The following is a 60,948-nucleotide window of genomic DNA, read 5'->3' on the forward strand; positions in this document are numbered from 1 at the left end:
GGACACTGTTTACAAATTGATGTGTAATGTGCGGCCAAAAGCAATTAAAGCCAGATCATTGGGGAGTGGCTTCAGATACCTTCTGAACCACTGGCAGACTCTTCATGCTGAATCTGTGCTTCCTTGCCTGCCTACAGTTCTGGCAAGCCACATTATCATTTAGACCCTTCCCAGATTTGTTTACAGAAATCTGAGAAACATTTAGATGTTTAAAAGATATCTCTAAATCATGTTAAAATATTTAAAATAAATTGGTAGATATAGTTAAATAAATCTGCAATGCATTTTACAATCAGTTCACCAAGACTACTCTTACAGTTGGGAGTTTTAACGTACAGCCTTGGTTGATCAATGCAATTTCATTCTTGTCGTAGTCTTCGTGAGACAGAAGTATGTCAGAGATGTTTGTTGTGTTTGAAGTGATTTAAATAATTTATCATTTTATTCAAATGTACTTTTAATTGCAGGAGGAGGGATGTACACAATTTAATGCAACAGATACAATTAAATGCACATCAATCCCTAAAATGTGCATATTCTGCGAGGCAAATGAGCCTATACTGCATGTTGTTAATGTCGATTAGATAGGTTGAATCAGGTTTGCTGAAATTCTAGATCTCCAGTGGTTTAGTATTGAATACACAGTGGCTCTCAAAAGTATTCACCCCCCCTTGGACTTTTCCACATTTTATTGTGTTACAACATGGAATCAAAATGGATTTAATTAGCAGTTTTTGCCACTGATCAACACAAAAGAAGTCCATAATGGCAAAGTGAAAAATAAAATCTACAAATTGTTCTAAACTAATTACAAATATAAAACAGAAAATAATTGATTGCATAAGTATTCACCCCCTTTGCTATGACACACCTAAATAAGCTTTGGTGCAACCAATTGTCTTTAGAAGTCACATAATTAGTTGAATGGAGTCCACCTGTGTGCAATTAAGGTGTTTCACATGATTTCAGGTTTCAGCTGGTTAGTACATTTCCTGACAAAAACTACATCATGAAGACAAAGGAACATTCAAAGCAAATCCAGAATAAGGTTCTTCAAAAGCACCAATCAGGGGTAGGATATAAGAACATTTCCAAGGCATTGAATATCCCCCGGAGCACAGTAAAGTCCATTATTAAGAAATGGAGAGAATATGGCACAACTGTGAATCTGTCTAGAACAGGCCATCCTCAAAAACTGAGTATCTGGACAAGAAGGGCACTAGGCAGGGAGGCCACCAAGAGGCCTATGGCAATTGTAAAAGAGTTAGTCTTCCACGGCTGAGCTGGGAGACACTGCATACGGGAACAATAGCCCGGGTGCTTCACAAAACTGGCCCTTATGGGAGAGTGGCAAAAAGAAAACCATTGTAGAAAAAAAACTTGCATCAAATCTTGGCTATTTTGCCAGAAGGCATGTCAGAGACTCTGAGACCAAGGAGAAGATGATTCTATGGTCTGATGAGACCAAAATAGCTTTTTGGCCTCAACGCTAAGTGCTATGTTTGGCACAGCACATCATCCTAACACCATCCCTACCGTGAAGCATGGTGGTGGCAGCATCATGCTATGGGGATGCTTCTCTGCGTCAGGGCCTGGAAAGCTCGTGAAGATAGAGGGCAAAATGGATGCAGCAAAGTACAGAGAAATCCTGGAGGAAAACCTGCTGAAGCCTGCAAGAGAGCTGGGACTTGGGAGAATATTCCTCTTCCAGCAGGACAATGACCCCAAACATCCAGCCAAAGCAACACTGACCTTTTTGTTTTTAAACCACTCCAGTGTCCTGGAGTGTCCCAGTCAAAGCCCGGACCTCAATCCAATTGAGAATACGTGGAACAAGTTGAAAATTGCTGTTCACCAAAGGTCCCCATCCAACTTGATGAAGCTTGAGCAATTTTGCAGAGAAAAATGGGCAAAAATTGCAGTGTCCAGATGTGCAAAGCTGGTAGAGACTTATCCAAATACTCATGGCTGTAATTGCTGCCAAAGGTGCCTCTACCAAATATTGACTCAAGGGGGTGAATACTTGTGCAATTTTCTGTTTTTTTTATTTGTAATTAATATAGAACAATTTGTAGATTTTATTTTTCACTTTGACACTATGGAATTTTTTTGTGTTGATCAGTGGCAAAAACTCCCAATTAAAAATTAATTTTGATTCCATGTTATAACACAATAAAATGTGGAAAAGTCCATGGGGGGTGAATACTTTTGAGAGCCACGGTAAGCCCTTCCCCTATATCAGCTATCCACATGTGGTTCTAAGGAAGAATTGCGGGTCTATTAATAAATCTCATTCAAAGAGCTGCTGTTATTTCAGTGCCTCCTTTCTAATGGTAGAACAGCGCTACGTTTTGTTTTCAGAAAACAGTTTGACGTTTCCATTTTATTTTGCTCCAATTTCCATATTATATTGCAATCCACTGCTAAAACTAGGACAGTCAGGAACATGATGGGTATTGGCTGTGCTTTAATCTGTTGTCATTTAAATCAGGGTAAAATATGATGGAAAACAAGTGCCTGTTGTGCATCAGTGGTTATGCATAACAAAAACATATACAGAAAATATAGTATACAGTATGCCAATAACAGGAAATAAAGTTTAGAATAGCATATGTGGTCTGTGAAATTCTGTATGGTAAACCAGTAAAGAAAATGTCACATCTGTGCTGGTCTAGTGGATTTTGGTCAAAACTGAGCTATGACAAGGGTGAGTGTCCATAACATTGTAAGAAACACACAGGCATCAGAAAGGACTGTGACAAATGGCAGGCGAGTAGCACTGTTACAAGAGGGTGACCCACGGTTACAATTATCTGTTCATTAAAATCAAGTTCAAATCGGTTACTCACATACTTTTGGTAAAACAGAAGGACAACCATGCTTGCTTTTTCATTTATTACCCATGATTAAAAAATATCAAGTAAACCGATCACAAAGCACGATACAGCACTTTTATTGTTCAGAAATGAAAAATACAAAAGGGAAATAAAGACCACAAATTAAACATACATACAGTGAGTCATATATTAGATGATATAATGTTCACAACACCAAAAGGTGTTATTTTCTAAAAGTAAAACTATTAAAAAAGGAAACCCCATGGGGCTGCTCCATTCAACACGGTATACTACAAAGCACAGCTCTATGGAATATTAAACTTAGTAAAACTGTGATTTGAGCTAGATAGATTTGAGAAAACAGTCCTAACTTTACAGTCAATAGTAATGGCTGATTCAGGACAGGAAACCAGGTCCTGTATTGTGAAATGGCCAAGGAGCATACATGTTCCTTAAATTAAGTGCCTGCAAAATACTATGCTTTTCAAAATACAGCACTTTCTAGCCATATGGCAAGTGAACTAAATGCTGAATTTTATTACACAGCATGTGCACAAGAAAATATATAACGAGTACACAGTAGCAATATGATAAGCTTCCTCAGTATAGTTCTAAAAGACTGTACAAATATACACTGTTACTATTTTTTGAACGAATATATGAAAAACAAAAAGTTGAAGGATTTTTTTTATACATACTGTTTTTTTGTGCAAAATTCAATATTTACTCATTTAACCAACCAGCTACTTAAACCACTGCCCCAACTACTGAATGCAAATAACATTTCGATAAAGTAAATAGTGGAAAACACAAGATTTACAAGGTAAAGTAAAACAAAAAGGCTAAATTATTTATTAAACTTTGTAAAAAAAAAATTTTTATGGTCGCTGCAGGCCACCAGCTCTGTCTTTCTCCAAGTTACTTCATCTCTCAACCATTTATTTATATATATACTGCCACTGTGGATACAAAATTCGCTAGAATATGATGGCGCTAAATTGGCCTTTTAATTAGCTTGTGGTGAAAAGTGTTACCCCGCTTAGCAAGCTAGGGTGGACCTGTGGGCTTCACAACTAATTAGATGCAGCTGTATTTTACAATTATATACATTATGCTTGCTGACTGCTCAGTCCAACACCAGATAATAAGCTGTGTACTGGCTCTGAGGAGTTCTCGGACATGCTGTCGTTAGACTGTTCCAGCATTCTGTCTAGTCTCTCATCTCCGTCGCTATCTGCTGTGCTGTTTTGCCACTCTGGAGCAGGATTGTATAAGCTGTCTTCGTTTTTCGGTGAGGCGATTTTCCATTCCGGTACCGATGAAGGCTCTTTGGACCAGTATTTCTCATCTGTCTCAGAATCATTCTTGCTTTCCCCCTCTCGGAAGTCACTCTTTAGGGAAGCAACCGTTTCCTCTGCTGACAGTTTACTGTCCTCGCTTTGGGATGTGTCTTCATTCCACGGCTCAACCTTTCTCTCCTCCATGGCACCGTCCTCCAAGTCTGAAGTGTTCCGAGATCCAGGTCCACTGTCTGAATTGGAAGCTCCATCCTCCTCCAACCCACAAGCACCTTCCATGACTGGCAGCTCCTCCTCGGATACATAGCTGTCGTTCATCTCCGATTCTTCTATTGCACAAACACCTTTAACGTCCGATTCCTCTCCGTCCATTTCACAACAGTCTTCCTCCTCTTCCAATTCACCTCCATAGTTCATATCGGATTGTTCTTGCTCCTTGACTGGCTCAACTTTCATTCCTGTTTCTCCACCCTCCTCCATGTCACAGCCTCCTCCTTTCAGCTTGGTCTTTTGCACTTCTAAAATGTCTTGCATTTCTGTCTTCTCCAATTTGCAATCATCTTTCATTTCCGATTGTTCTTTCACCAGAGATGGTTCCTCCTCTGTTCCGCTATCCGATCCCTCGTCCATAGAGTCAGAGCTAGCATCTTTTTTGTTCGAGTTGCTTTCCTCTTCCTTGGAAATGCTGTTTGAGTTGGTTTCCTCCTTAATCTTCACAATACCTTCTCCCAAACTGGTTTGCGTGGAAATTTGTCTTTCAGAGTCTATTGAGGGTTTAGAGGTCTGCTTCAACGCAGTGCTCTCCTCCAGACGTCGGTTGATTGAATCGACAGACCTTGCAGTATTGGTTTTAGACGTCCTGCTTTCGTCGTCATCCTTGCTTTCGAAAAACCATTCCGGCTCAAAATCCAGGTCATGTTTAAGTTTATTAACTTCCCTCATATTGAACCCTAGGAGCGCAACAGGTTTGTACCGCTCACAATCTCGGATGCACTTCTTTCTCTTTGTACTGAAATGTGTTGAAATATCAGACTTCCATAACCACAAGCTAGCTGCCAGCTTTTCAATTTCCCTCCTGGAGGGGTAAGGTTTCTTGTTGAAGTACGACGTAAGAAATGTCTTTCTAGCCTCGTACGAATCATCTTCGTGACCCTGGGGATCCAATGCTAGGACTACCGGCTCTTCAGGTTTCTCTATAAAAGTAGAGGGAAAACGATCACCATCCATTCTTCTTCTTTTCGACAGGCCTGGGTCTAAATACTCCAGTTCTCTTTTCAGAGAGCCTGTTCCCTGTGACTGGTTTGCTCTTGGTGGTGCACTGCTTTTTTCTTGACCATTCTGCGTCTTCCCTACACCTCTGCAGTGAACAAGGTGCAACGTTATAGTGGATGCGGTCATGTTGCTTGTATACACACCCAGGCAGTGGATGCATTTGTAAGTTAGCTTTTTTTCCACCGGATGGACTGTCTGAATGACCTGGTGCCTCTCCCTCAAGTGATGAGCTAGAGCATCAGATATTGGCCCTTTCAAAATGGAGAAGCACAAAGGGCAAAGGGTTTTACCCACATCTTTTTTGTACGGTACTGCTGTCTGAGGTGCACTTTTCACTGTCTGAGCTTCAGTGCTCTCTGTCACTTTCGGTGTAGCTTTTGGCGGAATGGATACATTACTACTCTGTGCATGGAAAGCAACAGATTCCTCTGGGGCGTCACGCATGTTGTAAGTGGTCACAATTAGCTGGATATTTTTGGGATTACCCTGTTGCAGCGTCAGATCAAAGGTCAGAGGTGAATCTGTTCTGGGTCCCATGACTTCGTTGGGATGAACCATTCGCATATGCGCAACCATCTTCTCCACGTCGTTGAAAGAGGCGCGACAATGCGGGCACGACAGCCCATGAATCAGCATGTGATTGAGTAGCGTGTCGCTGGGCAAGTACCGATTACAGTAAAGACACTTGCTTGTGAAATTATGGATCTTCATTATGTAGTTTGCCACTGCTGGCACCTTCTCAGCTTTGTGTTCCTTTTCAAAATGCGCACTGTAAACATTCTCTGGAAACAGCTCGTTGCAAATAGTACAGATCTTCCACTTTTGAGTATACGACGTACCAGCGTTTGTAGAGTTTACAGTCTTTGTGGCGGACGCCACTGTGTTTGCGGATTGAGCTCTTGACTGTAACTGTGTTGACTTCATTGATGAAGATCCTACGTTAGCACTGGATGCATTTCCAGACTGGAAACTGAATCTTGATGGAGTCTGACTCCGGGACTCTGACATTCCTGCACTGGAATTCCGAACGTTTCCCCCTGGAAGCTGCTGCTTTACAGTATGAGACTGCTGTGGAATAGACACCTGTGCATTGCCCGGCATAGGGATTCTCATTTGCTGCCCAATAGAATAACCTTGTGTCATGTTTTTTATTCCATAGGCATTCTGCTTTATGTGAACAGTGGACATCATTCCTGCAGAATTTAGTCCAGGTTTTGGTATAGCTAGCCGACTCATCATTTGCTGTGAAAGGGATCTAACATTACCTGGAATTACAGTTTTTTGAGGCATACCTAAAAGATTCTTATCTTGGGGTTTTGGAGCCAGCAACATCAAAGGCTTTGACCTTGGGACTACTACATTGGTGTGCCCTATCATGGCAGTTACCTGGTAGCCTATGCGTTCATGGTCTTCAATAACATGCTGTACTAAAGCCTCATAAGACTTTGGCATGAATAAGCATCTTTTACAATGTAGGTTTCCATCATCACGTGCACTGGCACCATGAGAAACAGCACCGTTCAAGGATTTTTCACCTGTCTTGACAACGTAAGGTGAGGCCACATGCAGAAAGTGCTCCCTATAAATGTGCTTTCGGACGACATTGTACAGAGGGTCTCGGTATGTGCACTTCTTACAATAGTACACAGCCTGTTCTACACTATCAGCCTGCTTAGATTTAAGGGTACCGTCAAGTTTTGCTCCCTCTTTCAACGCGTTAGGACCCCTATGCAGGTTGTTTGTTTGCGGAACGTGAAACAGTTTAATGTGCGTTTCCAATGTCTTTTTATTTCCATTATAGGTGCAGTAAGGGCAGTTCAGCAAGATCCGGCTTTCAAAGCTTTCACTGTGGACGTTGCGGAAATGGCTCTTGTAGGCAGAGAAGAACTTCGAAGAAAAGGGGCAGCCAGTGCAGCAGAATGGTTTTGATCGGTACTCCTGAAACAAACAAAAACACGACTTAGTACAGTGGAATGTCTTCTAAGAAGTGCCCAAGACTGAGGATCACACTTCCTATGCCATTGCCAACCCGCTGAGCCACCTGGACAGAAAAAGGCACAAAAAACCAACCTGGGATTTTGTTAAAGAAGGATCCCAATATCCGACATCCTCCCATGAGGTATTCTTCACATAAAAATCATTCGGTTCAAATTCTTTGAAGTCCTGTAAAGAAAGATTTGAAAGTCATTTTGGGGTTATTGCATTAGTTAGAATTGCTATACATCCCATGTGTTTTCTCTTTCATGCCTGGTGCCTAAAATAAATGATTGCTCCAATTAATTGCACCAAAAACACAAACTACCATGTATTATTTCTAATAAATCCCAACAGTTAAATAAAATCGCTCTTCTTTATTACCTTTCTATAGCACACATTTGGATTCACGTATAACTAAAAGAGAAATATCTTTAATGGCGTGTATGTACATTCTTGTGATGGGATACAATCTGGTTTTGCAATGCACAACGGTGAAGAAAACTGCTTACACTACTGTTCTGGATTCTTCTCTGCTTTTCACAAACCGCTTTTCCCTCATGCCCTAAATGCTTATTGTGAATTTAAAATCAATAAAATGGCTGAACAGCCATTAATTAAATTAAAAGCAAAAAAACCCACAACATTCATTTAGTATATGTCAGCTATGCATGGATCAAATTCTCAGTTATAAAAGAAAGCCCTGCATGCGGTTCTCCTGTGTGATTACCAGGGCCAAATACATATCTTGATCTCGTTGGGATGAGGTACGGGCTCATGGTCCAGATTCCACTCTCTCAGCAGACTGACAAGCAGCTTTGATGCAGCTTACCTCTAGATGATCTTTACAGTATTCCAAGCCGATATCACTCAGAACTTTTTTCACGGTTTTCCGGGCCTTCCTTAAACTGCCAACATTGTTGACAGGGAGCTGAAACATCTTCTCTGCCTGAAAAACAAAGTGAAATACAATGATTACCCGATGAGGAAAATTACCACAAAACTTCATGATGAATTTATTATTTATTCCCTGTTGTACTGTGCTTGCTGTACAGAGACAGAGGTGGAGATAACATCATGTATATTACAATAATTTATTTTTTGCATGTACATGAAAATTACTAGGATACATATTTTCCAATATAACATTTTTTCTATATGTCAACTCTCATTAACGAATTTCAAGGGACAAAACACATTTCAAATACAGCTTAACATACAGTGCCCTGTATGTTAAGTGCCCAATATGCCAAAAAGCACAAGTTTGGTAAAGTCCCACATAATCATTCACTATGAATATTTATAGAGTGCTCCCTTGCTATAAAGCAGGTCTTGGGGGACACAACACACATCTGACAAAATAACTCCCTCTCTATAATGCACATATGGTGATGCAAAAACATAACCTTCTGTGAATTAACCATGCATAAAAGCACCATGTTATAAACGTTTTTTTTTTGTGTAAAGAAATAAAGGCATTCCCACTCATGGATCATTTTAATTAGCAGTTTTTAAACTATAAACGAAGCGACAGGCAAGCAAAATAAGTGCGAGAAGGAGAGCCGATCGGGAGAGGGGAAGAGGGAATGGGCTCGCCCCAGGTTTGGCTGCCAGAGAGGGGCTGAAGCGAAGCATCTCCCGGAGAAATTAAATGCATTGTAATCCGAAACTACAGGACAGGTGGAACCTGCAATTAACTTTCATTTCAAACTGTTATTGTGCAATAACGCAACCTGGTCAAATTTGGACTGATGAAAATCACCAAGGGTCCTACTGCTGAAAGGCTGATTCCATTAAAGTCAGATAGTGCAAATGTAGCATATAGACTTACTGAAAACAAATGAATTCAGGAGCTTAATTACTAAAACATTTCACACATAACTAGAGGGGTTTATTTCGAGACAACTTGATAGTTTTAAAAAAAAAAAAACAAATAGAAAAAAATAACCACAAACACTGATTGTACCGATTAAGATTTCATATTTATGTAGCTATAACAAAAATGTCAATCATAATAATAATAATAATAATAATAATAAATAATAATGGCAGTCTTTGTATACAAGAAAAACTTTAATATGAATTAGTAGAAGCATAACTGTACATCTCTTCCTGCACGCTAAGTGTGAAAAAACACAGTGATTAATACGTTCCATGTTCTCAAGCACTGGAAAAGACTTCCAACCTTTACGAACCAAGTATCTTATTAGGGTAGGCAGGTGGTTAGCAGGATTGCCAAAACCTTCGAGGCACGGGCTGCAAACCTTCCGGGGGAGGGCGGTGAGAAAGCCTGTGTGAGCATCACTGTGGGTTGTGAAGAGCATATCTTAGACACAGCACTGTTTTAAAAGAAATATTTCTTTCTTTCTTTGTTTATTGGAATAATGTAAAAGACACACACGGTCTAACTGAGTACTATAGCACACGCGAGTTAGGGATGTGGTTTTTTTATTGAATGTTTAAAAGTTATGCAGGTGTCCGCGTTTAAACCATAGCTACACACTCTTTATACTGTGTTACATTCTGATGTATACCGACAGCCCTGGTTAGAAACCTTAAATAAAGCAAAGCACAGTTTAATATCGCAAAGACTTAACTACAACTTGATTCAGTGGTTAACTTATGGGAATTAGTTAATTAACCGGTAGAGTCATCCGTGCATGTAATAAAGGTAACAATCTTATTGTGGCTGTCCTGTATGTAATACTTAAAAAAATAAATAAATAAAATATATAAAATATATATATATATATATATATATATATATATATATATATATATATATATATATATATATATATATATATATATATACATATACACACACACACACACACACACACACACACACACACACACACATTGTACAAAACATTAGGAACACCTGCTCTTTCCATGAAATAGACTGACGAGGTGAATCCAGGTGAAAGCTATGATCCCTTATTGATGTAACCTGTTAAATCCACTTCAATCAGTGTAGATGAAGGGGAGACAGGTTAAAGAAGGATTTTTAAGCCTCGACACAATTGAGACATGGATTGTGTATGTGTGCCATTCAGAGGGTAACTGGGCAAGACAAAAGATTTAAGTGCCTTTGAACGGGGTACGGTAGTAGGTGCCAGGCACGCCGGTTTGAGTGTGTCAAGAACTGCAATGCTGCTGGGATTTTCACGCTCAGCAGTTTCCCATTGGGCCCCTTGATAAAACTGGAGCAAGGTTTGAATGCCACAGGATATCTGAACATCACTGCCAATCAGGTGCGTCCCTTCATGACAGCAGTGTATCCGTCTGCTAATGGATTTTTTCAGCAGGATAATGCCCCATGCCACAAGGCTAGGATTGTCCAGGAAAGGTTCCACGAACATGACAGTGAATTCAGCTTACTGCAGTGGCCTACCCAGTCACCAGATCTCAATCCAATTGAGCATCTGTGGGAGATGGAACGAGCTATTCAGAGTAGAGATCCACTACCAGCCAACTTGACAACTGTGGGAAGCACTGGAGTCAACATGGGCCAGCATCCCTGTGAAACGCTTTCGATACCTTGCAGAGTCCATGCCCTGATGAACTGAGGCTGTTCTGTGGGCAAAAGAGGGTGCAACTCAATATTAGGAAGGTGTTCCTAATGTTTTGTACACTCAGTGTGTGTGTATATATAAAAATGTGTGGAATCAATATGTGTGTCTCTTTGTATTTGTACTGCTCTACTGAGATGTACCTGTGCTGGCCTTGTGAGCACAAAGTGAATGAACTAACCCTCCCCCCTTTAAAAAAAAAAAAAAAAAAAAAAAAAAAAACTACCAATAATAATTTAAACCAAAAAAAATATCTATACAATCTATCTGCTCAGGGATCAGTACCACAAACGGGAAATAAATATATATTTTTTTAAATAATGATTTGCAAAAAGTGTACTGGTAAATTAAAGCCTATACATAAATTTAATTATATGTATGCGTTCTCTGAATTAATATTGAAAACAAACAAACAAAAAAAAACCTTCCTTTTAAAATCGCGCTATACGTATTCACAGGGCTGAATAAATGTTGGTCACTATCTACAGTGTTCTGTTTATGGATGTTTGCTTTTTACTGCCGTCAGTAAGTCCATCAACAGTAATGTTTTCATTTCAAATGATGAAGCACTGAACTTCTGTTTTTGTGGTACGGCAATTTTTGTTTGGCATAATGTAGATATCACGGTTTTCTCATCCGGTTCCTCAAAATACTTCCTTACCCCAGCGGACTGGACCCTAGTGTTGTAAATCAAACCCGGATAGATTACCGTGCAAATTCTATTCACCGATTAACGATCTTAAAAAAACAAACAAACACTGGATAGGATTTATTGATTGACACTTAACAGCATCCAATCACCACTCTGGGCTCTCCTCACTGATCGGTAGATATGGGTATCCGGGGCAGGTTTACTATCCTAGGAGACCTCAACTGATATTAAAATGAGTGAACATTTTTGCAATTGTCCAAAATGAATAAAAATAAAATATTACAATTACTGCAGCGGATCGTGTACAATAATTTTGCATTCTACTGGTGGCAAATTATTTTGTACAACCTGGAGTTTTTCACTGGATCATAAGTCGAGCTACGATCCAGCAGCATTTAGACTGCAATCAAAAATGAAAAAGGTTGCAGAGTGCATTGCTTCAAAACGAATAGGTTAAATTTTTAAAAAAATAACACGTTCTGAAACAGCAGTACATGACATAGTAATGTTAAATATTAGTTTCGCTCAAGACAGACGGCTACAGTTGAGACTGATTTAAAACAAAATATGTATAAAATACATTAACAAAGCAGGTTGCTCTTAATCTCTGCATCATCATCCTGTATTTGTACAGGATGTACATTCTCAGTAACTTTTAAAAGCAACAACACAGATTACGTTCTTGACAGTAAGTTAATATTGAAGCGTGCACAGGTGAAGGCAGAAGCAGGGCTGGTAGGTGATGTAATCACATACAAAGACAGCCTTATATCCGCTCCTTGCAAAGGAGGCGGCTCTTTTGTACAGCGGTATCGGCGCTATGCTAGTGCGAGAGGTCCCGGGTTGACACCTGCCCTCCACCTGTGTAATACGCCTGCCTGCGTTAACCTAGAACGCTACAATATATACAAGACACATTTTTAATTTCATGGAATATTCGATTTCATTAAAATATTATCGATTTGTTATTATGGGGTCCCAATCGCTAAATAATTTGATTATTATTGTTACAAGCCTACTGGATACCATACCAGGCCTACTATAGCTTGAACACCAATGAAGCGCCAGTTCGACAGAGAATAAAACCCGCCCCAGTGTCAATCTTTCTGTTGCACCAATTAGAAAAGCTACTTGGAGGAAATTGGTGTAGCACCAGAGCAAGCTGATACGTGACGGACTGATTTTATATGATGACAAAATTACTAAAATGAATACATTAACAAATATGCATTTAGTGAAATTTGTAACATGACAGGCTATACATCTAGCATATTATTTAAGAGGTAGAGCCCATCCGTCGATGTGGGCTCTACCGTGTGGTAGATGAGCGCGACTGGAGTTATGCGTCCCAAGCCGTAAGCGAGGGCGCTAACAAAAGTCAAGGTCATCTACCACACGGTAGAGCCCGCATCGAGAGGGCTCTATTGCTATTAGAAAACGATTTATTTCTTTACTTTCCCTTTAAAAAAAACCTTTAAAACCTATATTTACCTTGAACTTCTGATATTTCGCCAGGTAACCTTCCGCTGAGAAAAATAGTCCCTAACAATATAAAAACAATAGATACGTATAGAAAAAATATTATTATTATTATTATTATTATTATGCTAACATTTATTTACTCACTCTTTCTTAATATAATTTATCTGGACATGTTCAATTGTTGAATAGTCCGTGTAGTATTGAGTCAGACTCTAAACTACTTGTTGGAGGCGGGGCATCATTCAAGCAGGCAGGGAGTGGATTGGCTGGTGCGGAAAGAACTGAAACAGGGTTGGCAGTTTGACTGGCTGGTTTTGAGGGAAGGTATTGTTTGGATCCAGCTGATGACAGAACTGTAGGCCAATCATGTCTTTCCTGTTGATTTGCTGTCCAGTAGCTGCGAATTGAGCCTTCATTACGGTAGACCAGCGTCAGAAAGTATGTTTAAGTAGCTTTTTATGTTATCAGATTAGTTGTAGATTAGAATGTTAATGGGCGGATTGATTTAAAATTTAATTCACAGTTAAGCACTTCAACGTTCCAGTGGGCATCTATGCAAAACAGAAGCCTGCTAGATCTGGAATCTGATTGGCTGGTCGCACTCAATCGTTCTTTAATAAACTTTTAAGCACTTTAGAATTTACAAGTTTAAAACTCCCATCCCTACCACGAGTTTGTGCTGGGAGGGTGTTACTGTAACTCAAATGTGAGAATAGATTGAATTAGAATTGCCATTACACAGCAAATAAATAAAACAAGCTGATCGTGGGAATTCTACATTTAAAAATACTTATACTTTTAAAAATTATAATTGATAACATTTGATGGAACGAATATATAGAAAGGTATAACGCATTAGACCAAAGTAACGATCCTGATAACATGGCCCCAAGTCTCTTAATGCTGTGTTTTGTAAAGAAGGTTAAGCATTTGCTCAACATTTGTGTGATGAGCAAGCTCAGCTCATCTCATTTCTGTTTTACAATAATCACATTTCACTCTCCGACGACTGGTAGGTGGCATTTTAATAATAAAAATGGAAATTCAACAAAATATGAATGCAAAGAAATGCAACAATATAGCAAAAAGCTTGTACTCCCACCGATGCCACATTACTGCGGTCAAGCGTTGTTTGCAAGCACACGGCATGCAGGGTAGAAAAATGGCATGATGTTTTATCTTGTGTAACTAAATACACCCCAAACAGAGCAGAGAATGATTATTAAAGTGAAGTGTCCAGACTGTGTGTGGGACAATGTGTTCCAGGGGGGATAGTGCCTCCTTCAGATTAGCGGTGGCAATTTTGAATAAGATATGAGTGTACCAAGAATACACAAATACTCATAACAGTAACAGGTCCTTAGAAGGTACAAGGGAAATGTGCGCACAAAACAGTATTTCAAGTTTACAGACAAGTTGGAACTGGTCATCCAAATTGTCAGTTTCCTTGTGATACTTGAGTCAGTCCAAATGTAAAATTTAAGAAGAAACTGTCTTAACAAGCAGTCTCAATTCCGTGTGTGCCTTAAGGGGTTAAAGCAGATGAACTCATCTAAAACACAGCAATTGAACTAAATACTTCCATATAATAGTTAAAGGTCAAACATACATTGTCCCCATACACTGTATGTTAAGATTTTTACTAGCCTTGCAGGGATGGCAAAACGTGTACATTGCATAGCAGTCTGGTCCATTCCAGGTTTTACTATGAGCTTAACTATCCAGTATAGGCAACATGTTCAGGAGTAGCTCAATAAGCTCACAGTACAACCTAGAACAACTAAAATTGCCATGCAGTCCTATTTCCATCAACATTTATAAATAAACAAACTGCATTTTTCAATGGTTCATTAAATTCTGCCTTGCGGTTCCCAAGATACCAAGGAAATGTCTGTACCAAGTTTCACCACCTCTATTCATAAAGCTTTAACTCGTGTTTATAGAATATTTAAAACTCTGTCCTTTTTTTAAAATTAAATACAGTAATCTGTATCCACCCATCACATATCAACCCAAACTGCTTATCCACCACGATCAAGCTCTTCAGCAACGTTCGTTTATTATTGAACAGAGAAGATTAGTTTAGAGATTGTGGATCCTACCAAAGTTTTTAATGGTATTTAAAACAGGATTCATTTATCTGCCTTCTTACATATCCACCCTTACTCTGGTCCCACCGCAGTTGGATATGCAGCGGATTACCTTACATGGACATTCACAAAACTGCCCAACCTATAAAAGCACCAATAGTGTATGGCAGTATAAGGAATGTCAAAGTTATGATTTTATTCCCGAACACAGGTTTTCAAAAAAAACATTTTCTTCAACTCACAAGTTCAAGCTTACTGAACAGATCCCTACGTCACAAACTTGGATTCATACAGCAAATACTGTAGGGCCACAAACACAGTGCTGACAGCAAGTGTGTGTTTATCATTTTCGAACATTCACACAAATTTAATTGGGAATCATTAGAAAACACACACAACACTGTATAAAATATTATATACATTTATATTATATAAAAACCTAATAATTACACAAGTAGTAACTGGTGTTTTTACAGAGGGTGTATACTAGTACACTTTTTTTTTTTTAATCTTTTGAATGTATGGTTCATTAGTGTGGAATCATTATAGGTCAGGGTTAAAATGCCCTTCAGAGATGTGCATCAATTAAGCAACCAGCTAGTGCTGTCCCAACCAGCACTGCTTTACTTTCTTTGATTCTAGCTAATATTACAAATCCATAAAAAACAGCCATGAACAGCAAACTGTGGATGCAGGTCAGATGCAATGTTTTTGTGGTTTCAAAATGCCTGTGATCACAATGGCACATGCACAGGGCTAGAGACGAAGAGTTTGCTTTGGGAGCCAAGGGCTTCTAGGCCAAATCCAATTATTGGGTGCCACTTCTGGAGTAGCGATTACTACCACATTCAACTGCTTAAAACACAACAACTGGGACTTTATACACCACTGATCTCCACTTTTTTATGTACTGACTGATTTCTCTTTTCATCGTTTTAATTACTATTTTACTTATTTACTGTTTCATAATTGCCTTGGCCCCAAATTTTTTAGTTGATTTGTGATATTAAGTACACCATCTGGAAGGCATGCATTGGACTGCAGTTCTTGTGAAACGTACCGTATTCCTTCGAATTTAAGATGCAGCCCAAATTTCCCACCTTCAATTTGAGGGGAAAAAAAAAATCAAATAAATATGCATTTACAAAGACACAACCTCAATTACGCATGTGGAGGCAGTTTGCTGGCTGTCTGCTAAACAGATCATTACAGTTATGTGGTGCTTCTCATTTCCAGTCAGGGTTTACTCCCAATTTGTGAACTGTGGTACTGCTTGGCATGTTGAAAAATATGGAGGTCTGATCAGCATTTCCGATCTGTCCAAGCTGGTACTGTTTGTTAGAAATGCTGAAATTGTAAAAACTTCTTTGAATTCCTCTGGAAGTTAATGATGCTTCTTTGAAAAGCTGCCTGCATGTCTGGATGATTTGAGATCGGGCAGTAACGTTGCTGTTTGTGTACTTGGGTAGTCACGTCTTTTGTTGGCGTTTTTGATACACACATCACTACTGTACTTGAACTGAAGACGCAGATTATTTGAGATGCAGTTCAAAAAAGTGCAACTTCAATTCAAAGGAATACAGTATATAGTTGTTAATACTTAATTTAAGGAAGATTTTATTTGCCAAAAAAATCTCTTTTATACAAACTTTAATGGAGAAGGTTGCTGAACTTGAAATACAAAAAGAACTACAAAATAAAAATGAGCACTTTATTAAATTGTTTTCAGCAAATTAATACATTTTGGATTCAGAAGGAGAGGATGCAAACATTTAGAATTTAAGCTATGAATGTGCCAATAATATTCGTTATTTAGCAGACATTTTTATCCAAAGAGACTTGGAGACTAGGGAGCGAACTATGCATCAGCAACTCCTGCTGCAGAGTCACTTACAACAGATCATTGGTTTTATGTCTCATCCAAAGGACGGAGAGAGTCAGTGGCTGAGCTGGGATTTTGAACTGGGCACCTCCTGGCATCAAGCCATTTTCTTTAACCATTGGACCACTTCTACAATACATACACAGAGAAATTATTAGAGATTTCAAGCACTGGGCAACAATGAGTGCGTGATAGATAAAAACAAGGGTGAGGTGCAGACAGTATTTTTGTATTGTAATAATTTTGCCTAGGAATACTTCAAGTACCATATAAATGAACATCATGAACAGTAACATCTGCAAACACATTTAAAACTGTGACAAGTGTCAAGTTCCTTGACTGTCTCCTGGTGTGGTTACTTCTCAGCATGCATTCCGTACTCCTGAATAAAGCAGGAGCCCAGCTAAAGATTATTTTACAGTCTTTTGTGTCTGTGGAGCTCTCATCTTCGACTAACCCAGTAAACCGAGCAGGTCTAACAAGGAAGGCACCTAGGCATCTCTGCAACCAATAGGTTATCCTGTGACAGGGCATTGAGGGAACTCACGGCACTGGAGTCCTGCCTGGATACACTAGGGATAGAAAAGCTGGCTCTGAAATCACCTCCACAGGTATACTCTACCAATACCTGCCCTCATTTTACCTGGCTTGATTCTGTTTAAGAATTTAATACAGTACAGTTACTGAATAGAAATGGCCTCACACTTGTTGCCAGTAATACAACCTAATTCAGTTTATAAATCTCTGCATAACTTGAACCTGATTATAATATCTATGTGAACTGCCCACCAAATATGGCCCTGACTTCTGGTGCCAGAGCCTTTAGTTGCCATGCCCCTCAAACCCCGTACCTGGTATTAGTTCAATGATTTCAACAGTGTGGCATGGATTCTGTACCAGCAATATTTCACTCAATTGTTTGTGAAAGTCTCACAGTAAAACAGTGACAGGGGGAACACTGTATTAAAATGTTTTCTGCACTAAACATTAAAAGCCTTGTTTGGTGAGATAGTGTTTTTCCACCTTTAAAATGTACCAGCCATTTGATGCAATATAAAGGTCAGTACAGTCGTATACCCGCCTCCTTACTTTAATTGTGTAGGGTTTCCAAGTCAGCATACCCAAGACAATATCAAATCAGTTTAGAATGGGATTATCAGCAGATATGGCCAAAGTCACAAAAGGCTAAGTACTGATTAAAAACCTCCACTGAAGCAAACTGACACCCGACCTGTAGACCTCCTTCCAGTCGATATCACAGACTAGTACTTTTAAATAGCTGTACATCATTTTTAAATAATAATAAAACACTTGTACCTTATCATATCCAGATACATAACTAGCATTTCGATTTGATATTCATCTATGCTTGTTTGTGTCTTTCTTTTTTTAAATACTGGTAGAGTAATCGTCAGATTGCTAGATCGTGTTGAAATACACGGTTTACATTTTGCCTTCACTGGTCCCTTTTTTTTTCAGCATTTTACTTTCTGCTTAAGTCACAGATTCTACTGTTGAGTGGCACTACTGTAATGCTGACACGAATCACACCGTGGCAACAAAATTGACTTTCTAAAAGGTATGATGAAAAACACTTCTTGCACAACTGGTATGAACTTGGGGACTGGTTGTGTGTAGCACACGACCTCTCCTCGCTAATATTACCATACCTTGACACTGTCTCAGACATTTATTCACCTGGGACTCAGTTTAAAATCATTCACACTATATTGTGATGCTCCTGACAGGCTACTTGTATGATGCATAATCAGGTAAGTTGATCATTACATACCTCTTATGATACATCATGGGAAGGAAGTTTAACGATTCATCGACATGCAACGAATCATGAATCAATTCAACCCTACAGGCACGACCCAACCATCCCGGCCCACTGTGCTCTGTACAGCTGAGTAATAATGCCCCCCAGGCACTCACAGCACTGAACGCTTTACTGCAGTTGGGTGTGGATAGTGCTGCTGGCGAGTGCTTTGGGCAAGTGATAAAACAAAAATAAAATTCCCAAAAAGCATCCAAATGTGCAAAAACAAACAGCATGCCATCTGCTGAGATTTATAATTGATCCAAAGAAGGAACTATGAACAGCACAGGCTTTAACGTTTTAACTTAAATGACTGTATAGTCGGAACCCTTGATGACCAGTTGAATTATACAGCATCGTCATGTCTTGTGATTCCACATCATCCAGCACCGAAACACTGTCACATGTCTATTGCTATTGCAGTGCTGGAGAGGAAAATGCTCAGCTTTGTTTCAAATGATCTGTCCTATTTAATTCCACAACTTCTGTGGATGAGAATTTTCGCTCGTCAGTCTAGTTCCCAGTTTTCTAAATACCGAACTTTAATTTAAAACTATTACTGAAGAAAATAAATAAAATATGCAATTAACACACTGTGTCATTAACGGTTGCCTTGCTTAATCCTGATCCTCCAGACGCAGTACCGCTTAAAACCACTAGTGCAATTAATTTTTGATGAGTATTGTAAAGTGCAAGCTCATCTTTTATGCAGTGTGCCTGAGGTCTTGTCAGTTTTGCTTAGGCACTGTAGTTAAGTTTACTATTTGGTAGAAGCTGGTATTGCATTTACAGCAAAACAGGCAGTTTTTATTTAACATTCAAGCATGCTGTGAATGCGACTAAAAAAATATTCCACACCTTATTATGTTATATGAATCTATTTTTTGAAGATGCTTTAGTGAACACGTTTAAAGTTAAGTGGCTGTTTTTTTTCCCCATAAATGTAGTCGTCTCCAATTTTTTACCCTAGTTTTCTCCCCAATTTAGTGTGCCCAATTATTATCTGTGTCCTCGGCTCACCGCTCGCAACCCCCCGCCGACTCGGGGAACGGAGGCTGGAGCGCGCGTCCTCCGAAACGTGCTCCTGCCAATCCAGCATTTTTTGCACTGTGGATCCACAGCGAGGCCACCAGACCTATAGCGCTGGAGGACAACACAGATCTGGCGGCTCCACTGCAGAACCACACGCGCCCTATTGGCCACAGGGGTCACGAATGGATGGCGAGCCGTGGATTCCCCTGCCGACCTAAGCCCTCCCTCCCTACCAATTGTAAATTGTGCACCATCCCCTAGGAACTCCCGGTCACAGTCAGCTGTGACATAGCCTGGACTCGTACCTGCGATCCCAAGACTATAGGGCACATACTGCACTCCATGTGGAGAGCTTTTACTGGATGCGCCACTCGGGAGCCCCTCGTTATGAGGCTAGTTTAAAACACAACAACTTGCTCAGGCACTACAGTGATACTTAAACTGCAACGGAATGTTCGTACACACTTATCCGTTGCCTCATTCTGATGAATGGTTAATCTATGCAGCTGATGACTGCAACTAACTCAGCATGTTTATATTTGAGATATTTTGTAAGTTTTGTGTATAGAATTGGTGACCGCACCTGTAATTGTATACAGTTGCAATATGTGAAATAGCATGCTGTAACTCCCATGCTCAGCGTTATTAAGTGAAGTCCTGACCATCTCTGGACTTCCAGGCATTTGTTTTTAGTCAGAGTTCTACCGTCTGTCTCACGCTTCAGTTTAAAAACATGTGATGTGGGCTCCCCCCATTTACAGACCAACATCATTGCACAGTCATAAATATTGACACATCTTTTAGAAGGGAGTGGCAGCATTTGTTGTGTTACTGGCAACAATGGTGCCTAACCCCAAAAAAACACTTTGCAAAAAAGGTTTGTCTGTTTTAGGTTGCAGTGTTGTGCTCTGCCATTGGACTGCACTTGCCACAGACAGTATTATACCAATGCATACTAAATAAGGTATTTAAGCAACACTGTACTTATCTGCCAACCAGACTGCAGGTGGCGGGGTCCATTAAAAACGTTGGTCGCCAATGACCTATCCTACCTCCACAGTGTATGGAACATCTTGCAGCCCAATATTAAATGCCCATCCATGCACATCAAAATCAAAATCCCATACCAAAAACTTGTAGGCTGTGGGTTGAGAATGTCTGATTAAGCCTCTGGACACCAAATGAGGAACAAATGGTTTAATAACAGATATATAATATCTATTTTTATATAGTGCCTTTCATAGTGGACACCCATCACAAACAGCTTTACTGAGGTAGACTGAACTGTGCATTAGAGAGTCACTTATAATAGGATATTGATTTAACATCTCATCCGCAGGATGGAGCACAAGGAGGTTAAGTGACCTGCTCAGGGTCACACCGTGGGTCAGTCAGTGGCAGAGGTGAGATTTGAACCAGAGACATTCTGGTTACAAGCCTGGGACTTTAACCACTGGACCAGACTGCCTTTTTTTTGCTAAACTCCACAATTACTACAAAGGGCTGGAGCACTACCAGTATGATAAGAACAAAGTATGCCGGCAACAGTGTCAGCTCCATGTGGAATAGCCTCATGCCTTTAACAGCATACTTAAAAAACTTTCTAATAAGACCATGTAAATTCAGACAATTGGTTCCCAGAATCCAAGCCCTCCGTGCCCAAAGGCCAGAACTCATGAAAAAACCATGTGGAATCAAATCACCCTCAGGAATGTCCATACCAAGTTTAATTTCACAATTGGAAGAGCTTTCTCAAATCACTGCAGCTGAAACTTTGAGTGGCTTGCATATGGTCGAGATTAACCACTAACAATATTTAATGAATGCCAAAAATACACAGGCATGAGGCATTTTAATCCTATACTATAAAAGCAAACTGGGCTTAACAGCACTGTACCAGTGCAAGAATGATCTGCTCTACTTTTTTTGTCACACTCCCCTGCATTTCAGAAAGTGCTCTGTGATAGTCACCTGTCTGTCATGTCATAGGGTTTCTACATGACCTGGATGTCATGATAGTTGCTGAACCTGGGCATGCATGTTTTCCAGCTGTAGCTTACACTGCAAGTGTGCCAGTAGGTCTGGGCTCCTCCAGTATTTATTCTAGAGGGCGCTGGTGAGCTGCAACACAGCGTTGCCATTATATAAGCCTCCACTGATTGCCTTCGCAGCCTCTCCCTCCCTTCGCTATTGAAATGGCGCCTCCTATTGAGGAGAACAAAGCCTGGTTCTATGGTATAAAACCGCAGTCAATTCTGGGTGGGGGCTGGGGTTCGTGCAGGCATCAAGCTATAGCACAGCGTATACAGAAAGTACTAGAACCGCACTAGTTCTAGATTCATTGACGAGCCCACTGTAGTTTGACTCGCCGATGACAAACGTGAAAACTTTATAAACAGGAATTACGCGCACTGGAGCAATTGAGGAGTTGGCTTTCATATTGACGGGCGGCAATGCAGTGAAAAGGCTGTGATCATTGCGGACGCTAAACTGTGGAAGAGCATATGGGTCTCCTAAATGAAAAAGGGTATGTAAGGGATTGGATCTACATATTAAACTTCAACCCCGCCTTTTTCTTAACGTCATCATCCTTAAAAAAAAAAAAAAGCCTAATTAACAATTCTTACCTCAATCGTGGGACTCGCATCATCGAATGTAGGTGATAAAAATGTAACTACTAACTACTATGTAACAGCTCTAACAGTAATGACACAAATATCACAGACACCGTCACTAGCAGTACATGACTACATTATGACAAATGAATGGGTTTGTGCTACTCACACAGGACAAAGCGTATGTCGATTGAAAAACATGCAATATGTCAAAAATGGTACCGAGTTCAGTAAAACAAACAAACAAACAACAAAAACACACAACTTCATCAGTAGACCCTGTAGCTAGCTAACACACCGATCGGCTTGTCTGGGATGTACGCTGCACTGTCCAGGGCATACAACAAAAGAACTTTGCTTTTCCAGAAAAGAAGACAAAACACAACTCACCCAGCTGTCTGCACACGCTGCTTGCCAGCACCCCGGCCAGGCTACCGATCCTATTCTGTTTTACGTTTAATGTTCGACTCGCCACTCCAGAGCGTGATAAATAAAAATGAAAAAGCATGTAAGCCTGCAACCGATATCCTTTAACCCTGGAATCGTAGTATGCGTTACGGCGGGGAATTTACCTGCTCAGGGCGACGTGGAGACAAAGAGCAGCCTCTCACACACTCTCTCCTTCCTTTCTTTCCCCCTCTCTCTTTTTCTTCTTATTCCTCCTCTCCTCCTCCTCCTCCTCCTCCTCCTCCTCACCGAAAGCCCGAGTAACCGCTTTTCCGTGCCAGGGAAACACACCGATCCGAAAGAGGGAGCTCGCCGGAGTTCATAAGACAGCGCAGAAAAGCCTCTGCTCAGACACCAGACGAGAGCTCTCGCTGGCTCTGCTTTTCGCTCTCACTTTCGCTGCTGTGCTACAGTAACTCACCCAGATAACCCCTGGATTGGGAAGGAAAGTAAAGCAGTGTTACTAGTTTTTTTTTTTTTTTTTTTTTTTTTTTTACTCAGACAATACACCCCAGCGTAAACCCACACTGGCCAAAATGGCGTCCGAGAAAGAGCGGAAGTGACATATGTATTTGATTAGCATATGGGCGCTTCATTGTCCAACGGAGTACAATTTGGATGCCCTAACCCAGTCCCGTTAGTTACCTGTATTCAGCACTAACACATACTCATCCAAACACCACGAAATACAGCTCTCACTCAAGACATGCAAGATCACAGGTTATTATATAAACCCAGAATATACACTCGCGATACTTGAAGGAGGGGGGGTGGGGTAGTAAAGAGATGACACGCTACCGCATTTCCAACAGGGGGCGTCGTGCGGGAGAGTGTGATTAAACCAGAACGCATGCGTTGAGATTGCAGCTGGCGCCTTCCTCTGGCCGATCATCGGCTGTGCACTGTGCCTAACAACTCCAGCACTAGGGGGTAAGGTGGCGTTGTGCCATCAGTAAGCTGGGTGTACCAGAACCACTTTCCACAGCCACCTGATGTGCACTATTGAAAGCTCCCCAACACCATGCCATGTGCTTGCCATTGGGATTCGTGAAGGCAAGGTTACATTTCACTGTTATTCATTAATTTAGTGGCTGAAAAGTTATCATGGAGCAATATTAGGCCATAAAGTGCGTTGCAGCCTATTACAAAAATGATGTTTTAGCATTAAATTGTGAATGTGTATTTAATCTGTTCTGTACTTCAAATGACAAGCCACGTACATATCTATACACAGTGTACAGATTAGATTTAAAGTTTAGAGTCTTGTTTTTTTGGTTGTAAAATGCATCCCTTGTATTTTCCATTACTGTGATAAAATGCTTAATTCTGATATATAGATATGCATAGATATATATGGACAGTCAGGCTTCCAGTTGCTATGGCAATGGTGTCCTGTAGATTCTTGGTACTGGTACCTATCACATTTTGATACTTTGCGTGTTTTTAAACTAACTGATTTCATAAATACCTGCACACTGAATCCCCTAAGTGACCTATACCTGTGCTGTATTTTCAATAACAAAGACCAATACAAATATAATTAAAAAAAGAATGAAAAGAAGAATGCTTTTTTTGTTTTGTTTTTTTAAATCTCACCTCACGCCAATCCCCTTTTCAAGTTGCTGTAGTGTTTAGTTTTTATTTTCGACTTGGATTAACCCAATTTGTCCTGCCACTTCCTGCACTGCATGCATTGTAGTGTGATGACAGTGGACTGTGGAAATGTAGGAAAATTGTGTTTACATTCAAGGTTATTATCCCTTTAAACTTACTAAACAACATAATAGTAAAATTATCATTAAGGATACAATTTTGTAACAGAAAAAGTATGTAAAAACCACTTCACAGTAACGGCTAAAAATAGACAATTTCACTGAATGATCACGCTGCAAGAGTTGAACATTTAAAATGTTATTTTTTAAAAATTATTATTTAAATAAACATCTATTTAATATATTTAAAGTGTATTTCATGTAATTTATTTTAACACACACTCCTAGTCCAAAGTAAATAATGTCAAAACAATAAAGTAGCGGGGTTATACATAAAGTCAGTTTTACAGCTCTTTTCAAAATGGCCGCTCTAGTGCACTGGAGTTTGAGGTCTGTCCTATAAATCACTGCAGGAATAGCGATTAAAAATAATAATAATAAAAAAAACACAGCAAGTGATCTGGCTTTTCTGTTCCGTACCACATCATGGGTCATTATTGCTGCGTTACCTGTTTGACAATGTGGGAAGTAATCCTTACACTATCAGTGCCCTAGAGCGGACATTTTGAAAATAACTTTAAAACAGATTTTAAAGTTATAAGTGTAAGTTAACAGGATGTTAACAATGAAAAGAGAGGACATACAACACTGTATTTGTCGGAACCCAATTATTTACTGTTTAAGAGGTTTGTACCGATAGTGTAACAGAAAAGCCAGAACATTTATTGTTATATTTTTTAATCGCTCCCTCTGCTTTCATGAAATGTTGTTTTGGGATATGTCTCTGCTTGTTTTGTTTGTTTGTTGTTGTCCTGTGTAAGTATTCACTTTGTTGACAGGAACAGTGGCTTGAAACCTGCTTCCAGGACACTTAGTTTAAGGCAACTTTTTGTTGTGTCAAACCCCTGGTGTGCAATACAGTAGCCTGAAACCAAGTTCCATACGACAAAGGGTCTTCGTGTTCACTGAGCTTTAGCATACCTGCAGCACAGCGAGAGCCAGCTGAACTGTGATCTGCATGGTTTTTAGATTCGTAAAATTATATGAATTTATTCATTTTCATATTTAATGTTGAGCTGCTTTCTGCATTAAGCAGCCAAATCAGAAACACGTTAATGCTATTTATTTTCATGTATTTCACCTGATTTCTCTTCAGGGTATATGTGTTGGAAATCAAACCTGATTAACCCTGTTTTTAATATCTTAATCCAATTTAAACCCCCAAAACTAATAAATGCAACCTGAAAAAATTGATAGATCAGCCAGAGCTGGATTTCACAGCACCAGGGAACCACCGTGGATATAATCAATGGACATCCATGGCTATTCAGGGATCACCTCTAGGAATAACTGCTTGATGCAAGTCGGGTGGATTCCCTGGTACTGTGGAAGGCACTAAAAAACCCAGGTGTGGCTTATCCTGGCTGGGTATTGGCTGATAAACTGAACCCTTATATAGGAAAAGGTTGGATATCAAATTATATATTTCCACATGTGTGACCAGATGACTGTTTGTGTGAAAAAAAAATAAAAAATAAAAAATAACCCACACATTTTCTGCACAATTATAAGGTTTGTGCTTTGTAGGGGAGTTATCGCTGAAGATTACAAGCCATGTGGGTAAACTGTGTCTGCTCTACACATTACAAACATGACAGCTTTGAGCAGAGTCCAGCAAAAAACAAGCAGACTAATCCCCCTCTAAAAAGCATGTAGATAGATTTGTTTTCCCTTAATTAGCATTAGCTTCCTCGTAGTGACCCCTGGGCAACGACTCTGACGGCAAAAAGCTCTTCAAATCGAACTTACCATGCAATGCTTAAGCAAAGCAATGTTGGGCTTAGTTAGTGCTTGGATGGGAGACCACCTGGGAATACTGAGTGCTGTAGGCTGCATGTTAAACTCATATGAATATATATATATATATATATATATATATATATATATATATATATATATATATATATATATATATAATATATATATATATATATTAGCATAGAATAAAGACTTGATTTAGCAAGATTTGACTTAAGTTTGCCTTTTAAAGGTGGTGACAAAGTTAACCCTAGCCAACATTTTAAGCAACTCACAGAAACCAGGACCAGAGGGCGCTTGGTGGACAGATTAAAGAAACAGTGTAGGAGACACCTTTTTTACACAGAGTGGTGAGGGTATGGAATGAAGTGCAGTGGTAGCCAGGGGTATCAAATCCCTTTGTATTATATTTCCTCCTGACTGTCAAGAAGCAGAGTGCTCCAATCCCTACACCAGGTGTGAAAGCCCCTGAAGAGCTGCACTACGGAGAGGCTAATCAGCATCATCAACCACAGCTGGTTGGAAAGCATAATCTATACAGATCTCTAGTACAGCTGCCTAGTACAATCTATACAGCTGTCACAGTTCAGTTCAACCCCCCGACAAGTACAAATATTCCAATAAAATGAGTGTTAGCAAATAGAGGACTACTCTGAAAGGGAGAACGCTGCTTACATGCTCCAGTGATTCTTATCATACTATCTGTGTTTTAACACCTCATAGAGCCAGACTACCAGTCCACACACTAAGATATAGTCAAACCTACTTAATGTCACTCCTATTGATGCCAACCCTAACCCGAACCCTATGCTTACTGTCACCACATTGATATATACCGGACAGAACAGAATCGGAGGCAATGGGGACAAGCTGCTGATAATATCACTGTGGTTATTATCACACTCCGGTCTAAAACACATTGATCAGTGATAAAACTATTTCCACCCCACCTAATACAGTCACCTCCACTTAGAACAGGCGTTTGTGTTAACATGATTCACCAGCAGTAAGCGATGGACGGTATAAACTCCCACACAACAACCTGACATTCATAATGCCCCCCAGTCACCAGTACAGTAATCAAAACAAACAAGCTAGTATGTGGTTAAAAATCTTTATTAAAACACTCATTACACTAAGAAAAAGGATTTATTAAATGTAATAAAAATACAGAAATCTGTCGCGTATCCAACTGCGATGGGGCCAGAGTAAGGGCAGATATGTGAAAAGGTGGATAAATGAATCCTGTTTTAAATTACTGTTCTGAGATTCAGCTTTTATTAGGGAGCTCCCCAAAATTCCCTGTTTAGAAAGACACAGGGTATTAATGCTTGTGACAGAGTAACTTTACGTCTACTAAGTCACACAAGCACCAAAACACACAGAAAATGCTAACAGATCTGAACAAGAATAACATTTCTACAAAAACACGTTATTTACAAAGTACTCCCATCCCCTTCCCCAGTCCATAATCAGGTCCATTCCCACACTGTCCCCAGTTTTTTGAAGCAACGTTGCATTGTACAGAGTTCCAAACATGCTTTAGCAAGTGCACAGCCTCTAACAGAAACATTTTATTTACACTGAATTTTCGTGCTGATGCTCACTCCATGCTCTTTCCAGCCATTCTTGCTTGCTGTTGCAATCAGTGCTGTTTTTTCTAACTGTAAATAAGAACATAAGAAAGGTTACAAACGAGAGGCCATTCGGCCCATCTTGCTCGTTTGGTTGTTAGTAGCCTGTTGATCCCAAAATCTCATCAAGCAGCTTCTTGAAGAATCCCAGGGTGTCAGCTTCAACAACATTACCGGGGAGCTGGTTCCAGACTCCCACAATTCCCTGTGTAAAAAAGTGCCTCCTATTTTCTGTTTTGAATGCCCCTTTATCTAATCTCCATTTGTGACCCCTGGTCCTTTTATTTTTTCATGTCGAAAAAGCCCCCTGGGTCGACATTGTCAATACCTTTTAGAATTTCGAATGCTTGGATCAGATTGCAGCGTAGTCTTCTTTGTTCAAGTCTGAATATATATCTTTTCACCTGTCTGCATATGACATGCCTTTAAAACCAGGAATAATTCTGGTTGTTCTTCTTTGCACTCTTTCTAGAGCAGCAATATCCTTTTTGTAGCGAGGTGACCAGAACTGAACACAGTATTTTAGATGAGGTCTTACTAATGCATTGTAAAGTTTTAACATTACTTCCCTTGATTTAAATTCCTGGAGCCTCTGTGGCTGCCGGTTTTCCTTTCAACCAATCTCTCTGTTACTTAATTGAACCAATTATTGGCTTAATTAGTCAAGATTAACAGGTGTTCTAGAACTTTAGCCACTGATGATGTAAAGACACATACAAAACCTGCTGGTCTAGATGAAGACATTGCTGAGTCAACATGAACTCCTAGATCTTTTTCATAAATTCTTTCTTCAATTTCAGTTTCTCCCACATGGTATTTATAACATAAATTTGTATTGCCTGCATGCAGTACCTTACACTTTTCTATATTAAATGTCATTTGCCCCATGTCTGCCCAGTTCTGTTTGCTGTCTTCAGGGTTTCTCAAACTTGGTCCTGGGCATTCCCTGTGGCTGCTGGTTTTCATTTCAACTGAGCTCTCAATTACTTAATTAGACCCTTAATTGAACGGATAATTTGCTAAATTAGATCTTTTTACTCGTTTTCAGCTCTTGAACAGTTGCATATTTCAAGTTAGCTATAACATTTTATTTAAGGGTCTAATTAAGTAATTGAGAGATTGGTTGGAATGAAAACCAGCAGCCACAGGGGGTCCCCAGGACTGAGTTTGAGAAGCCCTGGTCTAGATCATTTTGAATGACCTTTACTGCTGCAACAGTGTTTGCCACTATTTTTGTGTCATCAGCAAAGTTAACAAATTTGCTTACTATACCAGAATCCAAGTCATTCATGTAGATAAAAGAGAGCAGAGGACCTAATACTGATCCCCATGGTGCTCCACTAGTTACCACACTCCATTCTGAGGTTTCTCCTCTAATCAGTACTTTCCGTTTTCTACATTTTAACCACTCCTTAATCCACGTGCATGCATTTGCTTGAATCCTTACATGGTTCGGTTTGAGAATTAATCTTTTATGCAGGACTTTGTCAAAAGCTTTCTGTAAATCTAAATAAACCATGTCATATGCTTTGCAATTAACCATTGTCGATGTTGCATCCTCAAAAACATCAAACAGGTTAGTTAGACACGATCTCCCTTTCCTAAAACCATGCTGGCTGTTTCCCAGGATACTGTTACCATATAGGTAATTTTCCATTTTGGATCTTATTATAGTTTCCATAAGTTTACATATAATAGAAGTCAGGCTTATTGGTCTGTAGTTACCTGGTTTGGTTTCATCTCCCTTTTTGCGGACCGGTATTATGTTTGCAAGTCTCCAGTTTGTCGGTACAACCCCCGTCTCAAGAGACTGTTGCATGATCTTGGTTAGCGGTTTGTAAAAAACTTTGTTCATTTCTTTGAGTACTATTGGGAAAATCTCATCCAGTCCAGGGGATTTGTTTATTTTAAGAGCTCCTAGTCCCTTTAACACTTCTGTCTCTGTTATGCTAAAGTTATTTAAAACTGGATAGGAACAGGTCGACATGTGGGGGTATGTTGTCCGTATCCTCCTTTGTAAAAACTAGTGAAAAGTAATAATTTAATATATTTGCTTCATCTATGATGTTGATATTTGTATCTCTTAGACATTTTTCTTCCTCCTTGAATGTTCTCTTGCTGTTATAATATTGGAAAAACTTGTTGGCCTTTCTAACTTCCTTTTTGACTTGCGGTTGAAGCTTCAAGTACTCTTTCTGTGTACTTTGTTCTTGGTCCCTTTTAAAACGCTCTGGAAAGTGCCTTTCTTCTCTGAATACATATATATTTTAAATTGATCTATTAAACCATTTTGTTTTAGATTTTGATTTGTCTACTTTTGTGATGTATTTGTTTTGTGCCTCTAGTACATTTTTAAAAAATAGCCATTTTTTCTCTGTGGATGTTTTCTCTATTTTACTCCAATCTACTTCTGTCAGTCTGTTTCATTCCTTCTTAGTTTGCCTTTTTAAAATTGTAAACCTTTGCTTTAGTTGTTACATTTTAACTGACAGAGTTCCAAACATGCTTTAAAGCTGACACTGTACAGGGATTAAATAGCCATGGTACAGTACGTGGTAATCGCTCAGCGATTGATCGATCTGTCAAGCTTTTTTAACTACAGTAAAGTGCTGCCTTTTGTATTGAAATCTATGTGAGTGGTAAGGTAACAAGGATTACTACAGAGTGATTACTACAGTATAAGCAGTGCATTTGTTATTTAAATCTACGTGCACAGATAGAGATCCAAAAAGCTGAGTTTGCCCAACACGGTATAAACAATGCCTTTGTTACTGAAATCAATGGGAATGGCGAACTCTATTTGTCCAATATAAACGGCTGCCTGAAATAACCGTGTGCGGTGTAAATGGTGGAGACTGTATCTACTTTAAGATTAGATGAAACATTTACAGGTAAGCTAATTATTACAATTACAATGCTCTGAAATATATACAAGCAGCACAATCATAGCAGTTTCTCACAGTGAAACAGTCATTGGTATTATTTTGCTTGGTTATTGGTGGACACCTGATAAAGTGAACTTTGCATGCTGTCAAGTTTGCGCAGTCTCTTTGAAGCAACATTAAAATAATTACTGGAATATGTAAGCGCTGCTGGTAGATTCAGAGTATCCATTTGCTGTTTTCAAACACTAATTCTATATACATTTTTTGGTCTGCAGGTGCTGTATGTTAGATTACCAGAAAATCATTTAAATTAATAGACACATACCAAGCAAGCCCCAAGAGATCCCGACTTGGGGATGCAGACAGTGATCTAGGATCTTCAAAGCTACACTGCACCAGGGCTATTCAGAAATGTGTACATCAAGTGTCATCTAATCAGTTTAATGCAGAACAGGGGAGATATTAGAGAATATACAAATATCTGCCACTACAGTCTGCTGGAATAGGGGGACCTAATTAGGGGTGTTAGTGTAATTTCCTAAACATTTACACTAACATGAGGGTGTTTCTGATTGGTTACAAAACATTCCCAATAAGAAGCCCTCCATCACCTTTTTATAAAAGGACTAAACTGACTCAAGCATTATTGAATATAAAATAAACTGGCCTACACTGTTAACTAAGGGTAACACCTATATTTGGGGTGCAATCTGATGTTTATTTGTCTAAGGTTTTAATGTTTAAATTATTACTCATCCTAATTGTCCACTCTCTGGATATTAATATGGTGTGTGATCACTAATGAAACCTTAGTGATCACACAGCTCTTCAGAGTGGTGTTGCGAGCACATTGAAGCCAGACTCGCAACCTGTTTTGTTCAATGCGTCCGAGTGCCACTGACTAATCTTTGGTGGTAGTTTTGAATCTGCATAAAAAACAAGGGTAATTTTACCCTGCTTTATCGTGAGAAAACAAACTAAGCTACATTAACAAGTAATGCAACTTACGTTTTCGATTGCGCATGTGTCCTGCATGTAAAGATGTGCTTTACACACGAGCGCAGCTCAAATAACTTTACCGCCGAGTCAATTCCAGCTTTAGTATGTCCACACTGAAGAAAAACTAAACCGCATCAAATCTGGGATTAGTTTCTAGTGTGAAAAGGACATGGCGCAAAGCTGCATTAACAACTCTCATCTCCAGCTCCTGGATTCATTTTATTCAAGTGTGAAAACAGTAAAATACAAGCCTGGCTTCAATTCTGCACACTGGCAGTGGGGGAGTGGCTATATAAACATGCCTGATAGACACATCTCTGTATATCTGTTAACTGTTTGGGGAATGTTGTCAACACAGTTTCAAATTATCTCTCTGTTTACAAATTAAGTGCATTAAATGGTATTTTTATTGGAATACATTGCTATTTAGAATTATTGGTTATTCAATTATTTTTTTTTTTTTAATTAAGTAAAAAAAGGTAACCACGAGCCTTTGTTTCCTGTAGTCACTTTCAAATTGATTTGCTTACTCAAACTGTTCCAATTAAAGACAATCAAAACAATGACAGTGCTTTATCCAGAGCCAGTCAGCACAGATCTATGTCGTGGCAAACAGTGTCAGGAGCCCTTTAACAAAGGAGACGATTTCATTCCCTCCTAGTCTGGATTCTCCGTAAACACGATAACAAACGAAATTGGAACCTGGAAAATAAAACACAAACTAATCAAGATGTCAGCCTTGTAAATAAGATGGTCTACTGTAAATACTGCAAAGGGGTCGATTTCATCAACCTATAACCCCCTGGGTTTAACCACAGCTGCTTTGTATATTTAATTTCATTGGGGTAGGAATATTGATGATTTAAAAAAAAAAAAAAAAATCATGAGAAAAAAAATTATGTTTCATTAAAGAGAAAACAATGAATTTATGTAGATTTTTTTTTTTGTTGTTGTTGATGCAAAAGTATTAAAAAAGTATTATAAAAGTATTAAATTCCACACGTGATATGTAAAAAAAATAAAATGGACAAAATAAATAAATGTTTGACACATTGTTACTGTAAAGGCTGCCATACACACATTTTTTAATTGACGACAAGACACTTTCGGAGGGACATGACCACACACACCAGAAGTGACACAGAGGCGATGCAACAGGTTTGAAAACTGCCAGATCTATACAACTGTTAAATTTCTATAAACAAAACCATGATCAAGACTGGTACATTTTCATCAACAAGATGTAGTAATTATGAGTGTCTTCTGATGGCATTTAAACACAAATGACAATAAATCACACATCAGGCTTGTCCAGTTCATTTGAAATGGACTCCCACATAGTGTCTTTGAAATCTGTATCTTTATACTTGTGATGCCCTTGGTCATAAAGCTCTGGGCATTTTTTCAATGGCAAATATTATTGTTTCCTCAGTCATTTTGGATACTGCTTCCCCCTGCTGGACCACGTGCATTGAAGCTGTTCTCTGACTGCTCAATGCCCTAGTTGACGCGCGTCAAATCACAGAAAATAGAATTCAGTCCTATTTATTCTGCGTCGCTCCAGTGCCGCGTTGCCTGTGGAGTGAGACATCAGAAGTACATGTTCTATTCATTTTGTCGCATCGCTGCAGTTTCGCTTGCTGCATCATGTCTAGTGGGTAGCAGGATTAATACTGACTTTTGCTAAACTGTGTATTTATTTAAAGTTAGCATACAGCACTGAAAAACAGCCTCAATATTTAAGCTGACAAATAATTCCAACAATCTTAAAAGAAGCAGTGCTAATTGATGCTATGACTCCTGGCTTTCATGCTGTATGACAAAGCAGTACCTCTCCAATGCTGTATCCCAGCTGTCTTGCTCGAAAAATCATCTCCATCTGAAAACACATATCCCTTGGAGACGCATTTTTCCACCAGTTTTTGAAGCACTTCTTTTCTGTAGAGCCTGAAAAATGTGAATTTGAGTTAAGTTTGTCAGTGTCTGTTGCAGGATCAAACCAGTGTGTAAATCAACATAACCTGATCAGCAACAGTATAATTAGACAGCACAAGCTTGGTTGCACCTGCAGAAACGAGAGCGATTGTACATCATTTTCATATGATCTGTGATATCGGGTGCTCAAAACTAATACTATATTAACAGCCTTCCAACTGGATGAAATCAAAGGCAGATCACAGGTTTTTATACAGTTAAAAGGAGATTGTTGTCTACAAGTACACTCAATGCATCCTCTAGTTACTGCTCTTAGGCAACAAGTACTGTGTACTTCTCTTTTTAAGCTGTTAAAAGCACTTTTTAAAGTCTTTAATACATCACTATTTTAAAATCTAAATAAGTCATGCGTTGCTTTTATTTTGTAACATTAATGTGGAATACGGAAAAAATAGGAATGAATTAAAAACTGGGGTAAAAACTTTAAAAATGGGACCTATTATATTCTAAATATTTTAGACATAATTTACAAATTCCAGTATAGTGAATAAGCTATTCATTGAAGAATAACCCTTTAAAAACATGCTTGAATTTTGTTTTAAAATAATGCAATCCGACACCGCCATCTACTGGCAGATTGAGTACTGTAACATATGCTGTATTTACTGGTAATGTCAGTGACTCCTGATTGGTTTGTGCGTCGTCGTCCCCCACCCCAAAAGTCAACTTGCAAGCAGGCTTTGTTTTCTAAACTGCTTGCCCAAATTTAGCAAATGATCAGTTCAATTAAGGGTTTAATTAAGTAATCGAGAGCTCAGTTGGAATGAACCCTGCCCTAGTGCCTAGTCAAAGGATATCCAGGTTACTTCTGCAGCAGGGGTGTCCAATCACAGTCCTGGAGGGTAATTCCGTTGCAGGTTTTACAGGTACAATGAGATAATTAACCACTGCAAGGTTTGGATGGGGTTTAATTAGCTCAATGAAACAATTCAGACCAGGGTTGGAATAAAGACCAGGAGCAGACTCCCCAGTTCTATTGCTTTCAGGTTTATTTGAGATTAACATGCTTACTGCATCTTGTAAAGCGCTTGGTGGTCCACTAAGAAAGATGCTATATAAAACAAAGATTGATTGATGGATTACCTGAAACTGCCAGTTAAATCTGACACGCCTGGTCTCAGCGGTATCTGCGTAATGAAGTTTGCTCCTCAGCTGCAGAGGAAAAATTCAAATTGTTTAAATTAATAAAAAGCTTGGAGTTGCTTTTTAATTAATAAATGATAATTTGAGAAAGTAGCTCATAGCGTTTCGCTGTTTACCTGATAACTTTTCTTTTTACATCCCAGCCATACACACCTCCATCTCCGTTGTATCGAGTCCCAGACACTATGTCTAATTACCGTCTTTCTGTCTTCTACACAAACACAAACATGACATGAATGTACTTAATCTGTTTACACATGACCTGGTGTGGTTTAAACTATTAGAATGGTTTGTCATTGACATGCTAAGTGTGAGACCTACACTCTTAGAAATCAGAAGTGTAGTTGCTACTAATAAGTTCCAGTGGGGACATGACTTAATCTGGGGTTCACAAAACATTAACATTTAACATTAGGTTCTCACGTGAGAACCAGCAGCAATGGTTTGGTACGCACCAAAATTAGTAGCAATTATCCAAGTCATGTCTAGTTTCTCCTCCGACAGTGACAGGAATGGCAGTGTCAGAGACCACAACAATAGTTTCTGAATGTTTAAGTAGGAGTCCGGATTGCTGGTTATTACAATGTGTAACAATACATCACACAGTTATTTCAATAGCCTACCAACAAATTCCAGCCCTGGGGATTCAAAATCAAAAACCCACACACTTTTGTCACTTTATTAGAGTTGTTGAACACTTTAGCTTGATGGCACAACAGTATTTATATAGGGTGAAAAATAGATTTTAAGTTAATGTATTTAAAGCTCACATTTAAAATGGAACAGCTTTCAAACATCAACACTTCCTCTCACCTCGGCTCAGATTCGGAAGCAAATCGTCAGCAAGCTTCCTTAATGCCACTCCCCCGTAACTGCACCCCTCTACTCTGAAAGGACCGCTCAGTAGATACCTGCTGTTATTGGTTGTTTCAGGTGCCCATTAAAAGAAAATTACTGATCTTATGAGCTGGAGTGGTTCCATCTATCTGTCTCCATTTTTTGGTATAAAAACTTGAAGCAGCCAATGATAGCGCTAGCAGAGGGGGTCTGTAGTTAAATTGCAACCCTCCCAGAGATCACAGAGCTCCAGGAAAAATTAGGCAATGGCTCACCCTCGCTACCTTTATGAAAAATGCTTTCCTGTTAAATGTATTGACGGTACTCTTTTTCATCTTAAAAGAACAATAAGTGACTCTGCAACCGATGCATAGTTCACACACCCTAGTCTCGCATCTTGTAAAGTGCTTTGTGATGGTGGTCCACTAATAAAGGCGCTATATAAAAATAAGGATTACTATTATTATATAGAAGTCTGCACTTCTCTTTATTGGTTTACCTGCGTACCAGTTGTGTGAACATCTGCTACAATGAATTATACAGTAGGCCACAATTTCATCCTCATGTCTTATTCATTTTTGTTTCCTGATTTTAAATGTGGCTGTTGGCTTTGTTATCAACATTAATAGACGTCTTTGCAAGCACCCTGCCCGCCACGTCTGCATAAGAGCGATCAGCATCAAGATAACATTGATCACCGTATGGATGGAGGTACAATTTCCTCCACAACATCACCCTTGACTTTGATACTTTCAATTAGTGCTGCATGAACCCCTTGTTCTAACGGAGCGCTTCACAGAAATCAGGCGAGGCTCATTGGAGTTGACTGGGCTAATATACCACGCAATGTGAAACAAGTGAAGAAACAGTTGCTGGGTTTGCGAGGACTGTTGCTTTTCTTACTCTGTGGAGAACAGGAATCCAAGCTCCTGTTTCATCACTTACAGTACACCCTCAATATAACAAATCTGTTGGGGTCTAAGCCTTTTGTTCATTATAGCGAAAGGACAATCAAAATGAACAATAAACTGTTGGAGTAACGGGATGATACTGTGAATACCAGTAGAATGACATGTACCTGCTCGTCTCATGTATGCTGTATTCAGCCTTTGCTTTATTCTATTCGTTAAAAGAACCCCAAACTGAGCTTTTATTCCAAATCCACCCGACGTTAAAAGTTCATCAGATCCTGTTTTTTTGTTTTTCCTTTAAATCAATTTTGCTTTGCTACACAGTTGCTGAACAAGCCAAAAAACATTTTGACAACCTATATTCACAACAAAGATGTGCTTCTGTTAGTCCTTTTTTCAAACGGTGAGTGTAGTTTGCAACATAAAATGATTTTCGTTTCTGAGGCAGTTACACAGCGCATGCTTTTTATTAAGACATAAGAGCTGACTTCACTGCGGGGGTGGCATCCCGTGTGTAGAGACCAGGATGTTGACACCAACAACCATGACCTGTGGACAGCGAAATTCAAATAATCCAGCACTCAGTACCTTGTGGTGAAGAATGTCCTAACCAAGTTTCATCAGAATTTCTGAAGATACAAGTAAAACACATTAAAGAGCCTGCCTTTCTCAGATCACACTTCACAAAACCATCACACAATTTTTAATACCTCAAAACAGATATCGAAGTTCCTCTTTTAAATAAAAACAACCTCAACATTTTATTATGTTAAATAGTAGGCTGATAGGGTGACAAAAAAATAAGTTATTTTTATAAATTATTCTCCTGAGCAGTGTATTCAGCACAACATGAATCATAAGTTCAGTTACAATACACAGGTGAACTGACGTGGTGGGAAAGGTCAGCATCCTTGATTATAATGGAGTTTCCAGTGGCGTGCTGCATCCCATGTATGTAGGCTGTTCCTATGGAGAGGATAGGAAATAAGATTTAGTTTACATACTTACATTGAATTAATAACACCACGGTTTAAATCCTTAAAAGAAAGGGGACTTTGTGAAAATATATAACAGTGTATTGTGATCTTTAAAACGCACAATGCCTGGTTTGTCCTAATATGTAAACAATGGCAGTATTTATAACACTCTTTATAGCAACTGGAAAGACCTATCTAGCTATTTGTAATGCAAGTTTCAGATGGGTCAACAGTGTATCACATCGGCCAAGGTAAGAGTATAGAGCCGCAGTAAAGTCACTGCTTGTGAGAGGCCACTATTTTACATGTGAAATCTACAGTAAACTCCACCCTGCAGAATGACACTCTGGATATATTTCTAGAGAGCCACTCAAGTTTCTAAAATTTAATTGCGGAAGTCTAGCACCTACACGAACATTTTAAGAAGTGTTTGTGTCCCACCCCTATCACTTCTGATTGGCTAGCTGTGGAAGAAGCTGATCTACTGGTTACACAGAAACCCAGAAATGGCTGCCAGACAGCCTCTGGCATGGCACAGACTTTTAAACTCAATCTTTTAAATTTAAGGGATTATTTATGTTTTTTGTAAATTCACACACAATACTGCTTTCTTAATACATGAACTTGACACTTAAATACAGCAACCTGGTAAAGTATAGCACAAAAAATACCAGTCGCTAAGCTATTAGCGGATAAGAAAAAAATCGTGTTGTGTAATTTATTAAATTATTTCTGAGTTTACTTTGTGGTCAAGCATGTACTTGTTGGGATGTATTAAAAAAAAAAAAAAAAAGTTTACTATTTAGAAGCAGTTCAAGACAAATTTTCCCTGGAAAAAAATGTACTTTGATTTTTAGTGTTTCTACCTAGTTTGTTATTTACCATATATATGTGTGTGTGTATATATATATATATATATATATATATATATATATATATACACACACACACACACTTTTTACTAGATTTAAACAGAAGCGATATTAGTTATTTACTGAACATGCACAATCCATCGATTTGTGAAACTATTAAAAATGAAGACTGACAAATGTTTATAATGACAGAAATTAAATGTTAATATATGAGATTATCTGTACAATATTTTATTAAAATAAAATAGACTCCAATATTAAATTAATTTATGTATTTATTTTTCAGTGGGAGTAGTGCAGGGAAAGAATGTTGTCCTCACCCCCCCCACCCAAAAACAAAAAAGGCATCAGGGTATGAAACCAGGATCACCCTTGGGAAATCTGGGGTTCAGCAGTTACAAAACTGAAAGAACGTCAAGCAAAATCAGAATTCCATAAAGCAGCAATAATAGTTGGCAATGATTTTGTACCTGTGATGCAACAAACTAAAAACACCTGTACACCAAGAGCTGGATTGTAAAAAAAAAAAAAAAAAAAACAGAAGCTATTTTTTGAATAACTCCCAAGTATTGCTTATCATAGTTACACTCCTAGTATGTTACTTAATTTACTAGCAAATGTGTTCCAAACTGCACTGAAAGGAGCATTTCCTTAAAGTATTGTAGCATGCATGAAGACGGGGTCAGGGCTGGTAGCTCACGCAATCTAAACACGAAGACATAAGCCTGATATCTGTTCCTGCAAGGGAGCCAGATCTTTTGTACAGCGGTATCGGCTTTACGCTTCAAAGCGGGAGGTCCTGGGATTGTGTCCGACCTCTGCCTACGGAAAACCCACTTGCGGGAAACGAGGTTCACCATAGTATGTTATAAATTTGTCGAGGTGAGGTGGGGTCGCAGGGAACCTTTTGTCTATCTTGAAGAATTCAGTGAATCCATCAAGCTACAAGGCTAGATCCACCCCTGTTAATCGGCAATTGATTGACTGCATTCACTGTTAAAGAAAATCAAAATCCTATATTTTAGTTAAGATTTAGGGAGGGGGGCAAGTAGGTTTTTCTTGCATTTTGCCCCTTGGACAAAAACTTTCAAAAATTGCACACCCCTGTATTGTAATGTATCTTTTACATGAGAAAATGTGAGACATGCGGTATGTAAGATTTACTGGATTTTTTTGTTATTGTTAGCTTTATGTACTTTATACAGTGTCTTGAAAAAGTCTTCACACCCTTGAACATGTTTCACATTCTACTGCCTAAAAAATACAATTCAAAATGCACTAAAGTAGGAGTTTGTTTCACTGATCTCAACACCATCATCTACACTTTCAAACATGAAAGAACAATTGTAGAAATATTCAAAAATTAAAAATAATAATAAAAAAAAAGTCTTGATTGCTTAAGTCTCCACACCCCTTGAGTCAATACTTGGTGCAAGCCCCTTTTGCAGCAGTAATAGCCATGAGTCATTTTGGATAAGTGTCTACCACCTTAGCACAGCGGGATGGTGTAGTTTTGGCCCATTCTTCTTGGCAGAATAGCTCAAGCTCTTTCGAGTTGGCTGGGGATCATCTGTGGACTGCAATCTTCAAGTCTTGCCACAGATTTTCTATAGGATTCAGGTCTGGGCTTTGACTAGGCCACTCGAGGACATTCACTTTCTTCTTGCTGAGCCACTCCATTGTTGCTTTTGCTTTGTTCTTAGGATCATTGCCCTGCTGAAAGGTGAATCTTCTCTCCAGTCCCAGGTCTCTGACAGACTGGAACAGGTTTTCCTCCAGGATCTGCCTGTACTTTCCACTATCCATCTTCTCCTCGATCTTCACAAGCCTCCCTGTCCCTGCTGCTGCAAAGCTTCTTGTTTGGCATGTTTTGCCATTTGCTTCAAATTTACTTCAAACAGAAACAGCTTGATTCTACATCCAGGAGTATTCGAATCAGTTGAACTACTGTGATTGGACACAGGCGGGCTCTACTTAACTTATTATGCGCCTTGTTAAGGCAATTTGTTGTACCTGAGCTATTTAGGTTTGCTATGACAATGGGTGTGAAGACTTATGCAATCAAGACTTTTTGGTTTTTTATTTTTAATTCTTGAATTCTTGAATATTTCTATAATTGTTCTTTCATGTTGAAAGTGTAGATGATGTTGTGTAGATCAGTGAAACAAACTCCTACTTCAATGCATTTTGAATTTTATTTTTTAGGCAGCGGAATGTGAAAAATGTTCAAGGGTGCGAAGACTTTTTCACAGCACTGTATATTAATTACAAATAATTCCATGGAGAGGTTCTGTGACAAACCAGAGCACAGCTGTGCTAAGGAATGTGCAAACAGTCTTTCATCACAAACCACAGCCTCCTGTATATTTGGAAGTAGAGTTCCCCCTTACCTAATCCCAGTTTCTTTGGCCTGGGACTCTGAACCTGTCAGTCAGAAAATAGAATCGCAAAAGCCCAGTGTTGGGGTCATTACTGATAAAAAGTAATGTATTAGTAGTGATTTGTTTCTTGAGAAAAAAGTAATAATATTAGTATTACATATTAGTTCATTTAAAAAATAGCGCGCTATATTACTCGTTATATTACCCATTACATTCCTTCCATTTGCCCTGCGAAACAATTGTGACTAATCTCCATAGTCTGGAATTGTGTTTTTTAAATGTATGCCAAACAAATAAACTGTAAGGCTGTGGGCTAACTTAGTTCTCGGGTCAGTAGTGTAGACAACTGCAAATGAATCAGGCTGGGCGATATCAGCAGTATGTTCTAAACTGTGTTACATTTAAAACAGTTAATAAAAATAAAATGGAAGCACAGTAGGGATCGTTGTGCACTCCACAACATCTCCTGCACGAATTCACACTCCTCACAGCATTCTCATTAGCTACTGGGGCTAGTAAGGTACAAAATAAATTAACACAGTAAAATCAAATTAAATATTGCAATTTGCTAGCTTCATTATAACAGTTCACTTACAGCACTTAATCATTTACTTTAATTGAGATAGCCTTTCAATATATATGTACACAGACATTAAAATAGTGACACTATCTCTAACTCTCCCATAGCAGGAAACAAAAAAATTAAAAAAAAGAAGAAATCTTGGCAAAGGCATATGGTCACTGTCGTCTGTATTAAACTACATGAACTTTGAACCAAAAAAAAGTTTTTGAATCCGTCCTCATTTTTACTGTGTATGCAATCTGAGTTCTTCAAGCCGTAGGTTCAACGTTTAGTTTAAAAATACCAGTAATCTTTGTTGTATCGCATCAATTGCAGTACACTGCAAGGCACGGGGTTATTTTCTCAATACCGGTAGGCTATGTTCTTTTAATTACCAAACAGTCCATGTGTTGCCGCTGCACAGACATTACATGCTGTGTGTACTTGTATAGTGATTTTGATATGGTGCACATAAGTAAATAAGTCTTGTTGAATTTATTGCTGCTTGCTTCCGACTTAAACACCACAACATTTACTATTACTCAAATTGAAAATCTAACGCGTTATATTAACTCGTTATTAAGAAATGTAATATTTTTACAGGAGCGCGTTACGTTACTAACGCGTTACCCCAACTCTGCAAAAGTTATTATGTTGTGTGTTCAAGACACAAGTGATGTTGTGTGTTCCCACTTGTTTTCAACAGCTATTATTGTATCTGCATGATTTTCACTTCTATAAAAAATGAGCAACGTCTTGTCCAAGCAAAAACAAAATCCCAACTCGCTTTTTATAGTGTAAATAACCTCTTAAAATCGCGTCTTCTTTTCACACAATGTACTGCTAGCGCTGTTCTAGCAGTGCTAAACACTGCTACAGCAAGTAACACGGTCTTTAGTTTTAAGAATTAGGGCGGCATGAATTTGGTGGTCTGCTTACTTACAATTTTATCTGAACCATAGATCTTTTGCAATCTCCAGAGTCCCGTCTGGGCTTCCATCATCAATTACAATCACCTCGTAGCTGTACCCACTACAAAAAGCAAACAAACAAAAAACAACTTATGTTTGTATTCATCATTAGCTATACTACTATTACGATTTATAATAATAACGATATGTGTTAATGTCCGTTAGACATTAACTAATTCTTACATTACTAAATACAACCTTGTAATGCTTAACTGATATAACTGCCACAGCGTAGACAGTAGATCCGTACTTTTCATTTCGATAACACTGCACTAAATGCAGAGGCAGCTACACTAGCAACAGAGTTGACCAAGCTATCTACCAGACGAGTATGTGAACACTTCACCAAAATATTTGACCAGCAGCCACTCGAGTAAAGGTAGATTCTCTCTCTCGTTATAAGAGGGTAATAAAACAAAATATTTATCGGCTCCTTCTTTGCACTTCGTGACTTTTCGACTAGCCATGTTGGAAGTACAAAAACCGGAAGCTGGTGTTACAACAAATATTGTCGTCGTGCCTAGCTAACCGAGCGGTGTCCAGTGTGACACAACCCATATGACGCCAAAGGACTTTATAAGGGTGTCTGCTTAGTAGCATGCAATTCCCATTACGCTATTTATCTTAAGAAAAAAAAAGATGGTATCATTTTGAAATATCACTATTATACGCCACCAAAATGTAATACTTTAAAATTATTTTATAAAATCTTTAAAAAACCACCTGTAAAACGTCCTGTCTATTAATATTCGTTTTTATGAATCATCGGTGTGTTTCCATTTTGACCTGTGTATAATAAAAATATAAAAACTCCTTTACAAGCACAGAACAGGTATACTCCTTGTGACTATTTATGAGAACGTTTTATTGAGCAAAGCACAGTGTATTTGTTAAAAAGTTTTTTGGTGGCTGTTTTTATATTATGCACAAGTGAGTCTGATGGAAATGTTAGCATAGACCAGCTCTGGTGTCTGCAGCCCGAGTTATAAAGGGCTGTATTTTCAGAGATGTTACTGTTGAAGCTAATGAGGCTAATTTTGGCAATAGACCTTAAATGTCGAGAGACTTTGTTGTCCTTCAACAACTACTAAAAACTTTATTTTTTATTGTATTTATTTATTTATTTATTTATGATACACCTGTATATAATTTTGGATTATTCGTATTTGATTATTTATCCATATATCCCAACAGAGGGCGCCACCTGATTACATATCAGATTCTACTAAATATGTTCATAAATATTTAGAATATCTTTCCAGTGTCTGAGCCAAGAACTGTGACGATAAAGCTTCAGAGTAGAGCTCTGGTGGTGCTTGAGAAACTTATAGGGTTTTGTACTGAAGGTGCTGTGTCGCATTGAATAGTGAAATAGGATTCCTCACATCGGTGTGGGTTTGCTGCGTAGAAGGTGCCAGATAGAGCGTTGTGCTTGTATTTTACACTTCTGTTTGTGTGTACAATACCCATGTTGATCCCACGTACAAAATGTACAACAGAGTTTTTATTTGCTGATGGCTTTTAATAGAGTACACTGCTAATACACTGGCATTCGAGATCATAAAAGTCTCTCCAGACGTGGTAAAGTTAGTTCTTAGATGTCAGTGACTTCGTTTAACTTGGTTTTCAAGACGTAGCAATTGCTTACTTTTTCTTTCCGTCTCTCTCCCATTCTTTCGCCCTGAAACACAACCCTGAGTGAGTGAAAACATGCTGCTTTTATGCAGCTGTACTGAGACTCGATTGCTAATCAATCATTCAATTGGAGACTCGGTACAACTGCACGTGAATTAATAAAGTGCAATTCCCCGTGCTCGCATATTATTACATTTTAACTGCACGTGAATTGTTGTGCAATCCTCGTGCCTGAATGCAAATATATGCTGTTCTGCTCCTGGCGGTGGAGGTGGCAGAAGCAGAGGCAGCTGCTGCTGTTCTGCTCCTGGTGGTGATTGAGGTGGGAGCGGTGTGTAGTCTCCTGGTGACGGAGGTGGGAGCGGCATGTAGTCTCCCCCTGTTGTAGGGGACTGGTGTGGCTCTCCCTCACTTGCAGGGGACTGGTGCGGCTCTCCCTCTGGCAGGGTTTCTCCCACCGACGCTGGACACTTGAGAGTCCACGGCAGGTACTCTTCCCACGGCGGTGGAGGTGAAACCAGCAGGCATTCTCCCTCTGCTGGTGGAGATGAGAACAGAAGGTATTCCCCTGTGTTCCCCCCTTCTGGGCGCTGGGTGCTCAGGCTCCTCCCACTCATGCGTAGGACATTCGGGCTCCTCATCCTCTGGCTTCTGCTCTGGGCAGTCCTCGTCCTCATGCCCATAGGCAATGCACAGGGTGCACCACCTTGGCTCCTTCTGCTTCCTCCTCACCTATGCCCCTCTCTGCCTCCTTCTCCTCACCTTCCTCTCCTGGGCCGGTTCCTCCTCTCCCTCTTAGGGACAGCGCACCACCTGGTGGCTGAACTCCCCACAGGCAAGGCACCAGCCTTGGTCCTCTAAACCACCGAGGAGGTCCTCCAGTTCCTGGCAGCCATCTCTCCAGCTGCAGCCTTCCATTTCTTTATTATTTCTTTACATTTTTTAATTTATTATTTTATTTTATTTTTCCAAAAATCAACACAAAAAACACTTTGAAAAAACAAACAAAAAACGCACATTCCCCGGTCTGACTTGGAGGCTGTGGTTTCTCCTGCTTCGGACACCATATGTCACAAGGCGGGTTGAGTGTTGACATCAGACCTGGAACAATAACACACAGGACAGAGATGTGGAGTTTTGGTGAAGCTGAGCGCTTGCTGGCGCTCAGCATTTAATAAATGAACAACCAGAAAATAAAGATGCTGAACAAAACAGAACACGGCACTTAATACGGCCAAAATAAATAGACAAACAAAACAAACAGACACTAACAAACAGGGCATGAACACTAACAAACAAGTACCGTGCTGGTCCTCCAGCACGACGTAGCAATTGCTTACTTTTTCACTCCGTCTCTCTCCCGTTCTTTCACCCTGAACACACAACCCCGAGTGAGTGAAAACATGCTGCTTTTATGCAGCTGTACCGAGACTCGATTACTAATCAATCATTCAATTGGAGTCTCGGTACAACTGCACGTGAATTAATAAAGTGCAATTCCCCATGCTTGCATATTATTACATTTTACCTGCACGTGAATTGCTGTGCAATCCTCGTGCCTAAATGCAAATATACATTTTAAATCGTGTTACACAGACCCATTTATATCCCGTGTACCAATGACTATACACCAACATTAACACACTACACGTAACATACAACACAAATAAATAGCCCAGAGGCGGGGCACTTTGCCACACGGACATAGTCTACTCAAGTAGAGCATTAAACAGGACAAGGAGTTGATTTGATCAGCCTATACCACAGCTGGATTTTATTAGAGCATTTTACAGCACAGGGGAATCACCCTGAACTGCATCAGCCACCTGTGGTTATCCCAGGAGTAACCCTAGAAAAGTGCTGTTGCAATCCATGTGTATAACCTGGTGTTTCAAAATGTTCTAAAAATTATTAGCTATGACTTATCTAGTCTGGGTATAAGTTGATTATTATTATTATTATTATTTATTTGGCAGATGCCTTTATCCAAAGCAACTTACAGAGACTAGGGTGTGTGAACTGTGCCTCAGCTGCAGAGTCACTTACAACGTCTTACCTGAAAGATGGAGCACAAGGAGATTAATAGACTTGCTCAGGGTCACACAACGAGTGAGCTAGGATTTGGAGCGGGGACCTCTTGGTTACAAGCCCTTTTTTTAACCACTGGACCACACAGCCACCTATTGATCAAATCAACCCTTAGGGTTAGGGTTAGGGTTAGGGTTTTGGTTTTTCACCATCATGCTCTTCTGTGCAGATTACCATTAGCTATCAATAATAGATCTGGAGGTAGCAGATGATATATAACTAAAGGGTGCATCAGATGGGTTATAACAGTATACAATCCGAGATGGAGTCAAAGATATTTTATGAGTGTGAGAGACTGTTTTTTCTAGTTAGTTATAGATATTATATGACTAATGGTCTTTTGTTAAGGTCTCCTAATAAAAGTGAATGGGTGAAAAATTCCACTTATGTTAATTTTATTAGTAGAACAGTCAGTTTCTATACATTTTCATTTCTTTTAAAGCTTCGTAGAATGAGCAGTAGTAATGTACATCAAAGATTAACGCCTGACATTGCAGTCTTGAGATGTTACTTTGAGTATAACTGATTTACTAGATTCATGTATAGGAAAGAATCAGGCTGCACTAACTGAATACTGTCCACCGTCGACACAACTCTGCATGTACAGGACATGCAGTTTGTTAAGGGTAAAGTTGATTCAAAATAAGTATTTATACTTTCCAGGAGGATATGTATGCGTGTTACTTTCATAATGATGCTCTGGTATATTATCAGTGTCAAAACACACCCTGTTTATTTGGATCACAGAACTTTTAATAATCTGACTCGCTTACCGTCTTGTATGTAAATTGAAACAATTCTTTCTACTGCTTGTTAATGAATCAACCGGGGAAATCCTTCTAATTAAGGCACGGCTTCTCGAGTAACGAGAGACCTCTCCTTGTGTTTTGAATTAAATCAATATGGCAGCACCAGATAATATATCTTGCAATCCGGGACACTGTTGCAATACTAATGTGATTATTGGGCCTCAGTGGGAAAGATGTAAATGAAAACATAGCATACTCTTGTCATTCTCGCTTTCTCAAAACCCCCGTCTTGATAACAGTTCAAAGACATTTCAAAATAATTGCTCATTTTTAACCCCTTAAGGGAGTGTCATCCATGATTAATAAACATGGTCTTATCTCTTAAAAGCCTATCTTAACCCAGGCTTCCCTGACCACATGACAACCCCTGTACAACACAAGGCCATGCGTTTACCCATATCAACATGAATATTAATTTTTGTTTTTTAAATAGAGTTTGTTTTAAGTGATACCCAGCATGCTTAGCTATAGAATGTATTTGTGTATGTCACTGAATTTTTATAACATAAAAATAATGAATGGAAATGTAGCTACATGAGTAGTATAAAACAGAATTAATGAATATTGTTTATGCATAACTGTGATGAGGCACCTTCTGAATCCTCAATCTGCACTTAAGTTTAAGATACAATTTAAGATTTGAATAAAAGGAAGACTGCTGTAAAATCAATACTGGGGCAAAAACCTTTTTTTGGGAAATGGTATTTTATTATTTACAAATCACACATTCAATGAGAGTCAGCAGCTGACCCATTACACCGTGTAACACATTTTAAATTTTTTTTTGTTCCTGGGTAGTAAGTGTTATTTCCTAATTGCTTATGCCTCAAAAGTATAGAAAATGGCTATTATTCCCCACAAACTTTGCTTTTGTGACCAGGACAGTGATATTTTGAAATGTACCTATTTCCAATGAGAAAACGGGCAAATGTTTGTCTTTTCGTTCACATAAAGTCAGAAAAAAACAACATATGAATCCAAATTAACATGTATTTATACTAAAATAATACAAAAATGACTACAAAAAATTTAGAAGTGAGTAGTTTTTCGAGATTTACGATTATACTGTAAATTTACAGTATAATCATAAATCTCGAAAAACTACTCATTGGAATGAGGTAAATGAGGTTTTCTCATTGGAAATAGGTAAATTTCAAAATATCACTGTCCTGGTCACAAAAGCAAAGTTTGTGGGGAATAATAGCCATTTTCTATACTTTTGAGGCATAAGCAATTAGGAAATAACACTTACTACCCAGGAACAAAAATTGTGTTACCTAGTGTTATAAGTGCTAGGTGTTACAGCTGACCCATTATAAGTGCTTGGTGTTAGCGCATACAGGTTCATTGGCTGAAAACAAAACAAAAAAACCCCAACAACAATAGTGATCATTTTGTGCTATGAGTAAGTTTTAAAATAAAAACACTGATCAACTATCAGTTGCTTCTTCAGTTTTGAGAATTTTAAATGGCCATTTAATAAAGCTGTCAATAATTCACCCTAGTCACTCACAGTGATCGTTCAACACTGCCTGGTTCACATTATTTAGGATATTAGAGGCTTGACTGTAATTTAATGCAAAAAAAGAAATAAAGAAAGAAATAAACGTACAGTTCTTGTTCTCAGTCATTATCTCTCATTTCAGAAGACACACTCTGGAACAGAATGTCACTCTCCAGAGAAATGTTGCTGAGCTGGGACTTGGTCTTAAAAAGGAAATTTGTTCGTCTGCGCATATCCCTCTGCTGTTTTTGCTTCAGCTCTATGTAGGACCTAGAAAAAGTATGGAAAATGGAAGTCACAGGGAAGGCCATCAGCAGTATTCCACTCAAAATGCTGCTTAGGGCCACCACCTGGCCAGGAATGCTCCTGGGAACCATATCTCCATAACCTACCGTTGTCATGGTGATCACGGCCCACCAGTAACAGGCAGGTATGCTTGTGAAGTCTTGAGAGCCTGACATTTCATTTTCAATGAGGTATAACAGAGGGGAGAAAAGCGCTATAGCCACACACAGGAAGAGCAGTAGTAGGCCAAACTCTCTGGTACAACGTCTCGCTGTGAGTCCTAGCGTCTGAAGGCCCAGGGAGTGTCTAGCAAGTCTCATCACGTATAAGATTCTCAAGGCCCGGAGGATACGCAGCACTAGGCCGACCTTGTCCAGGTAATTATTGCCAGACCCCGGCTTTTTATCGTCTGCTGAGGTGATGTCGACCAGCAAGGTGATGTAATAGGGTAGGATGGCAAAGATGTCAATGAGGTTCAGGGGTGTTTTCAGGAAATCAAATTTGCTCCGTGCCTGGATAAAGCGCAGAGTGAATTCTAAGGAAAACCAAGCCACGCAGACACTCTCCACAATGAAAATGTTGTAGCACATCTGTGAACACTCGCCCTGAAAAGAGAGACAAAACAACATCGCTTTAAGTTGGAAGCACGTTTTCATTGTGTGGGTTTAGCATGGTCAGTGCTGGCTGGTAATCTGGTTGGCATACTGGTCTTATCAAGGAATCAAGGAGCCTTAAAGAGTAAGTAGCAGGGTTCCCACAAATATCGTTGTTAACATCCTGACAATTTTTTATAACTAAAGTCTGTTTCAAAGCTCTTTCAAAATGGTCACTCCAGTGCACTGATAGTGTAAGGATTATTGCTCACACTGTCAAACTGGTAACACAGCAAAACAATCCATGATGTGGTACAGAACACAAAAGTATTTGTTATGGTTTTTATTTTTTAAATTTTATTTTAAACTTCCTGCAGTGATTTAGAGGACAGATCTCAAACCCCAGTGCACTAGAGCGGACATTTTGAGAAAAGCTTTGACTCGTCTCAAAATGTCTGCTCTAGCGCACTGAGTTTTGAGATGCGTATGGCTTTAAAGAGAACTTTATGACTTTAAAGTTATAAGTGTACAAAGTTGTCAAGATGTTAACAATGAAGAACAAATACAGGTACATTATTTAAACAGTTGTAGCAACATATTAATTTAATATTTTTTTTTTTGGAACCCCGCTTGCTCTTTAAGAGGGGGGTGGCTGTAATCATGTAAATTTAATGACCATATTTTGTACTTTGTCTGTTTTTTTTTAAACATTTCTCTTATTGACTTTTTTATGATGTTTGCAACCATTCTTGGTTCTGTTGTTCAAATCAATGATAATTTTCTGTATATCTGTTACCTCACTTCAGAACATCAGCCTTGAGCAGTTTTTTCAGGAGCACCTTTTGCTGGAATAGTTAGTAAGCATGGTAAACAACAAAGCAGAAACAACAATGGTGATTCATACAGAACCCACATAAGTGAAATGAAAATACTAGTACAATGCAGATGATATACAGTATATGTCTGGTATCAAAGCCCCTATTAGCACAGTCCAATGTTAGATATGGCTGTCCATGATTAGGCCAATCGAGGTCTGACAAACGAGACAAGAGATTGCAAACTTACATTCTCTTCTTCTTCTCTCAGAGCTGGCATGGTGCTTATGGACAGGTTAACTGCAGTGATTGTCACAAACAGCACAGACAGGCAGGCAAAGATTTTTCCAGGCAGCCCAGACTGTGGCCTCTCCACCATGTCTCGGAGTTTCCCCATGCAGTGCCCGAGCCTGGTCGCTGGCGGGACCTCGCATGGTTGATCGGTCTCTGTCAACTCCTCCCTCTTGTACATCTCGTTGAACTCCTCGATTTTCTGGAGGTACTTCCTCTTGCAGCACCAGTCCAGACTGTCCTCCTCAATCCCCCAGTAGAGCAGCTCTTCTTGGAATGACAGGGCGCACACCTCGCGGAGCATCCTCAGCTTTCCTACCCTCAAGAAGGTCATGATGGTCCGGAAGGCTCCTGGGTTCCGGTCGAAGAAGAACTCGTTGCAGGTCACATCGTAGTCATCGCACAGGCTCATGATCTCATCAAAGTTGGTGCAGAACTTGAGCTGTCCAAGTCGGGTCAGAGGGAAGTCTTCTAAGGTGGTCCATGGCAGAAGATACTTGATCCCGCCTACGTTTATGATGACGTGATGCTTCCGGTCTCCAGGATGTACTGTGCTGTAGATGTCCTTCTCTGGGGAGATCAGCTGTGCTCTTTTGTAAAACGTTCCCTTGACGGCCTCGCTCTCCGTGAAGGGACGTTGGTTGATGGAGGTATCTGAGGCACAGCTGAGAGCGTCGTAGTCAGAACCTTCTCCTGTCAGCAGAGTCATCTTGATCCAGTTTTCACATCACTGGAGGACAATGTCAGCTAACAGACTACATCCTATTGAATGAAGGCAGAAATGTAGAGTCATACTTTCAGTTAAACTTGTGTAAAGTTAAACTTCAGTTAAACTTCGTGTGTGGCAGTGTGGTAGGGTGAAAGCCCTACCGGTGCACAGGTGTGTGGGGAATATTGGGTGGGAAAATCACGTGGGAATGTGGCTGGAGCTGTGAACTGAATAAACGATTAAATGATTAATGATTAATTAGGCTCCAGCCACAGCTGTATAAAAAGGGTGCTATTTAGAATTGTGATTGTGAAGGAAAGGTGCAGTGGTTTTGCGTGTTGTTTTTGAACTGCAGCATTCTGGTCTCTGACTTTTACTTCTATAAAGGCACTTTGGCAGAACTAGCCTGGCTTACATGACAGGTAACTAGAACCAGAACTAAACAAACCAAAAAAAAAAAAAAATGAGTCAGTGCAACAAGAACCACTCAGAAGAAGTGCTTGAAATCTGAAATGAGTGGCAGTAACATTTTGATATTTTTCGTCTTTGTGCCCTTTGTGAAGGATTGTTATTTTCTTGTGCTACACAATAATTATATCCTGAACTTCCGCTTTCAAGACCGAGATAATGGGTGATTATTAATTATAATTATTTTGTAGCAATTTTATGTCTGAAAACATGATGCACTTAGATGATCTCATCATGGATACGAAATGTCACAGACACTCTCTGTGTGTCATTTGTTTGTTTCAATCATTATATCCTGGGAACTCATTACAGCACTGGCTAAACACTGCTCTCAGATATGTCTGACTGACAAGTACAGCTGGTACACCAGTGTAGCTCTTAACTTGTCCCCCTGCAACACTGCCATTGCATGTAAGAAATAAAATGACCCAAAGGGACTCTGTATAACTTTTTGTCGCTTTGCACTTTCTGACTTTTGTGTTTTCCTTGTTTTTTCTATTGCAAGTAAGAAATGTATCAAACACCGAACACATATTTAACCAGCCGCTATTGCTGTTAATAAAATGCAGCCGCGATAATAAACAAAAACCGCCAACGTATGAGTATTGTGATGACTATTTATGTTTACCAGAGCATTTATACTCCTAAAAAACGCAGCAACACTGTGCTTCACTGATGCAAGAAGTTGAAAACAGCAAAGATCACAAGCAGCAGAGCACTCGCCAGGCGGATTCCTGTTTCACCTACATCAGAATGGAAATCCACACGATTGAAATCGCGCATGCGTACAGGTGGAACATGTGGACATGACAGTGTCTGTGCTTTGTTTTTGTTTGTTTTCTTTCATTAGCGGTTAACTTTTTAATGCAAAACAAAGGTTAAATACACAGTGGTTTAGAGAATATATAATACCGTTCAAAAAATTCAAGATCATTATTTTTTGTTACTACTTTTATTTTTATTAGTGCATTGAGTCGTCCTGCGTACTCCGTATGACCTTAGACGTACCCACAGGGGTACGCGTACCCCCGGTTGAAAACCCCTGCCGTACGACATGTGTAGTGTCTAGGCGTATGCCAGCAAGAACGGAACAAATACGATTTAAAGCAACATTGTGGTATAGCAGAAATGCCGCAATGAGCCAGTCCGCCGGCTGCAAAGTGTTGCAAGAGGATAGGATTCAATTACTGAAGCAGAAAACTGCATACAAAATTACTCTAAACAACGAGATCAATATATGAGTCAAGGCATCTGAACTATTACATACCCTTACCATGTTGTTCTTTAATCTTACATTTTCATTTTAATGTTACAACCCTTTGATTGCTTGACCAGCTTTATTTTAGGGGTAATCCCGGGACCACCACAAATGCGCGGTGGCTTACCCTGGTGGGGAACAGGTAGATCAAATCAACATCTTGGTTGTAGTTTTGTAAGCTGAAAACCATGACAAACTCGTACAGGCTGTGAACTTCCATTCATTTCAGAGGTCTCAAATGTTCAGTTACAGTAAAGCTAAATTTTTATTTTAAAATGTGACATATGGTCCTACACTTGGTTAAAGAAGTCTCTGTTTGCAAGCCATGCTTTCAATTGTGTTGTACTTGTTTGGTCATTTGACCAAGTGAGTGAAATTGTCTCCACCCATCAATGGCATCTTTCCTGTCATTAACCAACCAGCTGCTTCCACGGTTGACTGACATGCTTTCTGCCAGTAACATGCTTTGACTCAGAGGACACTGCTGAGGTGATGCAAACAGATAACCTGAGAATAAGGCATAGCAACTGAGTGCTTCCTTTAACTAAAAATAGTACCAGACACCATGTTTTAAAATCAAAATACATGTTTGTTAAACCATGTGCTTCTTTCAAAACTTTGTGAAAGTGACCTCCAGAATGCTTGCACTTGTTAAATACAGAGCCCTCGAGCCACAGCCTCTTCTATACAGTCAAATCAATGTAATGATTGCTGTGAAAAACAATCAGACACCGCTACTGGCTTTTTCCATGGCTGGATTGTTCATCATATACAACACAAGAACTTCTGACAAAGAGAAAACATTATTTTTCACAGAGAAGCTCAATCTTTTTATGGATTGCTCTCCCTCAGGGTACATCCTAATTGCTTCTTGGACAACCCCTGTGTTTGAGTGTCTACAACCTTCACACTTAATTCAACACATTTATTTCCCTGAGTAAAAAAGTCAGTTATGGCATTATTACTGGCTCTATACCCCTAATCTTACCTTCTGTGCCGAGTTTAAAGTAGTTAAGGATAATTAAATCCCTTAGTTGTCTTGTATACTAGACTGTCCTGTCTATGTCTGTGAGTTTTCTGCATATACCTTTTATTTTATTAATGTCTTTTTCTGTTTGTTTGTCTACTGTACTTTGATTAACGTGCGTGACAGCGCTTCACTGCAGCTTTTTTGTCTTAGTCTCTCACTTTGTTTTTTTCTCTCAGCACTGTACTGCATTTTTGTCTATTCCATCGTTTCGCTTGCAAGATTTGTTCTAACACTTCTAACAATACTTCTAATTGCTTGTGTTTAGCTGCTGCTATTGGTTGTTTTGCCCCTGCATACTTGCACTAATGATTTAATTTCCTCATCGTTCCTAGGAATTATAGATTTGTTTGTTTACTTGTTTGTTTGTCATCCGCCAGTATTGCTTTGTGAGAGAGTAATTGTAGCCCTGTCCTCATCGGATACTGTCTCCATGGTAACAGCGTGCCAGTATCAGATAGGACAGGATGCCGAGAAGGAACGGTGCTGACAAGGCTTGGCACAGCACGGAATGTAAAACATGTGGTGGGGACGATGTGTCACGATAAGCAAAGTGTTTGAGTGCCATGCCAGCACAGTGACACACAGTGTCATGGAAACAAGCTCCTCTTGAGAAAACAACTGAATACTGCTGTAAACAACCGTAGACACTCAAAGTGCATGGTCTGCCTCGTTGACATGGCCAGACCACTACCTTGAAGAACTAAGTCTTTATGATCCGCAAAACAGAGCCACCTTAATACGGCAACCAAGTCATAGGTCAAAGTAAAGGAATAGTTTGATTTTCCACAACACTGAAAATATGAAGTCAGCTTCTATCATGGTTCTTCAGATATAGTAGTGGCCGCATTACGGTTGCTTAAACAAGAAAAGCGTCATTGCTTCATACACAATTAAAACTATCAGGAAAAAGTTCATAGCAAAGACCTATATCCACAGTATGTACATGTAGAAATACAAGTGTGACAGGTACACGTGTGTCAGATCCATACATGAAGACATACAAAAGGCATGTTCTTATGATTTCATATTCTGATGGTCTCAGTAACTCAGGATAGAGAATGTCCTAACCAAGTCTATTAACAACTGGTTCTCTAGATACAGTCTAAAGTGTGAGATATATACGGCTACCTCCACTCCAGAATATTCATTTCCATCATTCCCAGATTGTGAAGGAAAGGTGGCAACAAGACGGGGATCCCTGGATGTACTGTTACCCCTATAGAGAACACAGTACGAGGGCGAGTGTTCTAGAAATATGCCCCAGCTTTTTATTAGCCTTTGTAATTGCTTATCCACATGTTCCCAAACCACTGACGTGCTCCACTCCAGCACAGACGCCTGTGATGTGATATTTTCAGAACCCCGAACAGTCCACTCAATCCGAGCGATGAAGGGGCCTTTGTGCTTAACGGCATCTGCTCTCAGCGGGTGTGCTCTTGAAGGAAAATAGTGTCATAAACTGGAGTGGCTCTCATGTCTGCAGCTCTGACTTCAGTGATTACGATATCAGCCGGGGTTGTAATTACAATGGACCCACTGGCATCATTCCCCACTTGCACACAGCTTCAGGGGAATGACATTTTTAAGATAAATGTGCTTTTTCATAACCCTACCACTTGACAGCTCAGGAACATGTGTATAATATGTTGTCACTTTGAATTGGAAGTGTAATTCAGCGAGACTGGAGGACATTTTCAGCAGCATATTCTGAATCATTTTTCTAGTGTGACAATATACTTGATTCAGTTATTGTGTAATATTGTTTGATTATTATTGTTTGAAAAATATCTTAAGTCTACAAAATACTTTTACTAACAAATGGCAATGACAACAATACACACAACTAATTCTATTCGAAAATGCATTTGTTTGCTGGGTAAGGATCGTTAACAACATTCTTATCATTTTCTGCTCACGTTTAAGATGCCATTCATTTTTGTTTCAGTCAAACTTGATTGCTAATTAATAAAGTAATATGTTAATTATTAACAGTTGTTTATTTAGCTAATACTATGTGATCCTTTCCAACCATTCCCTTCTGTAAGCTTTAATTTACTCAGATTCGAATAATGTAAACTTTAAATCGTAGAAAACACCACTCTACAGCACTCCACTGCTGGCCAGGTGCCAGTGAGTGCAAGAGGACACCCGCAGGGACTGCCTTTGTCCTCCAGGGGGGGCTAACAGCTTGCCAAACCCGCTGTTGAACGCCTGGATGTAAAGATTGGCTCGGTGGTTACTTATTATATTTAGGGCTTCTGTTTATTGTTTATTTTTTCCTTTTTCCTATATTTATTTTTTAAATCATTTTCAGATGGCCAAAATTCTGTTTTCTTTTGTCTGAAAAGTGTATTGACTGGTTCCTTTTGATATTGCCCACAATTGCTGTTCTGGAGCTTTGAGAACTGCTCAAATCAAATAACAGCACAGATGGCAATCACTGTGCGGGCTGTACCTCAACAAATACAGTAAGCTGCACCATGAACGTGCTTTGTGAAGACAAAATAAGCAGGGATCCTTTCCTGTGATTACATTATGTAACACAATTTTTGTTCCTGGGTAGTAAGTGTTATTTCCTAATTGCTTATGCCTCAAAAGTATAGAAAATGGCTATTATTCCCCACAAACTTTGCTTTTGTGACCAGGACAGTGACAGTAGTTTTTCGAGATTTACGATTATACTGTATTTACAGTATAATCGTAAATCTCGAAAAACTACTCACTTCTAAATCTTTTGTAGTCATTTTTATATTACTTTAGTATAAATACATGTTAATTTGGATTCATACGTTGTTTTTTTCTGACTTTATGTGAACGAAAAGACACACATTTGCCTGTTTTCCCATTGGAAATTAGTGATATTTTGAAATATCACTGTCCTGGTCACAAAAGCAAAGTTTGTGGGGAATAATCGCCATTTTCTATACTGTTGAGGCATAAGCAATTAGGAAATAACACTTACTACCCAGGAACAAAAAAAAAAAACAAAAAAAAACCCCCAGAAACTATAATGCCTTATCTGTAATTGGTAGTTAAAAAAATAATAAGAAAAGCTGATTAATGAAGGTGTTCTATTCAGATCCATTTAGAACCAAGTGTATGTAAAACGCTTTACAACTGAGGCTCCATTAATGAATCTTCTAATGCATTTTGAGCCTGTGATGCAGTATTTAAGAATGGTTCTCTATAGAGGTGTTAATAGTGTACCATGAAAGCCAGTATATTTCATATTCGATGTTTCTGTGCAGAATTTTCCATATACAATGCTGTACACAATGTTGCTGTAATTTATTAAGTGATGGAGAGCTTCCTATGAAGGATTTTATTACTAGTTACAAACATTCCCAATATGTTAATGTTTAAACATTTAAACGTGTTTAATACTTAAGTTTAAAGGTGTAGGCAGTGAAACAGGGAATAAGAACCTTAGCACTTTATAGAACCCAAACACAAAAGGATACAAACACTCTAGATAGAACACCTACAGGAATCCTCTCTCCTGGAATACTTATGGGTAGCAAAAATATTTTACAATGGGCCCTATTCACAAAACTTTAGGGCTTTTTTTTAAGGAAGGTTTTATTAGTTCTTTTAATGACCCAATTTGATTAATTAATCAAGTTTGCCTTTCGTAAAACACATTTCAACTCTTTTAGAGAAGGTTAGAAGTGTATTCACGTGTTTCAAAGCACTGTTTAACCTAAGATAATGTATATAAACACCCTTCAAAAAACACTCCTTAAAAAGTCCTTATTTTAGTAATTTAGTTGAATACATATAATCTTAATACAGCAATATATTATACAAGGGGCAGTCTTTAACCACTTTAAGTTAAGATAGAATTTAAGTTTGTATAGCAAACTTAAATACAGGGTTTCTGTGTAAACTACTAGTAGTTTTATTTGAACAAGATTCTTGCAAAGCATTTAATTTAAACTAGCATTTAATTTAAACTAGAATGACACATTTAGATAACATTGTTGATACATACTTGTATTGATGTTTTATCTTAAAGAGTACACTGCATGACACAATTGGAATCTTTTTTTTAAAGAACAGAATCCCTTATCTTTGCATGCTATCAATGTTTCGAAAGAAAAAAAACAAAAACAATAACACTTGCAACATAAATATCAGAAAATATCATCACTTCCGCTACATCACAGAACATCTGTTTGGGCTTTTAAACCATACCACTTTGATGATAAAAACGACTGGCCGAACTGTTTAACCGGAAATACATTGCTGATGGTCCAGTTTGTTTACATTCCCTACATGTAGTCTTAAGAGAAAGAAGCTGGTTGTCACTACTTCACATTGTAAAAGAAATAATCACGCTTCTCCTGCTACTTTCTGCAGTAGGAGTTTATTAATCACACATTAATTGATTACTCAGCAAAGCCTAATAATAAATGCAGGTCCACCCAACAATGCTGCTCTTGTACCCTGGTGTTGGTTTAAAGAGCATGATAGAGATGTCAGGCCACCACACTCCCCAGATCTAAATCCAATTGAGCATGTTTGGGATGAGCTTGAATAACATCCCTCCTCGCGATCATCTGCCTACCGTTCAGCACCAGCTGTATCAGAAGGGTTCCCTCAAAACCGTCCAGCGCCTTGTGGAGTCTATGCCACACTGTGTAAAGGCTGAGATCAAGGCAAACAGTGACCCAACCCACTACAGGTCCAGGTCCTCATAGAGAATGAACTAATTTAGCTTCATCAAGTCGAATGAAACCCGCTGAATAACGTTACATAACATATTGAATTACATACCTACTTCACTGTAGTTTTCCACATACTTAACAAAAAAAAGAAAAATGTAACATTTCAAAATAACATGAAATACTGCACTACTGTTATGGTGTTTGGTAGACTTTTCTGATATAATTTTGTAATTTGTTTGATTACATGGAGTTAAATAAAATATCAAAATTCTACATAGTTTTTTTTTTTTTTTTTTTAATGATTTTTCAATCCTAAAATTCTAGGTGATGCAAAAGTTTTGGCCACAGCTGTATTTAAGGATGTTAATCACATGAAAAAAGAATCACCTGTTTTATGCAGTTATTTATTTTTAAATTGTGTTTTGGTTAAATTGACATCATTTTACATTGCACACCTATAGATCGAGCTTGTAATGTAAAAAGACATCATACAACAGAAACATTATAATTTATCATAAATGTAGTTATATTTTAGCAAGTCAAATCTTGCAGTGCAATAGTAATGCCAAGCTCTAAAATTAAATTCTCACCTGCAACTTGTTCTGGGAATGTGATTTATTTGAAAGCTTAGGTCTATGTATATGTATCTATATTGTTATACTGTATAACTGGTGAGCATTACATTAAAATACAATGCGATATGCTACACTGATTTACATCTGCCGGTTCTTTCGATTAGTTAGCATTTCAAACCCATGACCCGCATCTTCATAAAATACAGCAATTTCACAACAAGGTTACATCCTCAGTGTTGCACGAAGGAGGACTTATCATTTCAAACGTTACAGTGTGTGTGTGTCTATATATATATATATATATATATATATATATATATATATATATATATATATATATATATATCAAGTTCTCGCCAAGTTTATGAAAACTGTTGCTCTTTGCTTGAACAAAATTTTTAGAAGTCAAGCGGGATGGTTCGCTACCAGTAGTCTGGAGTAGAGACCTTTAATATACTTATCTAGTAATATTCACATGACAATATACATACACATGTTTACCAACAATTTAAAGCAATTTTAATCTAAACTGTACGGTACAATGATTGAAAACCATGACATATCGTTTATTGTGTAACATGCGAATAAAGTAAAACAAAAAAGCGTTATCTGAAAAATAACCAAACTAAAATGTGAAATATCTATCAATTGGAATAATTCTGCAAAACGTGTAAGAAACGTTCATCTATTAAAATAAACACATCCACTTGGTAAACAAAACTGCACTTACTGTGTAACGGCATTTTTATTCTGGACTTGTATCCGGAGATGTTTCTGAGCTGGAATATACCGGCTACACTGGCAGAGCTCCTGCCTGATGCACTGTATGTACTTGCACTGGGGTTTGCTGTGCAGCTGAGCAAAGGCTTCCAAGATGCAAGTGCGAAGTTGATGATCACAGGCAACAGGCTACCGGATAATCAAGCAGACTTCGCCTTCTGACATCACCGGTGCTATTACTGTAAAAGCGTTTGAGATAAATCCATAGCAACGAGAGGCCGGCAAACTGAGAATTCCCGCTAAAATGGTAATAATCACTCAGAGCCGACACTCATGAATCACACAGGGCTATATTTATCTCAAGTTTCAAATTACATTCAAGTGAGCCGTTGCTGGCTAACTCGCTCAGGTTTATGAATGCTTTTGTAGAAATTAATGTGAATGATTTACATTATACTGCAGCTATGACCAACAGTTTTTCATCACCCTATATAATGAACTCATTTTGCTTCATATGGTCGAATGAAACCTGAATAACCTTAACATTGAATCACATAGTGCTTTGTAGTTTTCCATTTACTTAACTTGACAAAGACTGAAAAATGTGACATTTCGAAATCTAGAATGAAATACTGTGCTTTCTGGTTGACATTTCTTTGATTACACTGTGTTAAATAAAACCTCTAAATTATGTTGATATTGTTTTTGGTTTTTTTAATTATATCTCAATCCTGAAATTCTAGGTGATGCACAACGTTTTGCCATAGCTGTATACCGTCCTGTACACGTTTTTACTAAAGACATATTTTGCAAAAGAGATACAACA

The 60,948-nt window shown here is 38.9% G+C and overlaps 3 protein-coding genes and 1 long non-coding RNA gene across 9 annotated transcripts in view; 1 reads left to right on the forward strand and 3 right to left on the reverse strand.

Moving 5' to 3' along the window:
• Positions 1–143, forward strand: part of LOC121319221 (biogenesis of lysosome-related organelles complex 1 subunit 4-like) — an 11,602-nt gene extending 11,459 nt beyond the window's left edge. The window contains exon 4 of one of the 2 annotated variants that reach the window (XM_041256426.1): positions 1–143. This exon is cut by the window's left edge and continues 1,343 nt beyond it. The gene's annotated coding sequence lies outside the window, so the exon portion shown is untranslated. The other variant, XM_041256425.1, reaches the window with a different exon arrangement.
• A 2,040-nt stretch (positions 144–2,183) lies between these two features.
• LOC121319223 (activity-dependent neuroprotector homeobox protein-like) lies at positions 2,184–23,703 on the reverse strand. 2 transcript variants are annotated; one of them, XM_041256427.1, is made up of 4 exons: positions 23,104–23,703; positions 8,214–8,330; positions 7,478–7,570; positions 2,184–7,345 (listed from the first exon to the last, which is right to left on the reverse strand). In XM_041256427.1, the coding sequence occupies exons 2-4, from the start codon at positions 8,319–8,321 to the stop codon at positions 3,947–3,949; spliced, it is 3,600 nt and encodes a 1,199-aa protein (XP_041112361.1). In that variant the 5' UTR covers positions 8,322–8,330; positions 23,104–23,703; the 3' UTR covers positions 2,184–3,946. The 2 variants fall into 2 exon arrangements, with proteins under 2 accessions (XP_041112361.1, XP_041112362.1); XM_041256428.1 differs by lacking the exon at positions 23,104–23,703 and adding an exon at positions 22,922–23,096.
• A 6,832-nt stretch (positions 23,704–30,535) lies between these two features.
• LOC121319224 lies at positions 30,536–43,147 on the reverse strand. Of its 3 annotated transcripts, none has more exons than XR_005950686.1 (7): positions 42,889–43,147; positions 42,648–42,736; positions 37,802–37,878; positions 35,281–35,375; positions 35,105–35,173; positions 33,858–33,973; positions 30,536–32,728 (listed from the first exon to the last, which is right to left on the reverse strand). It is a non-coding gene; the product is annotated as an uncharacterized LOC121319224 (long non-coding RNA). The 3 variants fall into 3 exon arrangements; XR_005950685.1 differs by lacking the exon at positions 30,536–32,728 and adding an exon at positions 33,073–33,601; XR_005950687.1 differs by lacking the exon at positions 30,536–32,728 and adding an exon at positions 33,073–33,601 and having other exon boundaries at positions 42,874–43,147.
• A 5,272-nt stretch (positions 43,148–48,419) lies between these two features.
• LOC121320223 (potassium voltage-gated channel subfamily G member 1-like) lies at positions 48,420–60,391 on the reverse strand. Of its 2 annotated transcripts, XM_041258477.1 has the most exons (4): positions 60,133–60,391; positions 50,655–51,457; positions 49,104–49,601; positions 48,420–48,981 (listed from the first exon to the last, which is right to left on the reverse strand). In XM_041258477.1, exons 2-4 carry the CDS (start codon positions 51,402–51,404, stop codon positions 48,916–48,918), a joined length of 1,314 nt encoding a protein of 437 aa, XP_041114411.1. In that variant the 5' UTR covers positions 51,405–51,457; positions 60,133–60,391; the 3' UTR covers positions 48,420–48,915. The 2 variants fall into 2 exon arrangements, with proteins under 2 accessions (XP_041114411.1, XP_041114410.1); XM_041258476.1 differs by having other exon boundaries at positions 48,420–49,601; positions 60,133–60,389.
• Between the last annotated feature and the right edge of the window lie 557 nt (positions 60,392–60,948).

The sequence above is a fragment of the Polyodon spathula genome, chromosome 8 (assembly GCF_017654505.1).
Source record: "Polyodon spathula isolate WHYD16114869_AA chromosome 8, ASM1765450v1, whole genome shotgun sequence".
NCBI classification, from domain to species: domain Eukaryota; kingdom Metazoa; phylum Chordata; class Actinopteri; order Acipenseriformes; family Polyodontidae; genus Polyodon; species Polyodon spathula.

Excerpts from the sequence above, each read along its gene's own strand:
- LOC121319223 (XM_041256427.1), bottom strand. The coding sequence starts at position 8,321 with ATGTTTCAGCTCCCTGTCAACAATGTTGGCAGTTTAAGGAAGGCCCGG. Across the intron at positions 7,571-8,213 it reads ACTGTAAAGATCATCTAGAG|GACTTCAAAGAATTTGAACC; the intron begins GTAAGCTGCATC and ends CTTTCTTTACAG. Across the intron at positions 7,346-7,477 it reads CTTCTTTAACAAAATCCCAG|GAGTACCGATCAAAACCATT; the intron begins GTTGGTTTTTTG and ends TGTTTGTTTCAG.
- LOC121320223 (XM_041258476.1), bottom strand. The coding sequence starts at position 51,404 with ATGACTCTGCTGACAGGAGAAGGTTCTGACTACGACGCTCTCAGCTGT. Across the intron at positions 49,602-50,654 it reads TGAGAGAAGAAGAAGAGAAT|GGCGAGTGTTCACAGATGTG; the intron begins GTAAGTTTGCAA and ends CTCTCTTTTCAG.